The 72,089-nt window shown below is 40.8% G+C and overlaps 1 protein-coding gene across 6 annotated transcripts; it reads left to right on the forward strand.

Moving 5' to 3' along the window:
• Positions 1–10,065: 10,065 nt before the first annotated feature.
• RNASEH2B (ribonuclease H2 subunit B) lies at positions 10,066–53,847 on the forward strand. 6 transcript variants are annotated; one of them, XM_035542627.2, is made up of 11 exons: positions 10,066–10,218; positions 22,450–22,521; positions 25,491–25,598; positions 28,409–28,485; positions 31,059–31,179; positions 36,359–36,423; positions 37,641–37,746; positions 40,724–40,802; positions 41,485–41,527; positions 46,225–46,302; positions 48,249–48,948. In XM_035542627.2, the coding sequence occupies exons 1-11, from the start codon at positions 10,155–10,157 to the stop codon at positions 48,354–48,356; spliced, it is 921 nt and encodes a 306-aa protein (XP_035398520.1). In that variant the 5' UTR covers positions 10,066–10,154; the 3' UTR covers positions 48,357–48,948. The 6 variants fall into 6 exon arrangements, with proteins under 6 accessions (XP_035398520.1, XP_035398521.1, XP_035398522.1 ...); XM_035542628.2 differs by having other exon boundaries at positions 31,062–31,179; XM_035542629.2 differs by having other exon boundaries at positions 25,491–25,580.
• Positions 53,848–72,089: the final 18,242 nt, after the last annotated feature.

Genomic DNA, 72,089 nt, shown 5'->3' on the forward strand with positions numbered 1-72,089 from the left:
ATAATAATAATAATAATGTGTTAGTTTTTGTTTACCACTCTACTTCTAAGTTCACTGAATGTGTGAAGCCCATGAGGCAGAGCTAAGATATCCCCCTAAAGGTTGATTCTGTTCTGGATGTATTCTATAGAAGTCACAAATTCCACATTACACAAATAAAACTGGGGATGTTTTCTGTATTACTTAGGTTTCCTTCTTTTTCATAAACACTTATATAATGTTTTTAGTACATTAGTATCTTTGGTACCTCAGTGCAAACACCTCTCTCTGAGTCCAGGATGCTTCCCCAGGCATTCTTCTGCTGAAACAAAACTGGCTTTAAAAGTTTTATTTCGTCCCAGTGAAACAAAATGTGGATCTAGAGCCAGATCATGGCAGCTTCTGAGCATATTTGCACATCAGAGAACCAACATGGCCCCGCTGTGTGTGGGTGGAAGAAGCTGAAGGAGCTCACCAGTTTGCCCACTGATGGGAGGTTGGCTATTGGCAATGGGGAGGACTGCTCTCCATTGTTCCAATGTCACGACTGAGAGACATGGATGATTAATGATCACTTAGCATTTGTCATGAATGCATATCCTGGCCAAACTGGCACTCAATTTATTAAAAAAAATATGAAAACGCTAAGAATGAGTGGACAAATATTTCATACTCTAAATGTAAGGGTCTCGGAGTAAATTCCTCAAACATTCACCAAAGAAAACTTCATGTGCTCACTCCCAAACAGCCCACTTCTTTTGTCTGCACAACTGAGCATGAAATGGACTTCCTGTGAGATTTTTTTTCTACTTCCCATTCATGCTTGCCTTCAAGCTAGCACAGCAATGGAAGTGGTATCAGGGTATCTCCTCATCCCAGTTTCACTCTAACAGAGAAAGAAGGCACAAAACTGCACTTCAAATCATGTTCTTTGCTTACTCAAATGTGAAAAATGTTTTCAGCTTGAAACTAGTCAGATTTTTGGATATTGGTTCAGCCTGTTTCGTATTTTATTTGAACTGACTTATTTCAAATTCTGTTAATGTCCTTTTGAACTAGCTGTTCTCCTGCTCTCCCTGTGTAATGAGCTGTATGCATTCCAAAACAGTTGAGTGCAGTTAAATCACAAAACAATGGATCTCTGCTGAACCTGAGCATCAAGCAAAAATTAAAAACATATTTCAGAGAAAGGTTAAGGGATCACATCGGCCACCAATCTGGGTAGATTCAGGAGATTGAGGAATATTAATAAACCTTCTGAGTTCAGTTGGTAATGCACAGCTTTTTTACAGAAGTTTGTGTTCAAAACAGTTTAGTCTTCTGTTCAATTCACTTATGATTTGTGCAGCAGAATTACTTCCCATACCTGAAATGAAATCATGGACTGAGCTTTTCTGTATTTCTTGAATTAAATTGTTCCAGGTAGACACAAGTTTTGGACTGGTATTCACCTGTTTATAAAACATTTTAATGGAACTAAATGAGAATTTATTGAATTCTTCACAATATTTTTCTACATTGGCCATATCAATATTAAAGCAGATAAATCACTATATTAAATACACATGCTCCCTAATTGTTATTAGTTTCAGCCTGATTTCCCATAATTCTTGCCACTGGGCAGTCTGTCCTCCTCTCCTGACCTTCATGGCCAGTTTCAACCAAAACAGAAAAAATAAGGCTCAAACTGGAATCTTATCTTAGGTTCCTAACTTGAACTGAAATTTCAGACAAGTGGAGAAGAAGCCCTCCTAGAGAAAAGCTTCCTTCCATAGTCAGTGGAGATAGGTAAACATCTTTGGAAATCTCTGAAGGAAGACCTTTGCCAAATTTAGATGTCTAGTATTAATCAGACAGACATCAATGATGTTCTGTTGTTTGTGGAAGGGGACAGAAGCACTGCAAGAAGACTGGCTCACTAGTTTCCTTAAATTTAAGCTCAAGTTAGGTCCCTGTGTTGGGCAGGCTTTATCCCATCTTAATTGTCTATGGATCAAGGAAGATCTTCTGGAGGATGGAGCTCTGGAGACAATTTGCCTCACTGAGATGGAAATATGCTGAGCTCAGCTATTGCATGGTCTGTCTGTCTGTGGCCAGGGGGCCGAAGCACATGCACGGCTCTAGATAAGCTGTAGCGTGTGATGAATCTCAGCTGGCTGAAAGGCTGCAGAGAACCAGAGCAGGGGAACTGGAGCTAGTATGATGGGGGCTAAAGAATGAAGATAGAAATCCATAAGATGCAATTTGTTCCTGTTAGGACTTGTTTGTATGCATTAGTTCTGCTGCTCACAAAACAACTTCTTTAAGTATGCCATTTGCTTTTGTTTACTCTTTTGAACACCAAATGCATTCCAAATTCAACTGTGCTGGAGTAATGGGTAAGCCCGTCCTCACCATACCAAATGGAAATCCTGCATTGTAGGAACATATCTTTTGTGGGAGGATTTGCTGATATTGCAGTCCAAATGCCTAACTCTTTCAGGAACAACCATTGCACTGACTCTTACTTATATTTTTAATCTTTCTTTGGCCCCTGGCCATTTCCTAAATAAATGAAACATGTCTGTATTGTTCCATCCAGCAGACAGATGATAAAAAGTCTGTTTCAGACTATAGGCGAGTCAGTCTTCAGCCAGTCACTTCTAAAGATATGGAACAAGTACAGCAGTCTTTAAGTTTAATACTACCCTTTCACATTTTAAATCAATTTACAATCTTTCTTTGTAATCAGTTTGGTTCCTTCCCAAACCCAGTACAGAAGATGCTTTATTGCCAATTCTTCATTTCTGGTATGATGTACTTGATAAGGGTTATGTCAAAGACAACACTTCTTGATCTGTACAGAATTTTTGGTATAGCATCTCACACAGACCCTTTGTTTAAATAAAGCCATGGATGGTACATATACCTTAACAAGTAATTTTTCTAATGATCTCCTTTGAAGGTCACAAAATACTGTTAATGAGGTTTCAAATAACAAGGACCTTTTGCCTTCTAGAGTTTCCCTTGAGTACATAGTTGGCTGAAATCAATTTTTATGTATATTAACAATATAGTCTCTTTGCAGCGCTCACTAAAATAATAGAGTTACTTATATTAGTGAAGACACAACACTTCATAAGCCAACATATAATTCAACTGAGAGCTCTGATTTTCAGCCTGATTTAAACGTAACTTTAGAATGCAGCTAGTTTCAACATGATTAACACATGTAGCAAGCTAAGAAGTCACCAAATACCTAATTACCACTAAGATTTGTTCTGCACATGAATTCAGAAGACTTTTAAAGACAAACGAAAAGCTTGTGAAATGAAAAGCTTTGTATACTATGGGAGCTGAAACCATTGACTCAAGAAGCAATCGAAAATCTTAAATATGTAAATTAGGTATACCTGATTTTTTCCACACACAAAAAAAAAAAAAGACTTTTTTTTCTATTCTAAAAATTTTGTATTGTCAGGAGAAAAAAAGAAAACATGGTCATTTGTCAAAGGTTTCTGCATGTCTGGCCATTCATTTGGAGCAGTAGCAATAGCTTTGCCCAGGCTGTCAGTTCTGGGCAAATGGTCGGCGTGCATGCACCAGCAGCCACACGCCAGTGCAGCTGTTAAGCAGCCTATTTGCACACATTACAGATGCAGGTGTGTGGTATGCCTTCTGCATGTGCAATAAGCCCTGCACTTCCAGAAATGTCAAGATCACACTGCATAAACTGGCCATCCCTACATGCTCTTCATCCACAAGAGACCTGGAGCAGCCGAGCCTCATAAGGTTTATTTGAATGTTGACTTCTTGTGCCTGCTTGCAGAAGAGACCTGTTTGGCAAAAATTCTCACTGGCCACAACGTGACATGCATACTGAAGTATGGCTGTGTCTATACTCATAAATAACTCAGGCCAGAGCCCCTTCCATTGTCCTAGGGGAAGAAACAGGCGTATATGTCCATGATGCCTTACTCTGTCCCCAAAATATGGTGGCCCTCTTCCTAACACTCACTGGGGACAGTCATGTTGTCCCTTAAAGTGTCTGGGGGCATAATATTTGGCACAGGACAAAGCTGATCTTTCTAAATCCACTCATACGAGTGACCTCTGCTTACAGATCACCCTGCTTCTGCCTGTAAGCAATGCTCAGCTCTCCCACGATCACTACACAGTCAACATTTCTGGCCCTGTGGAGGTTTATGCATTTTTATGCATAACAACAGGTGGGATGCAAGCAGACAGACACCTTTCCCACTACATTTGACTTTTAGGGGGAAAAAATACAAATAATCTTCCAAATCTACCAGTGAAGCCTTATTTCTAGTGGATTTGTGTCCCATAGCTGTTTGAGTTTTCTTTTAATTATGGCATAAGGCCACCTCATAATCCTTTCCTCTCCCATGAAGGGCACTATCATCGTCTGAGATACCTTAAGATATCTGACAGAGGCATACGGAACCAGGAGTATGAAAAAAGACCTGCAGGAGACCAGTGCCCTGCTGGGCTAGAAGTGGGTGACCAGGTGTTCCCACTCAGCAACCACATTAAACCTGCAGTAAGTAAATGTCATGAACTTTAGAGAGTGGTTGGGTTGTCCTTCTGCTTTGAGAGGAGCTGACTGGCTGTTGGTTTACTCTTGTATGGTTGAAAGCAGAAGTTAGCTACTAAAGTTTCATAATTAACCACAATGGACCTCTGTAATGATTCCTGGAATGTTCAGTTATTCCTGGATATTAGAACTATGGATGTGTTGGTTTAGTGACAGGATTGCTGTCAGGAAAAAGCAGGGAGGAAAAAAAATTTGGCAGAAATTAAGCCATTAAACCCACAGTGATTTTTCAGAGAGTATTCCTCAAAGGGGAAAAATGGGAACACAAAAGATCAAAGAGAGTTAAAGCTGTTTCAAGATGGATGAGGGGAAGGAGAAGAGGCATCTTCTGGTCTATCTAGATAGCATTTTAAGACAAATAGTACTGATCTGTCTGAGACGTCTAGGCTTCTATTCCTCAACATCAAGAAGATGAAGCCTCAGGTCCAATAGACTGGCATAGAGACTTCTGAAACATTTCAGTACACACAAAGAGATAGATATACACATATGCACATACATTTTATATCGAAAATATATAGATACATTTGAAATGGTTGTGCCTGAGAACACGTATTTTTTGAAGCATGTGCTATCCTCTCCTCTCCTCTCCTCTCCTCTCCTCTCCTCTCCTCTCCTCTCCTCTCCTCTCCTCTCCTCTTCTCTTCTTTCTCTTCTCTTCTCTTCTCTTCTCTTCTCTTCTCTTCTCTTCTCTTCTCTTCTCTTCTCTTCTCTTCCCTACTCTTCTCTTCCCTACTCTTCTCTTCCCTACTCTTCCCTACTCTTCCCTACTCTTCCCTACTCTTCCCTACTCTTCCCTACTCTTCCCTTCTTCTCTGCTCTTCTCCTTTTCTTCTTTTTTCTTTTCTTTTTCTTTCTTTCTTTCCTTTTTTTTTTTTTTTCTTGCTAGTGTCTTACTCATAATCTGGAGGATATTTTGCAGTAACTCACTGCTGTGGATGAATGTATCACACACATTAAACAAGTGTTGCTACTGTTCACTTGAAGCCAGCTTACAATCTGTATACTCATTCAACTTTTTTCTCCAAACAACATACATCACTCTGAGCAGCTTCTATAAACAGACCAAGTTCAGCTTGCTATAGCAACACACCTCCAATAAGTGAATGTTCTGTCTGATTAAACAGAAGAAAAATAATCTTTTTCTGTTTTTCTGAGACAAAATTGTGAGATCCCAGCATACTTGTGTCAACAAATATCTGTTTGTGCTAAACTCACAGTAAGGTCATCATCCATCCATCCTTAGGTTGTGATGGATGCACAAAAAGGGGGTGTTGGGAGAGGAATTAAGAGAGAATGATAACAACTATTTTTAAATGGGTTCTGTCCTGGTACATTAAAATGTAATGAAGAAAACTTCTCACCTGCTGATCTGAGATACCTACAGTTTGCATATCAGCCTTTAGGTAGATGGGCTAATGCAGAGATAAACTTACAAAATGCCTCAGATGAATGCTAGTCTGATTCCCTCATTTAACTAGAAAAAGGTACTAAATGATCAGCCTGAAGATACTGAAGATAGGCATTTATGGTATAGATGTCTAAAATTAGGTGTTGTGAATTAAAAAAAAATAAAAGAGAGATTGCATATTTCAGTTACAAATTCAAACGTAACTTTGAGAGTTTTATAAATCTGTAATATTTATGTTAGCGCACATATTTTCTGGACTTGCATCTTTATTTTAGAGTTCTGCATATTCTTTTGAGGTGCAACAGAACCCTCTGAGTTTGCTAGGATTTAAATGTAGGGATTTACCAGCTCTTAGGTACTTTTGAAGTCAAGAAGATTGAGATGGGGAAATCATTTTCTGAGGCAAGCAAACCTATTCTGTTGGACAACAAGGCTGCACACCTGGAACTACTTCCTCATATGTGCCAGCACGTGTGTTTCATGTGACCAAAATGGCAGTTTTTCCTGCCACAGAATGAGACTTTGCATGTGTGATGAGACAATCCCACCACATGTGATGAGATGATCCCCTTACCTGGACTGAGGGGGATGGATGGATGGATGGATGGATGGACGGACGGATGGATGGATGGATGGATGTCACATTTTGGTCACATCAGAGACTACTTCTGATCACAGAATGAGAAAGGACTATGATTTGTTTTGGTGGGTCAGAATACACATACTTCATCCCCAGCTTATCCTCTGTTAAAGCATGCTAAGAATATACCATTTGTCATTTAAATGAACTTATTTTAATGTGCAATAAAGCATGATTCATGTTTCCTTATACAATTTTATTAGCCTTTCAAGTTTTCATATTTATCTGTTGTTTACTTTTTTTCTGTTTGTATCCACCATTAGTCATGAGAATGAAGGAGTGTGATTCTTGTCTAATAGGAAGAAAAATAAGAAAAAAAATGAATAAAATATTTTCAATTTGTTTCAATGCCAGGAATATTTTTGTTTTAAAGAAAACCAAACAAAACAATAATTTGACGGGTATGGAGAGCAATATTTCAAACTACATAACTTAAAATGAATTACAATTATTTTTATATTCTGGTACATCAGCTAAAATTGCATGTATCAATAGAGGTTTTACTGGGATTAAATATAACACAATTGCGTACATACAGCTGACCCTTAAACATGCAGATCAATGGATTTAAAGTTATGCACGTAACTGAACCACTGAAGCATGAAATAGCTAAACTTGGCCATAATTGTAATTTGTTTGTTGAAACATTGTAAAATGAAACATAATCATAAGTGGAAACATTTTTGTCTTTTAAATGACAACCTTGACTTAAAAATGAAACACGCTTCATTCTAAATTTTGGTTCAATTCTTGCTCCAAGCAAGATTTAAAAGTTGCTTCACTTCAGCTTGTGTAGCAGAGGAGGAAGGGATAAATTCCACAGCTGAAGGTGGACAAAGGTAGCATTTCTTTGGCAGCAGAAAGTAATTTTTGTTTGGCAAAAAGGGATGCTTGCATTTGCACAGACATTTGGATTATTGGAAGCAGCCCTAGCAAAACTGAATGAATGGACAGCATGCAGGTGAAGTTTGAATGCATATCAAATGGCTCTGAAATGTGTAAAATGATTGTCCTCTGATAGGATGCAGTCCCATATTGCATGCATTTAGCTTTCTGTACATGATGAGTCATATGGACCCAAATGAGAATACCCATGTGTGTAAAATTAAGATGTGAGTATTCACAATGATATCACCACAGCAGTTCAGACCAGTCTAGAGTTTTAAACTTCAGCTTTCTTTCTTTTTTTTTTCTTTTTTTTTTCTTTTTTTTTTCTTTTTTTTTTCTAGGCTATATCAGTAAGATTTAAAAGTGCTGGCAAGCCTGGAGGGAAAATATTTAATTCTTACGCAAATAAGATTTTAGTACCATCAGTTCCTGACAGAAATCCCTAATTAGTATATCTTTTATTTATAATGATATAGTGTATCATTGGCTTATAAAGACAGATAGTATATCTCAAATGTGCATGAGTAGCAACAGAAAGTTTTAAATATTTAATATGTATAAATTACTGCATTATTTTTATTCCAAACTGATGTCATTTTAAAACCTTATTCAGGCCCATTTGAGAATTCCAGTTTGGGGCATTTTGAAATATCTGAGGAAAATATTTCTAAGCAGAAATTCCTGGAAAAATGCATTATATATCTCAGGGCCAATACACATCTAGAGATTGTGGAAGATGCTAATAAATCCAATAAATAAATAAACAAAAAGGACATCTGGAATATCCATTCAGTTCAAGTGATGCTAGGAGTACTCAGCACCTCTGAAAATTAGCTTGCTTATCAGCTTATCAGGTGCCTAAATTAGGATGGATTGGTGCTTTTTTTTACAACAGCCTGCCATGCATTTGCTTTTCAAGATTGGAAGCCAAACTGTTGTTATTTACAAGGAACTATTTCTCTGTATGGGAAGCTTTCCTTCTGAAAAGATTTCAAACACAGGAACCATTCCTGCTCTGCTCTCCCAGTGCTTTTGCATGGATTACAGTGGAACAGTTGGGATCCTCTTTCTCTTTGTTAAAACAAGTACTAAAGAGGGTTTTACTACATCCATCAGCGAATGTTGCAATCCAGGCACATGCTATAGCAACTTGCAGTCATTCTGAAAGCAGAATTTCCCTGTGATTTCAGTGGGGACTTCTCCTTCAAAACACGTGGTGTGGTGTGGTCTTTGGCATTTATACCCTGCCCCACTTCAGGCAGGAGGAAAAAAAATCAGGAAAATTAAAATAAAACAAATTTAGATTAGTGTAATCTCAGAGTTATGAATGTATATGCTTAGACTTCAGGAAATTATTTTTTTTCAGCCTTACATCAACTCATCTGTTTTGCATATGTTGGCCTTGGTTAATTCTGTTCTGTTTGGGAGCATAAATGTTAGTATGTTTTTAATATTTGTTTCATATCTCTGAGATTTACAATTGATATGTATACTTTAATACTTTTGATAACATGTAACGTTTGTCTTCTAAATCTCTGGGACATTGGCCATCAACCCATTCTTGTGTTGGTGAAGCTAAGTTTATGTACATGTATATATATGTATGCGTATGCATGGGTCTTACTTTTTATGTACATGTATATGTGTATGCATATGCATGGGTCTTACATTGGAGGACTAAACCAGGGGAGGTTCAGGTTGGAAATGAAGAGACATTTCTTCTCAGAAAGAGCAGTCAGGCACTGGGACGGGTTGCCCAGGGAGGCGGTGGAGTCACCGTCCCCGGGGGTGTTCAAGGAGAGGTTGGACGTGGTGCTTAGGGACATGGTTTAGGGGGTGACACTGGTGGTAGGTGGATGGTTGGACCAGGTGATCTTGGAGGTCTTTTCCAAGCTTAATGATTCTATGATTTTATGACTAGAGCTCCTTGGGGGCTACCTGTAGATATAGGACACATTTAACATGTTATTACACACGAGCGGGGTGACTAAGAAGAGGCTTTGGATCAGCCTCCACGACTTCTCAGGACAGCTTTTTCCAGCGTTTGACCACCCTCACGCTACATGAAATGCTTTTTATTATGCTTAAACACAATTTCTCCTATTTCAGTCTGCGCCTGTCGCCACAAGTCCTGTCAGTAGGCACTCCTGAGAGGAGCCGGACACCATCTCCTTCGCTCCCCCACAACGTGAGGCGTTTATTTAGCTGGATGAGATCCTGGCAGAGACGGCGGGCCGCGGGGCAGTTACAGCCACCCCACAATGCGACGGGCCGGGGACAAGGGGCAGCCCTCAGAAGGCGAATGGCCAGCTGCCTACGCCGGGGACCGCCGTGAGAGACATGGCACGCCCGCTCCCCTCCCACACGCCCACCTCCCGCTCCTCCCGCCCGCAGCGGCCCGTACCATTCCCCTCACACGGCCGGGGGTGAGCGAGGAGGGGGAAAAAGGGAGAGGCGGTACAGCCGCCGCTATGTGAGCGCCGTGCTGCCACCCGCTCCCCCCTTCTAGCACTCGCGCGGTGGCGCCGTCCTGCCGCCGGGCTCTGTGGCGGCGCTTCCCGCCTCTCCTCGCCGCACCGCCCCGGCCGCCATGTTGCGGCGGCGGCGGCGGCTGTGGGAGCTGCCGCAGGGGGTGGCGGAGCATGCACGGCACGAAGCAGCGTCCCGCGGCCGCGCACCCTGCCCAGTGGGTGCTCGTTGCGCCAGGTAACCCCGCGGGGCTCCGAGGTGGGGCGGGCTCCGCCATAAGTGCCCCGCTCGCTGGTCACGGCGGCGGAGCCGGGCAGGAGGCGGCCGCCTTCCCTGTGAGGGCTGCGGTGCGCGGCCGGCCCTGGTTTTGTGACACAGCCCCGACACAAGGCCCTGCAGGGGGTCTCCCTCCTCCCCGGGGACCCCGTCTCCCTCATCGTCTTTTATTTTTTATAAATTTGGTTCGCCCCTGGTTTGCAGGCAGCGCTGTGAGCCCTGCAGAGAGGAGCTGTGGAAGAGAGAGGTCCTGTCAGCAAGGTCCTCCATGGAGCCTCAGCATCGTCTCCTGGCCTGCCTCACCTCTTTCCCTGTTATTTACTTATTTATTGAGGAAATGGCTTAATCCCTAAGCTTCCGCTTCAGAACAAACTCCTTGGAAAGCATAAATCCTAATCCACACTGAGATCTCCTCCGCTCTTCTTCCTGTAGGCAGAACGAGCAGACCTCCACGTGGCAGCTAGCGCACACGAGGCCATAAGCGCTGTGTAGGCTTAGCTTCTCTTGCTTCACACAAAGCAAGTGTGAAGATGCCTTTCCCACCCTTTCAATTTATTTCTGGCTAGTATCAGCTCTTAAAGCCTTAAATTCACAGGTCACAAAAGGGTTTTGTGTTAAGGAGGATGAGGCAAACAGGTTGTGTTCAAACTCCAAGACGCTCAGAGGAAGGAGGCATTTCACAAGCACCTTTTATAGCCTGATATCCTACGGCAGTGAGACTTCCACAACTGTTCGTGGGTCAGCCTCATGCTGTGCCTGTTTCTTGTCCTACCCAAAATTACAAGTTTGTTTGTTAATTTCAGCCAAACCTGATAAAAAGGGGGAGCTTTTTGGAGTATTTTTATAGTTTTCATGAAAATGTCTGTGACAATGTGATAAGTACTGTAAATGACACCACCAACGGAAAGGTAGAGAATCAGCTTAGTTCACCAAGGCTTGAAAATGAGGCAGGAGTTCAGTGTTGAGGCATTAAGAAACCAGGCTTCTCTAGTTACAAGAGCAACAGGACCAATTGTTATGGTTTCACTGATTCCTCGCTTCCTCTGGTTTTAGCTTTTCATTTCCAGCCTTTGGTATCTGACATGCTTGATGCCTAAGAAAGGAATTTATAAGAGAGGAATTCCTTTCTCTGCAGACTAGGATTTAAAGCTGAATCTTGTATCAGATGACTGGCTATGCCAACAGATGTCCATACTGTGCAAATATTTACAAATATGCTTAACTTATGCAAGAGTAGTCAGTTCTGTGCAGTAAGTTAAATTCTTCAGTAAGTGTTTGCAGGATTGGAGCCAGAGCTTGTAACTTTCATGAAGCCAGACAGTTTGTATTACCAATTATGCCAGCACAGCTCTGACAAAATTTATATAGTACTCCAGACCCGTAAGAAAGTTTATTAAGCCTTAGTAGAACCTCAGAGCACACAGTGATTTTTAGAAAAAGTGTGTGGCTGATAATTTCAGAACTCCACAGCTGATGAAACTTGCATAACATATAAATAGGACCACTAAAATTAAATAGATTTAATTATTTTAGTTTTAACAATTTTTAAGTTAGTGTCTGTTGTACTTGTTAGAGTTTTATATTTCTGGACTGCTCTGTCTGATGGAGCTCAGAAAGTCTTCATTGGCCATTTAGCAGAAATTGTAATCAGAAGACCCGATTGCTCTTAGGAAAGAAGATGGACAAAGTTGTCTGTATAACCAGAGATGCCTTTTGCTTTGACAGTGTTAATTTTTATTTATATGGCAATCTGTACCTTCACAAGACCTGCATGGTATTATGCTACATACATGCATAAAAGCGACCTGCGTAAATAACTGTGGGATCTGGTTCTGGGTGGGAGTTTAGTACCATCTGTTAATGTCTGCTAACACCTTGTAGATGTAAATTGCAAGTTTATCTTCATGTATCCTGTGCATAGTGGCAGGAAAGGGAAAGACATGTTTTAATACTACGCAAAGAGCTCCAAAACTTTTCATGTACTAAAGGCACTTTCTAAGGCCCACTTTCAAGTAATTCAGTTAGTTTGAGCTACTCACCAGAGCAGTCTCCCTAGAACAGCTTGTAAGGTTAATAATGCGTACCATCCTACACAACTAAATAGCATTTCCGCTTGGATATGTCATTCATCTTGCATTGATTGTGACATCTTAAAAGTTCCTGTATGGCTGGAGATGATGACTAGCTCTGCAGAGAGGCTAGATATCAGTTTAAAAAAGAACGATGTCTGTCAGAAGGGTAGAAGTAAAGCTGAGAGAACTGAAACTTGCTTTCTTGACTATCAGCATTTCTCAATCAGTTTGACCCAGAGCAAGGCGGGGATGTGGCTGGAGTTCTGGACAAGGATACATATGTTGCTCTCATCTCTTAATCATTGTGCCATTCTGAAACTATCAGAAGAGTCTGAGCCCCTCGCAGAAGTCTCGGAGCAGGGTTTTGTTACTTATATGACACATAGAAACAGTTAAGTGTAAAAAGCTCATGCCAGGGGAAGGTGAGATTCTTTCTTATTTGGACTTCAGCAACTGGCAACATTGCGATATTTGCAACACAGCAGCTGAAAAACAGATGGATTTCATTTTCTGATTTGCCATAGAAAGTGAGCGGAGTTGTGTGCTTTGGGATTGAAGGCTCTAAAATTATTACTAATTTCCCTGCTTCACTGTACATTTATAGAATACATTACATTGTGTGGCTCTGTTATTTGCAGTGTGTTTGAAATTGAGAAGATAGATTTCAATTTTGGTTCTGATTTCCTTGTTTTCATATTGATTCCAGTGTTCTTGAACCAGCTCAGAAACAAGAAATCTCCTCTGTCAGCTAGAACTGCCCTATGTTGTTTTTTCAAGTCACGATTATAGCTAGAGGAGTAATACAGCTGGAGTGGTTGTTTTACCAATGATGCGTGCTACAGCAGTCTCTTGAGTTGTCCTAGAGGGCCAGACTCCCTTGCTTTTTGTTACGAATCATTAACTATATCATTATATTTCCAGTACTGTAAAACTGTGACCATCGGTGTCCATTTCATGCCTACAAGTGGTAGGACAGCTACAAAACACGAAGCTCGTCAGGTATTTTGCCTAGATTGTAAAGGTGGGAAGGAGGAGGGTACAGCAATGCCTCAGTTGAGAGACAAGATGTCCTGATGTCCAGTCAGCCACGCACCCTGTGCTTCACCTCTGTCAGTCTTTGTCTACCTTCGTTCCTTTCTATGGCAAAGAAAGGGCTTTGTTCACTCCACTTATCAGTAGCACCTTGATGACAGAGCTTTGCCCTCACCAGCCCATTGCCATCCTAAGATGCTCAAGCCTGTTTGGCATGGGACAGTCACACAAGGGAAATCTCGAGTAGGAAGAGGGGGAAGAGCCTTGGACAGTCCTATCCGGGCTTGCGGGTACGCAACTTCAAGGTGAAGTACAAATCTTACCTTTAGACAAGGTAGCCTGCCCTTGTCCTGGTGAGAGCTCTGGTCATGGTGTTTCTGCTGATACTTTCTTTTTTTTTTTTTTTTTTCCTGTGGCACAGGATGATTTGCTATGTCAAAACATCTTTTTCTTTTGTTTTTATAAGCACAGTTGTTCCCATGTGAGGGATTGAAGGACCAAGGGCAGGATGAAGGGAGAAGAGTTGGCTTGGGACTCAGGGACTGAGGAGTTAAGAAGCGTTGGTCTGGTGGAGAAGGTTGGACAAGGAGAGGATGGGAACCATGCTGATCACTCCTAAAGGCTGGGAGCCACTGCTGGACATCGTGCAGCCTTAACACAAGCGTTTAGAGGAAGGATGTGAATTGTTGAGAGAGAAAGCAATGAACAAACAGAAGGGTAGGCAGAGGGGTTGGTCAGATGGAGTGAGGTGATGAGGACATAAAATTGGGTGAGGACAGAAGACTTGGGCGTGCAGGTAGGGGTAGAGCTCTGCATGCTGGGCTCAAAATAGAGCCAACCCTTCAGGCAGTTTCTCCAGTTGCAGATTAACTATTCTGTGGATACACAGGCACCAGATTTGGCCTAGAGCAGACTCTGCTCAGCACTAGCACAGTTTATTGGTTCAAGTGCTGTGCCATGTTAACACATCTCTGCTGTTTCCAGAACCAGCTTTGCAGTGCAGCTGCTTTCAGTGTCTGAACTAATAAGTCCTGATGGAACCGAGCTGGCTCTGCACAGACCCACATGGGTGTTTCTGTGCTGTGTTCCACGTTCCAGGGGATTTTATTAGCTTGGCTGGAAATCTGGATCTGAACTTGCTTTGTTCGGGGTAGTTGACGTCGACCGTTAAGAAGACCTCCAGAATCTGGAGCACTGGAGGAATCGTGGTACAGAGGCACCACGGTGTTTGTAAGTCCCGAATGACCCACGTGGACTTCACTGGTGGGTGTCTGAGTTTGCAGATTATGCTCTTCTGCATTTCTCATAGCAGTTGGATAATCTGTGATGTTTTATTGTGTGTGTATCCACACCCTCCACTTACTCTTGAGAATGCAGAGCTTCCTATACAGGCTTCCTGTTGTATTGATCTACTGAGTGGGTCCAAGGGAAAAGAAGTGGCTCCTGAGGATTAGAGCCCATCTGTTTCATAGCTAGAAGGTTGTTAATGCTGGGCTTTTGTAGAAGAGATTCTGTGTTTACTGAGTATTTATGTTTATGTTGTGTTTTATTTCAAATCGTATCACCTGAACCAATGAGGTGCTTTTGTAATACACATATAGGATATTTCTGTTTGTTTCACAGAGCCCATGGAGCTACCATTGTCAATGTTTTCTCTGAAAATTATAAGGACTAGAAATGATTTTTTAGAAAAAAATAATATCGAGACCCCACCTAACGGTAGGTTTACAAGAGTAGGGATCTGGAAAACTTTCAGATACCGTGGTGAAATCACGGTGTGTGACAGATCTCACCTGGGCTCTGTATAACAAAATATCGTATATAATGGCCTCAAACTGGTCATACCGACAGCGACCAACCTCTCCCACTAGCTGCCTAGCAGGACGGGTGTGAAGGGCAGTCTCTTTTCAGTACAGTTTCTCTGGGATAGGTGTTATGTCGGAGCTGATACTATTTATATCCTTCGCTGGTTTTAGCAAAAAGGTCAGGAATTGAAGACAGTTTTCTAAGTTTGGCATTCCACTCAGCAGCCAAGGTTAAGAGCCCTGTATTTCATTTGTTCTGTATTAGTAAAAGAAGTAGGGGTTAGCTGTGAGCTGAAGATTAATTTCCACCTCTATTTTTCTGAGCTAGACAAGTTTAGAAGACTACATTTTTTCGGTCTGTTGTTTTCTTAAACAGCAAATTGATTAGCTTTTTTATTATTTTATGGGAACTGCCATTTTAATGGCACTGGAAGGATAGCAAGAAGGGAGGGAAACTTAACAATCCTATTATTTTTAGGAATTACTTATTTAAAAATAAAAGGAGCAGTTTCACATGAGACTTGGCAAGCTCTTCGAACAAATCTCATATGCCAAAAGTCAGATGGAGGCAGAAATAAATGGACTGTGATGCCAAACCATAGGGCATCAGCATGCATTAAATTAATTCTCCTTTCTTTCAAATGAGACTAAGGAACTTTTGTCTCCATGCAACAACAGAGGAAGCATTTGACTTGAAAATTTGGGGTCATATTGAGAGAAGATGTCATATCAAAAGAAGCTGTTGAATATATAGTGCATAAACGTAGTTTGCTTTAACATCTGAAGTAGGCAGTGTTTTTTTTTTATTGTTTTCCATTCTCTTACCTTGTGCTTAAAAACACTTCGATACATGCTTTTATTTAGCGTTAAAGAAATAAATTCAGAGTATCTGCTGCAAAACAGACCGCTGTGCTGGACTGTTAGAAAGCTTATTTCAGCAGTTGTAGCGAATGCCAAAATTGAGCAGGACATTTGAACGTTAATACTTCCAGAACGATTCAGATAAAGAACTTGGAAATAATGTTTGTAATTAAAAATGTGTGTTTTTAAGCAGCTGACTTGAAACATCAGAAAGATACTGTAAGTATACGTGCCCGTATTTATCTACCTTCTTAATAAAGTGAGCGTGGATACACTTATTGTAGAAGTCAGCACTCTGCGGGCATATTTTACTTAACCTCTCCCTAAACTGGCATTTGCATCTCCTGAACAAAGCCTTTTGCCCGCAGGTGATTTGCACTGTTTTTTTGCATGTCATCTCTTAAAAGGCATACTGAGCTCAGCTGTGTATAGAGCAGATATAACTGGCAAGCTAAGGAGCCAGAAGGAAGCATAGCAAATAAAGTAACTGAAAAGAGATGTTTTAATGTGTAACACCATCTCCTACTTCTGCTTTCTGCCATCTGGCTTGGAAGAGACCAACTTATGCCAACTTAGGCCTCTCTGCACATGGGAATAGGGCTGATTCAGCCAGTAATACAGCTGCACCAGTGTTGACCCTATAAATATTGAGAAGGGAAGTCTGAAGTTTTTATCCTTTCAAGTGATAACCTGTTTTCGAACTTCTCAAGATTGACTTTTCCTTCATTCAGCTCAGCCTCCTCTGGATGATCTGCCTAACATCGAGATTTCAGTAACAGCTGAATTAGTGATCTCCATTGTTGCCAGTGAGTCTATAAGCATGTGTTTTTGGCTTAAGAAGTGATCTGTGCCAGCATTAGGTGACGTTAAAGGATGCTCTTAGGCAGAAGTCTTAATATTAAGCGCAGTTGCTTGGCTGTGTACTGGGGCAGAAGACTACTTGAGCCATCTGGTAGTATTTCTGTGTCAAGTTTTGTTCAAGATAAAAAACTTAGTGCCATTTTTGCTTCTCAGTAAGTTTTGTTTTGTTTTTACCACAGTATTTGCAGGTGAAGTAGGAGCCAAAAAGGGTCTAAGGGGTATAAATTGTACCACATTAAACATTATTTGCTCAAGGCATCAAATAGTATATATTATAATTACTAAACTGATTGCCATCCTAGCTTTTACGACAGGCATCGCAGAAATCCCCTTGCTGAAGCCAGTACTATGTATGGTCGAGAGGGTGAGGGAGTGAGGTGACATCAAACTATTGTAACTGAGTAAAAACTAAGGTAAGATTTCCAAAAATGAAGTGCGTTCAAGTGTGAAGCCGTGCCTCCTGTGTAGGCATGTGGAAGGGAGGCTGTTTGCAGCGGTAATAGAGCTGTGTGCCATTTAGTGCCCTCCAGGGAGCATTGTCAGCCAAGGAAGCAAAGATACCTTGTGCTCATCTGTTGCTTTCCCACCTCTGTAAATCGGATATGATCTAGTTTTCTAATTAGCCTAAGCTGACCAAAGAGCCCATTGTCTCGTATGGAGTAGGTGATTTTCTGTGGCGTCTGCTGCTGTTGCCACAGGTTCTGTCCCTCTGTTCTGGTGATCATGTAACCACATGGTGGGGGCAATATTTACTGATTTGGATGAAAATGAAGACTTTTTTGTGGCTTGTTTCTGCTCATCTAGGTCAGTGAACAGAGCTGGCTTGCCACAAGGCACAGAATTGCTGGTTTTAATGGAGAGAAAGCAGCAGAGGTGGGGAGCTCAGGACTGCATTTTTTAATGACCTGTGATCTTTGGTCACTGGAAGCCATTCATGGGACTGCATCCTCAGTCTGTGCGTACCTGAATTGATTCATTATGCTAATACATAATTATCTTGTAACTTACAATTTTTTTAAAAGCTTGTTCGATAAAAAGCCCTGGATTTATTAATTACTTTTCATTGGCCTTTTTTTTAGGGTGCACTGCAGGACAGAGGACACTTGGTTTATATAGCATTGGAGCAGGCACTGAATTAAAGCAGTTTACTTCAGGGTTAACTGGTTCTAAAAAGAATGTAAAAATAAACAGTTATCAGATCTAACATATCTGCACCCCTAGACTATATAGTTTAAAGGCTTCCATAAAATGTCCATTAAATGAACTCCATCATCATCATGTCTCCATCTGACACACCTTTTTTGCATGACTAGAAGTTCAGAAGGGAATGGAAAAGACTCGTGTAGGTGACATGTGGTTTAATATCTGTTTTTAAATGAAATCTTAACTTTATATTTCCAGACTTTTAAATGATCCTGTTTTTTTGCAGGGTGGTGGTGGTGGGGAAATTTGTGCTCTCAAAGGGTTTTTTCCTCTTACGCAATTGACAGATATTTACAGCCTTTTGCTTGCTTGGCTGGCAGCTTTTTGCATGGGAATTCCATATAACTTGATATTAGTCTGTTATATACAGTATTCCATAAGCAATTTTGGAAAAAAAAGGTGAATAGACCTTGCATCATTTCTAACAGTTTCATAGATCTTAGTGGAAGTTTTATGTTCTTTTCCAGTTTATTCATGTTGCAGTACCGGCTAGCCTTTTTTTTTTTGATGGCCAGATTTGTTAATGCCACATATCTATCCATTGTGGAATAACTTATTGCTAGAAATCCTTTGACAGCCACTTCATTTTCACTTTGTTCTGTTTATACACTTTACAGAATTTGCCTGGTTGTACGTCTGGCCTCCACAAAATACGATAGGCTTTTCTCTTTTTGTGTAATTGAAGGCTTTGTAGTCTCTTCATCTCACCTTCAGGGTTCTGGCGTTCCCTCTGTAGACCCCAGTACAACTGCTGGATGTATCGCCCACATTTTTAGGTGGGCTTTGTGTGACTTGGTCGATCGTGAACGAGCAGTGGCCTATAAATAACTTAAGCAAAGTATACCTACTTAACAGCGTGGTGCTGGTGTTTCATTGTCCCGCGCTGTGCTTAACTCAGAACTCCCTCCACTGGCGCAGCAGCGGCGCTGCCTCACCCGGGTTGCTGGAGGTGTCGGAAAGGTTGAGGCAGACGGGAGTGTGCTCCCAGGGATGGGGCAGGCTGTAGGGGGGTTCAGCTGCCTCCTGGAAGCATCTGGCACTTTAGAGAGTGGCTAGCTAATTCAGATGCCTCCCTGGGACAGGATTAATCAGGCCCTCCATACCTGTGTGTCTGTTTTTTGTATCCTTGCAGTGAACATTGTCCTAGGAGAACAGTGTGCTGTACTGACACATCTATCACTACGCTGACCTGTGCTCCCTGTGTGTTACCTGCCGCGTACAGCTGCAGTTGGTAGAGAACATAACAGTCAGAAAGGTCTCATCTCTCTCACTTGTTATTCCAGTAGAGGAACAGGTTTCTCAGAGCTGAGCTACAGAAGCTGTTGGAGTAAGTGTAGTGGCAATCACCTGATGTTTTCCATTAGGATTTAACAAAAAAGCTTTTCCTGTAATGTCCTTTTTGTCTGCGTATTTTCTGTAAGATTATTGCTTATCTGGTTGTGAATCTTAAAATTCAAAACTCCAAAACGCCTAGTTTAACTCTTAGTTTTGCTAGAAAATCACTGCAGAACTGCTTTTAAAGAAGTCTTTATTTACTTAGCTAGAAGAGATCCTTGCCCAAATACGAGGACTGATAAATGTAATGACATTAAAGAAATCCAGTTACCTTTCCTGGCTGAAGGCCAGAACACACACAAGAAAGCGTTTGGACACCTAACTTCAAGAATCCCTTGCTCAGCGTTTTACTAGCCACGAAGTGTTTAAATTCAGATAAATAGGGCCTTCTTCGTCCGTAAGGCCACGTTACTATTGCATCCAGTTTTCCAAGCAGGCATTCTCCCAATTGCCTCTTTTTATCTGCCAACTTGACATCTAATCGAGCCAATCTGTAACAAAATATACTTCATCTGCCCGTGGAAATGGAGTGGGGTATTGAATGCATTTTGAAGAAATCCCAAGGTTTAAAACAAAAAAAAAACAAACCACTTTTGCCTTTGCCCACACCTTCCCTTCTTTTTGTGTTTGCACACGTGCGTCCCTTATGGTAAGCTGCCTTCTGCAGCAGCTGTGGGGAGAACGGGGTGTTTGCTCTGATCCCGTGGGCACGAGATGCTGGGACTGGAACTTGGCCTCTTCTTTAGGGGTTAACTGGCATGGGCAGCTGCCTGCCATGCAGTTCCTCCGGAGGAATGCAGAGCTAAAAGGGGTAGAGCTGTGCTTCCCTTCCTGTGGGGACCCAGGGTAGATAAAGGGGAATCCGTCAGGGCAGAGGGTGATGGCATGGGGTGGCCCTCAGTGATAGAAGGTGGTTATCCAGGGTTGGGAGGCAGCGGGGTCGCTGCAGGCATCTCCCAGGCTTCGTGGAGATGGATGAACCCAGCGTGGCACTAGAAGATTGGGAAAGGAACAGATCTACCGGATAAAGCTGCAAACTTCATTAAAACCAGCTCCATTAGGAAGGGTTGTCTACTTAATTGTTCGCGTTATACACGATGCAACTTCAGGCTCAGCTGGACGCCTTCCCAGTGTTCATAAATCTATGCATGAAGAAAGCAGAGCAAGTGAGCGCTAAAAGCTCCTTCGCTTTTTTTGTTTTGTTTTGTTTTGCTTTGCTTTTTGTTTCAAATTTTGAAACTCACATTTAGTGTGTATATTTTAACATGTTCATGTGAAACACATCAAAGTAAACACATGCAGTGTGTTTCTTTCACTGTCATTAATCACTGTAGTGTTTTAAAAAGTAACAAAAAATACACCAATGTTAAACTGCAGTCAAAAATTGAAATATACACGGCTTTAGAAATTTGAAGTTCTCCTTTGCCAGGACAAATGTAGCTTGACAACCGTGTGTGTTTATGTATCAGCATATGCAGTAAGTCTGGTTAGCAAATACAGACTTTTTTTTCCATTAAAAATCCCTAACGTATATTGAAACTTTTTCAAGCACTTTTTCAAGCCACCTGAAGACTCAACTGAAAATTCAGGGGAGGAAAATAGCGGCAAATTCTTCAAACAGCTCTAGGAACCGTTGTCTTCCAATACTTCACCACAAAATACACTTACTTGCTTTTTAAGCCCTGCTTATGTCTTCCTGTGGACAGTTTCTCTTTGGAGGTGTAGATGAGAAAGATGAGGGTTACCTGGGCCTTTTTTGCAACTGAGGTCCCTGTGAACAGCCTGTGAGAAGTCTACCTGTCCTTTCCTGAGGTGCTGGGGACAGGCTTTCAGCCAGAGTGGACACCGATTTCTGAATGTGTTTGAGGTTCCTACCTCCGTGTTTTTTATGGAAAAGGACTGTGCTGTCTCTGTCTCAGCAAGCCTCCTGGATACTACCAAAACTCTCCGCTTCCTGCAGCAGCACCATAACCCAAGCATCATCCTGGTCCCTGTCAGTCCGTTCTCTGGGGGCTGGATGCTGGTTGTGTATGTGAAATGCTTTAGCAATTTTCCTTGCTCTGATGAATGCCTTTGTGAGAGGAATTGGGACAGAACTGGCAGTCTGCGGGCTAAGAAGGATGATGCTGTCGTGTTGCTCTTCGCTCAGATGTGGGAAGTTGGTTTCATACATATAACTTAGACTTTCCCAATGAAGAGAACTTGGATAGAATACACTTAACTGGGGATCCTTATAGACATTTTTTTCAGACTAGAATCAGCATCATTGTGGGAGCTGTTTCCTTTCTATTTTTTTTTTAAATTTCACTGAAAAATTGTACTTTTGTGGCTCTGCTTTTTGTCTGACTTTTTTGCTTAAAAACACAGAAAAGAGAACAACTGTCAGGAGCCTAAGCCAGAGGCGCTGTATTCTCTCAGCTTCTTTTTCCTGTGGGGAGAACGAAACGCACTCTTTGTTTTTCAAGATTATATATAACAGTTAAACAAGGGTGCATATTTTTCACATAAGTAACAACCACTCAGACAATTCCTGCCCCATATTGCTGCATAATCTTAGTTCCCGAAAGAAGACCACTGTTTGTTCCTACAAATATTTTACCTTGTGCACTTTTAACTTTTTAATGTCCACACCATGCTTGGTCTAATTTACCAAAGCATTCTCTTTGTCATTGAGACTAATCGGGGTAACACATCAGTTCATCTCACTTAACTGAGATGTCAAACTTGGGAGCTCTGTTGCCTGAGGCTCTCTGGGGGAAAGTGGTTTTCAAAACCTAAATCATCCCCAGGTGCATATCTTTCCCATGGCAAATAGGGAGTGCCAGGAAGTCTGGAATCATAATTTAGGTGCCTTGATCGGGTAGGGTGAATTTGGGCTGAGGCATATAGCTTTTTAGGCAGAAAATATGTGAGCTTTCAAAAAGTGTCAATCCAATTAATTCTGAACGTCTTGGAGAAGCGTGGCAGAACGTGAAATGCTTCTCAATTTACAAGTTTATAACTTTTTTCCTTTCTCCCCACAGAGGCTGCTACCGACCCCCCTAAGACACCTGACAGCGAACCTATGTTTACAAGACTACGCAGTCCAAGCACAGGCAAGTTTCGGAATAGTGACATGAGCCTGTTAATGTTCTGGTTGATTCCCTCCACTACCAAATGATTCGTGTTTTGCAAGCTGAAATAGTGATGATAATGTAAGTCTTATGTGCCAAAGATACTGCTGGTGATGCCAGATAGTTAATGCTTTGCAAACATTTAGGATTTCTTTTATAATTTTAATTGGTTGAAATGTTTATTCATCAGGAATATTGGCAGCACAAAAAAGAGGTGTAATTTAAGTTGTGTTTTTAAGTGCATTAGTTTTGGGGAACTTGCAGTGTTGGGTGTTGAGCTTGGGCTTTTTTTTTTAATCCAAATTTAGGCTTCATACCGTTCATCTTATGCTGTAAAATAAATAGGCAGGGTCAGAAGAAGTGATTCAATTATACTTACCAAGCTTTTTGAGTCTTTACATTTTTAAATCTAATTTTCTTGTTTCCTTGGTCCAAGTGGTGGTGTCTCTTTTCCCATTAATAGATGACGAGGCACTTTGAATTCAAAATCCGTTGGAAAGACCAGCAGATGCAGGTGATATAATGACACCACCGTCCCACACACAGTTACTTTCTTCTAGTCAGATTGCCATTTTTGTCAAGGATTTGTTATTTCTATATGAGTAACGTAATAATTGCGGTATAAGATACTGCAGCAGAAATCTGCAGCAAGCCTTGGTTATGGTTAGCATGTTTTGTTTAAAAAACATGTCTGGTGCTTGTTTTTTCTCTTTTCACCAGGTTGTTTTCTAAATTATATACTTTTGTTTTTGAAATTCACCATTCACTTTTATATATATTTGTAACTAAAGTCTTCAGGTACATTTTAATACCACAGTACTCTAATTTCTACTTGAAAAAGTAATTTAAAAACAATAGATACAGAATGTGAAATCATTTATTCTCATCAGGGTACTTGTTTTTTGATTGCTCAGGTTTACAGTGAGAATATACAGCCAGAGAAATTTTCCACCTGCTGTATTATATTGGCTTTGTAATTTATTATGTTTTAAAAAGAGTAGATATTAATTTGCTTTTCTCTGTGGAAGAAGAGAACTATTTAGCTTGTAGAATCAGAGATCTTGGGAAAGGTTTCTGGGGAAAACCTAAAGTACAATGATTTGACCAAAAGCCTGGGTGTGTTCCTTTAGAATTTACAGAAGCTTATTTATAGACATGCATAAACTTTCAGTTATGTAGCCTATTATAAGTATAAGGTTTGAAAATGGAAGGACTGAGAACACCCTAATAATGTCTTTTCCTTATGTCTGGGTCTAATGAATGAATTGTTGATGCCAGATATTGGATAAATACCCACTGAAGGACTCAGCACGCTGTGGATAGTCATGCTAACCACTTTATTAAATAAAAGTATGCATGGTCCTTTTTGTAGTCAGGTTAAAAAGGACAAAATTTCTATCCCATACAAAGACTATAAACTAGTGTTTCAGCCTGTAATTCAGAAGTCCTACAAGAAGTATTTTTCAAAGTTTTAAATTAAAAGAAGGGGAGTACCCGTGCCACAAGACTTAATCAACTAATTGAAGTGGCAAAGTTAGAAAGAGAGCTACTTAGCTTCTCTCTCCATCTCCTGGAGATTCTCTCTAATGACATAGTTGGGAACCCGTGGTGACTGTCCTTTTAATGTAAAGAAATAAAATAAGGAGCTGAAGTTATGCAGTAGGAATGGTCTCTTTCCCGACATTTCCTAGCTCTCCACCGCATTTGGCAAGCATGCTCGCTGGTAGGAGTCTTTAAGCTGTTCAACGAACACTTCCATGAATAGTCTGATGTCTGGCACTGATCAAACTATGGTGTAGACCCTTGTTAAGAAGCACATGGTAATGATTGAAACCTCTGCTCCCCCTTATATTTACTGTTCACTCCTCTCCTCCCCTCTCCAAAAGAATGATTATCAGAGAATTGAAACTGTATCCTTAGGTGAGGTTAAACATTTGGTCAGCCTCTTGGATAAAGGGGGGAAAAAAAAGCATCATCAGTCATTTTTGGGAAAAGATGCATCTGCCCATTTTAGCTGACCTTCCTCTGCACCTAGGAATCTCATCAGGCCGGAAACAGTAGTGCTGACATCAGCTTGCAAGGGCTTGCATTGACACTTTCTTGAGCCAGCATATGATCTGCAAGTCAGTGGAGCTTTGCAATTTCTGTGTTTTGAGCAGGACCGCCAGGTTGTAGTTGATGTTGTCTCTCGAAGATGCACAGATAACCAGGACAGGACTAGTCCAGCCAACAGACTCAACTAACTGGATGTCAGTGGCCCCTTCTGTAGTTCTGTTGACTTCTTGTTTGAGACACAGAAAATGCCAATTCTGTTTGTAACACATTTGTCACCTTCTCATTAGAACCTAGAAACAGCAGAGCTGTGCTATGAGGTGGCTCAAAATAAAGCTTTTCTTTCCCTTTTCAAACTGTCAAGATTATGGTGGGCACGTTGAGGCAGCTCCTTTTAACTTCCTTGTTAACCTTGTTTGTCTAACCATACTGAGTTATCTGTTGTCCATTTTGATGCACACACACACACACAAAAGATTTCAAATTGTCGCTTGAAGGTTTGAGAGTTTTGTTCCCCTAACCCTGCATCTAATGTCTTGGGAACAAGCATGAGAGAGGGAAAGGAAATTTTCTGGTTTTCCACCTTCCCCCTTCAGTACAGACAAAAGCTAATTTCTTGAGTGATTTTGATTTGGGATTGGATCAAAGGCTTTGTGTTGTAAGATGAACTATTCACACATCTTATTTATTGATTCAAATTCAGTTTGGTTTATAGAGCTGGTAAACGAACATCTGTATATAATAGTTTTCTTTGTCTGAGCTTTCTTTGTAGTGAGTTTATGTAGAATGTGTGTATGTTTGTGTGTGTATGTATATAAGGCACATTCTTCAGATGTATTGGGTATTCTTTTGATTTTTGTGAAAGCTTACAAACACAAACCAGATTTCTCTTTTGACAGGGGAAGCAACCCTTTACTTATTCAATAGTGGTGCACAGCAGCTGTTTGAAGTTAAAGCTTTTCATGAAGAATATCGTTCCTGGTTTATAGGTGAGACTGTTCAACAAGGTGAGTAATATAACATATCCTTCCCCCAACTGTAACTAATGTTCATAAACAGACACCTTCCCTCTCTCTTCTAGTAAATTTACAGGTGTTTCTCCTAGTTGTTTGAGGCATGCTGCATCACATCCCCACCTTCTGACACACTCGTTTGCCATCTGGATTTAACCAGGGCTAGGGGCTTTGTGGTCTCTCTTTAAAAGGCTGCCTTTGGCAGCCTCAATTAGACAGATGTTCGTTTGTCTTTGAGGAAGGGTATAGCTGGGCGGGGGAGTCATTCAATTGTATTTAAACTGAAGTGCCATAAAATACTTAGCTTGCCTTGTCAATCAGACCAGAAAGTCCTCAGTGTAAGTAAAATATGTCTTATCCTACAGCAGGGAAAAAGGGCTGGAAGGCCTGAGCTAGCTAAGCAGAGCAGCGTGTTAGAGCTCCAAGTGTTGGAATGCATGGTCTTGTTTTCTTTTAATTACCTCTGTAGTCCTCTGTGTGAGTGTTGTGATCTCAGGGATACGGCTGCTGTCCGAAGGTGCCGTTTCAGTGTTTTGTCTGAAGTGAGATCATCTATAATATCATAGTCCATGATATTTCTAAAAATGAGAAAGAAACTTATATAACCACTCGTGACAGCTTTAACGATCCTGTGTCAATAAGGGTGTCATTGGGGTAGTGTTTCTCTCCCAGGACGTCCATAGACCATACAATAAGTATCAGTTCAGGAGATGAAGGCATACCCTTTTTGTCCATTTTCAACAAGAAAAAAAAAGAGCATTTATAATAATAAATAAATAAACAACCTCAGACAAGGCAGACATATGCCTTCTTTAATGGTAATATCCCATATGCGTGTTATTTTTTAAACATATTTTGCAGGTGCGTATAGCAATGCAAACAGTATGTCTGTGAGCTTTTCCTTGCTCCATCTGGGGGGGAGCCAAAAGACTGGGTCTGCTCCCTGTTCCCAATTACATCCATGTTGTATTCTCCCCTTTCTTTTTCTAACCTCTGCTTTGGCCCTTTGGAAACACTTGCCTTCAGAAGCAATTGCTTCAGTTTCATTTAAAATATAAAGGGGGGATTTTTTTTTCCCGCATGTTTGGGCTGCTGCATCTCTGAGATGGTCAGATGAAAAACAACACAAAAAAGTTGTGTGTTTGCAGTTAAAGCAAATCATCTCATTATTATCTGCAGAGAAGGACAGAGGTCTTGACACACCTACAGTGAGTCAAAACTCCTTAGAACAAATAAAAATACTCTTCCTGGAGGTACAGTTGAGAGCATTTAAATTGAAACTTTAAGAAAGTGGCTAGTGTTTTTTGTCTCCAATTTTATTATCAAAACTTTCAGCTTTATGAGTAAGTAGTCCAGATACTTTCCACAGCTAACGGCTGTGGAGTTGAGATTAAGAGCTGTCTTTGCCTGGTTCTTGTCAGGGAAATGTATTCCCTTGTGATCTCGGTAGTTTTCTTCCAGGGTCTTAGCATGTGACAGTACCAGCTTACAAACTCACATAGCTGGAGAAATGTTTTGACCCTGAATGCCCTAGACTTGTCTTGGTTCTGCTTGCATGGGTTGATCTGTATCATTTTGATATAAATGCAAGTTGCCTTATGTTTGTTTGTCTTACACAGCTCACACAATACTAGAACCACGTTTTGAGGCTGTCACCTCTAGGTTTATCTTCTGATTACAGAATTGCAAAAGGAGGATGACAGAGTACAGTGTAAGAGCCCATTCTGCTCCAGCCAGGGGTTCATTTAGGATTCTTGAGGCTTGTCAGAAGCCGTACAAATAGTCCCATAATAGCCATGTCGTTGGTACTCTCTCTGGAAAGAAGAGTTGAAATTAGCTTTGAGATAAATGTGAACTGGATCCCCAGGCTGATTTGGTTATACAGATGTATTGTAGGGACTTCACACCATAATGCATCATGTTAACAGTGCAGATGCTAGATTGGGTATGAGCTTTGACCAAACCACCTTCCCACCCTATCTTTTGTTAGCCTTAGGGCCATTGCAATAAGATTTCCTTTTAAAAAAAATATCTTAATCACGTGAATTAAAAAAGAATTACATTTATTTGCCTTTGGTTTGCTAATTAATGTCAAGTTGACATCAATTATTATCTCTAATTAGTGAATTTCTTTATTTCCAATTATCTACGATTATACAGAAAGACTGACTGAGCTGTTGTCCTGCAATGGGCTTCATATGGGCAGAGGTGTCTGCTTCAAGGAGAGACCAAGTTCTTCCTTTGTAATTTTGAATAAAACACACAGAAACATTTTCTGATCTGTTGCAGTGTATTTTGTTCTATTAGGAGACTATGTGCAGATTCTCCCCTTACAAATGAAACACAGCTCTAACTTAACTATCTCTTGAAATTATTTCTTGCACGGCCATCCTCTGCTGCCAGCATGGTGTTTTCTTGCATGGTGTTGGGAGTGGAGTATTCTGGGTCTATCTGGTATCCCAGAACAAGATTCTGTTACACCCAAATCTGCCAATAGAGGGCAGCTTTAATTTTGCTGTTTTTATTACAGTCCAGAAAAAGGGAAAATTGAGAGTGCTTGAAGCCAGAAGACCTGCAACAGAGCTTGTGCTTTTGTTTGGCAGAGTTGAGAATTGAGCTCTCTATATTTTTAACATAAAATCACAAATACTATTTTCTTGCCCATTTTACTGAAATACTGGATTACTTAACATAAAAAAATATACTCTTCTTGCCCACGGTCCTGACAAACATCCTAAAAAATGGCCAAGCAATATACTCATGCCTCTTGGTACTAAACTTACTTTTGTATATCTGTCACTTAGATGGGCGCCTGCTGTTCGTGACGCCGATGGACCCCTTATTCCTGATACTTTATTACCTCATAAAGGCAGACAAGGAGGTACGCCCGCTTAATTTTTTCACTGGAATTCTCAGGAGAAAGCATTAGTTCTGTCTTCGTTTTCTGCAGAAGTTATGTTAATTTTACCAACAGGGACTTCCATATTATGGGAAATTTAATTTGCTTTTAAAACAGAGATGTCCACCCTAGACATACTTCTGTTTTCACCAATTTTTTTTTGGCCAGTGAAGTATATTCCAGGAGTCAGCTTGCAATCTGAACAAAACCTAATCCCCTCTGTACGAGAAGCAGAGAATCTTTTGTCCTTTTGTGAGAACCGATCCTTGAACCATTGAATTTAAAATGATAGATGTCATCAGAATAAAACAAACTAGAGCCCGTCCTAAGGAGTAGATGAATCACTCTGAGAAACAGGAGAAGAAAGAAAGATGATTTTGGATGCTATGGGAGATGAAAAAGAAACATTTCTGTGGCAGTTTGAACTTGAAAAGAAACATTGCCTTTTTACAAACAGTATTTGTAGAGCTGGTGTATCATGCAATAGCAAAGGGATGACCAAATATCCAAAAGATGAATAATAAATGGGTTAATCAATTTATCTAGAGTGTTGCAAAACCTTACTTAAATATCCAACGTGTATCAAAACTCCTAGGCAATATTATTGATTTATAGTTTGTAATGTGCCTGTGAAAAGAGAGCATAAAATAAAAATGTTAATCCTCGTTTTTTATTTCATGGGGTCAATAATTTCACTTTATGCATCCTAAGAGGTTTTCTTCTAAGAGCATTTCCTATCAAGTGGCTTGCTATTTTCTGCTTTAGGTTGCAGGTGGAGAATGCAGGAAAACTGTTCTTGTATGTTGAAGAAATAAAGTCCTACTAGACATTTGTAATAGTAACCTATTGTTATGCAATTACTTCTAAATAATTTATGGTGTAGGGTGTGCCAATGTGTTCAGATGTTCTGTGGTCTGTTCCTGCTCTAGGGTGTCCCATCAGAAGAAGTCATTGCACAGGAATGGTTGAGCTGTTTCTCTCAGTATTGCACTCTGTTTGAATTCAGCACTCCTTTGAAAGCTTTATAAACCAAACTTAAATTAGGGAAACAGTAAATCTCCTGTGTCAATGTGACAGAGTGCTGAGGTAGCCTGAATAAAGGATGACTGTTGCTGCTGTTTTCTCTGCATTGGAAGCATCCAGTACTGCCATTTGCTTCTTAGGTACGTTGTTCTGGAAGGGTTTTCTAAACGAGGCATGGTGCCTGGTAAGTTCGTAGAGCTGTTATGGGTTCCTAATTAAGGACGAATGCATTCCTGCAGCGCCCTGCCTAAATTACTGTATTCTTCAGTAAAGTAAAGTCTCGAGGATTTTGTGGCAGATGTCTCAAGCAAGGCCAACTTGAATACAGCACAGTCACTTCTGGCTTGAACTAATGAGTAAGTGAGGAGGAGGTAATTAAGATACCTCCTGAGTATTGTAGAATCATTCTTTGCACCATCCTCCAGTTTTGACAGTGTGATGCAGGGTTGCTTAAGTGTCCCTGAGCAGAGCCATCTCCTATCCAGTCTTAGCTTAGGCTCTGTGTTGCTGCACAAGGTGAACATGGCTGTCTTGCTTCTGGACACAAAGTGGTTTGTGCAGGTAACTTATCCATGGGAAACAGTTCATTGAAGCTTTATTTCTGCCCCTCATAACCTTTTTGCCATTGTAATTGTACCTTTTCATTTTCAAGAGAAACAAATTGAAATTCATTGTTTTGTGTTTTTTTTTTTTAAATCTTATTTAACAGTGGATGGTTATTTTTATTAAGCCTCTGACTGTTTAGTAAGAGGATTAATTAATAATGAAAACAGTTTACCCAAGTGCTTTTTTCATACTGACCGCTGTAATGACTTCAGCCTTGGCTCCTGAGACCTTGCGCTCTCCAAGGATGGAGAACTCACTGAGTCTTTGTACTGATGCGCTAAAGGAGCTTTCCAAAGAGAAGGCTGCCAGTTGTGCCAAACTGTGCTGAATGATTATGCATTGTTTGGCAACGACAAGATCTGTTTGATGGTTCTGTCATGTGTGGGGCTATTTAAGTTGTGCCAAAATCGCTTTATATGCATACTGTGGCCAAACTGGAATTGACTTTGCAGAGGTGAAAGGTTAATACTGTGTTCCAGAAGCTGCCCTGCTCCTTTGAGATTTATCTTTTATGGAAGGAAAAGCAAAATTTGAATGGAAGTTATGACACTGGGTTTAATCCAACAGGTTTTGGTCTCTAACACTATTGGCACACACTGACTACTGTGTCTTATGTCATCTTCCAAAAAATCTCGCTGTACTTCACATTAGCTTCTCCCCATGTTGTTTTAAATTTGGGCTCTTTAGTGCAGTAATTGAAGAGTTCAGCATTTTGCATATATTTACTGTTTTGAAGTAAATATTTATAGTTTGCTTTGTAATCAGTTTCTAAATGTGTCATGTGGTACCGTTCAAAATATGATCTTCTTTAAATACTTTATTTTAAAACTATGGCAATTGCATGCATATATATTTCTATACATGCGTATATGTATATGTCTTAACATTGTAATAATGCTTTTATTGTTCCTTTGATGTATTTTCAGCAGCAAGGAAAGTTCCAGCCACTGGATCAAGTTGTGCTAGACTCAGAGTACCCTCATTGCCCGTTGCTGCTGAAGTGTGCAGATGTTAAACAGTCCATACATCATGTAACGGAAGAAAAAGGTGAAAAGATTTGGGCAGGGGAGGGAGGGAAGGTTGGATTTATTAGTGTTACTTCATTACAAAATAGATTTAAGTACTGTTTTTCACTTTACTTAAGGTGCTGGATGAAGCTGTATTTTAAAAGCAGAAGTTTAGGCTTAAAAGTCTTCTTTACAGTATTGTGAATAGTAGAATGTGGATCTCAGATTATCTGCTGTAACTCTAAAATAGTTGTGCAGTCTTCCAGCTTGGTGGCATAAAAATGATAAACTGATCAGAGATGGCTACGTGCTATGAACTTTCTTTGCCTTTTGATAAAAGTTTTATTTCTTCCTAAACTCTTTCTTTAGTGTAGCATAGTCTTCTGTGGAAGAAGTGAAACCGATGTCCATGTGGCTTTTTTTTTCCCTTTGTAGCAAAGCATTCAAACAATAAGCAGAACAAAGCTCAAGAAGAGAGAATATACTGCTGAGATAGGAGAGCACAAGTTTTCTGGCTTTGCGTAATTTATCGTGGGATTAAGTTTAAAGACTTAATTTTATTTTTATTTTTTACATGCATACCTTGATTGGGATGCATAACTATGTGAGAGAAAAGCTGAATGGAAGAAAATAGCAAAGTATCAATTCTATGCATAGTGCCCTCAAGCTTTGTCCAGAATTCCCTTTGGTACAGGGGGCTCTTATTTTGAGGACAATATATACTTTCTAGGGAAGAGAAAGGGGCATTACATAATAATTTTCGCAGCTTGGCAGACCTGCAAAAGATGCAAATCTTCAGTTTTTACGTTCAGTCCTATAAAGGGCATTATGCTTCTGTTTGCTGACTTTCTGATAGTGGAGATCTACCTGTACAGGAATTTGAGAACACTGAATCTACCACCAAGTGAAAAAACATTAACTGTATGACCCTTTATGTGTACAGAGCACCTCCAAGTAGTAGAGGTACACAGATTAAAAGTCAGAAATATTAGGAATATGCTCTCATGAAGCACCCTGCCCTTGTTGATATATATATAAGAAGAAATATCTAGCTGTTCCTCTACAGATAGGCTGAGGAAGGGTGATAGAAGAAGAAAAACGCTGCTGAGTAAAATGCCAGACCTCTTTTAGGCTGCATAGAGCATCAAGATAGGGTACTGTGAGCTTTTCCTGAAGGATTTAGATGTACAAGCTCAAAATTTCCTGTATGATATGGTACATATGCATTAACACAGAGCAGTTACTTCCCCAAAAGAATCAATTTGAACTTCAGGGCAGGACGTGTTTCCATTGCAAATGATCACTTTAACAAGACAGCAGGAAATCTGGGCAGTGAGACAATTGTTACGTTTTGCTGGGACTGGGGTAGTTGGAGTTATGTGCTGTCCTGGATTTCCAAAAGAACCTTCGGAAAGCATTGAGTTACATTCAGTATCAGTGGGAGCAAGCAACCCTTTTCTTAGGGTGAATTCTGACTTTCAAGAAGGCTCCTTTAAGACAGATGTATCTGAACTACAAAACCACTTTTGCCTTCCCATGGAGTGATAAATGCTTCCAGTAAAAACTAATATTAAACTTCTAGGCAATTACTGTCCCCTACAACTTGTCCAATACTGGCTAAGGAGGTAGGGGGTGAGAGAGGGGATACTAAACTTCTGCCCTTCTGTCTCAGAAGGTGAAAAATCCTGCCAGATTCTCTTGACTGTCAAACTAAGAACTCTGCACAGGAATATAGGGCAAAGCCAGCGTTATTTTTCTGAAGAGGCACTTCCTCCAAACAGCAATGCTGCCTCTGGGTGGTATTAGTGTTTCCTTTTTAACAGCAAAATAATAACTAAGTATATAGATTTGCCATAGACAAGATCTTATATCTTAGTCTAACCTCTGTATCCATTCTGAAAGCATAATTGCGGTTGTTGTCCACCAGAGCATTGTTTGATAAACTGTATTGGTAGATAGTAGTGAAAATTCTTTACTGCTTGGTTTTGGTTTTTGTATTGATGCTTTTCATAATGTATTATGTACACCAATCAGTTTGGGACATTTTGCCAGCAAATGATATTAACTGCTCAAGAAGTTACTTTCATTTCCTGTTTTTTTCGTTTGTTTGTTTTGAAACGTAATGGACAAGGATTGCTGTCGATATTAATGCTGTGTGTGCTTGCACGCTCTGGCTGTATGTGATAATCTTGGACGTGTACCTGCTGCTGCTTTTCTTGTTCGTGTTTGGGTTGGGTTGAAAGTAACAACATGAGGCCTTGCTCTTAGGATTTCTTTCATTTTTTTAGAACGCCAAACCTACAGTTATGCAACAGACACATCAGTGCTTGCCTGCCTGTCATGCACAGGTCACCGTTCTGTTCATTCCCTTTCTATGTGTTTCATATTCACATCTCTTTTATTGCCTGTAAAAAATATCAATATTATGACTAATGTACTCTTTTCTAGCTCTAAGACTTGTCTACTATGTAGCCTTTCTCATTTAAGGAGCAGGGCTTTAGGGCAAGAAGTATCTGTTGTGTTCGGTCTTCTGCGACTCTGATCCATTTGGCAGAACCCAACAACATAATTATTTCACTCTTAATTTAATCTTAAGACTTTTAACATCTGTATAACAAATTCTTACCCTAGACCACTCACAGTTTACACTTACTGAATTAGCAGAAACTCCACTTTCCCTGGTCTCAGTGTTGAAGGGCACTGAAAATTCATTTTGCTGGATTAAATTCCCATTTACCTGCTTTAGTAGTTGGGGAAAGGGTGTGTTACAGCTTGCTGAATCTGGGTGAGGCAGGTTGTTTGCTAATGAATTCAAAGATTGGATAAAAAGTACAATAGAGAAGGATTAGGAAAGGGTTATGAACTCCCAGTTCTAGAGCGTTACTCTTTGTTTCGTTTTGCAAGGCAAAAACTGCACTGTGATCTTGTCTGATGTGATTAACATGAAGAGCCAAGAAAACTTACCTGATTAGAATAACTAAGTAATATTGCCAAGCTTGTATTCCCAGAAGGTAGGAAAAAAGGGGCCATATGAGTTTCTGAGTTATGGAAAACACTGAGAAAATGGATGTTAAAATGTGCTTTAGGCAGTTTGCTCAACAATACATCAGGGAAACTTCCAAGTCTACATAGCGATTACCCGATCGCTGAACATATTATTTAATTGTAGAACCACTTATATTCCATCTGTATTTCTCAAACCCAATCTTTCCAGATGTCTCAGACCAGTTTTATAGGCACCAGACACATTAGGGAACAAAAGGCTTTCCAATATATACTCATATTATCAAACATAGTCGCTAACTCTCACCAATATCAAATGTGCATCACATGTTAAATCCACGTTCCAATATTGAATCCTTTTGTCAGCAGTTTGTGACTTTCATAACTCACTTTAATTCTTCAGAGGTCTCAAATATTGTCAGTTTCTAGAGTTTAATAGTCAAAACTGTCAAGCACACAAAATGTTTTCAAACAAAGTGATCTCTGAAGGGTTCAGCGTAATTATTTTTCACATGTTTTAATGAAAATGGCTTCACAGTTCTACGTTTCCTTTCTCTAACTGAGTCACTCTGAATCATGCTGTTGTGGGGGAGTCTGCCTGGGAATCTGGACTAGAATTACTTTTCATGGGCTGGGGGATGGTGGCAGGAGGATGTCCCTTCCTCGAACTTTCTCTGATAAGAGAGGAATCCGTGAATCGTACTCACTGTGCTTGGCCCAAACCATGTTAGCTCTTTGAAACCATGTTAGCTCTTTGAGAAGCAGGTTCAAGCATACAGACAGTCTCCCCCAATTTCTGCTGCTTCTCTTTCAGAGCCATTTAGAAACTTCAAAGTCCTGAAGGTTGCAGCCAGTAATGTCACAGCTGCAACTTTACCTGCAACTCATCAACTTCACGAAGCAAAGTGTATATTAGCATTTTTTTCCTTTTTCCTCTGAAGAATTTTTTGCATTTTACTCTTCTACAGCTGTTGTGTTGAGATAGACTTAAACTTTATCTTGTAAACAGCTTTCCCCGACCTCTCTGTACCCCCTACCATGCATACACAAAGAGCACATAATAGTTAGATATTTGTATGCAATTTGGAAGAGCCAAGATAAACCCCAAAGAAGGAAATGCTGAAACAATCATAAATAATGTTGTTGTTTGCAAGGGGAGAAGGAAACTCCATGAACCTAGTGCTGGAATATGATACTGGGTCAGTAAATGACATGAAACAGATGTATGTATTTATGGGAACGGTATACAGGAGATTAAAAGCTATTGAAATACCTGTTAAAGAAATAGATTCAAACACAGTGGGCTCTGAAATCTCCTGTGTAATCTTACTAGGCATTTTGTTCTGTTTCTAAAATGGAGCACTGTGAATTAAAGCTCAATAATTTTTATCCTGAAATTTCCATGAGCTTTTGCAATTTTCTCTCTCCTTTGCCTCAGCATCCTGACTCACATATGTTCGTGGTACCCTAGTTATCACAGGGGAAACACTTTTTGAAATTCTTATGTCATCGAGTTAATTTATGTTGCTCAATAAATCATAAATGAATCATGTACTTCCTCCCACTAGGAGTGTGTTTCATTATTTTAGCTCTTTATTTTCCTTTGACACTGTGTTAAAGTACGCAAAAGGAGGATAGAAGTAAACTTCTGCAATAGTCACCCTGTGAAATGAGAGCGGAGAAATGATAGGAAAAGAGATTATTGAAAGGGCAAATGGTTTGTCTTCCCTGCCCAACTCTCCTGGCCCCCTACTAGGTGCTGGAATTCATAAACCAAAGATTTAAGGTACTGTGTTGTGGGTGCTTGTGTGTTTTTTTGCAGTCAGGCAAACAATGTTTTATGTTGCAAACTGTGTAGTTACAATGACCAGTCTGGTGACACAGGGTAGTGAAGGTTTGGCAAATTACAAGGGCTTGAGAAGAGCCTTACTGAATTCAGGCAGCCCAAGATTACCCATATATAAATAAAATATGAGCTTTGCTGGATTAGGGCCTAATTAAAGATTGTTAGGTTGTTCAAACTTGTGCATATCAGCTCAGTCTGTTTATTTTTCCATGTTTCCAATATTTTTGAAACTTTTTGCCCTGATATCAAACATGTGCAAGCTGCAAATTAACTTCCGTGCTCTGTCTACAACTCTGAAGATTTTAAGTGTATTGAAAATGCAATCTAAACCAGTCATGACTTTCTTCCCCTTTCTTGGTTTTTATCTCAGAGATTGGCAGTCAGAAATTTCACAAGTACAGCCAAGAGAAGACATTGAAGTGGTTAAAGAAAAAGGTATCATGTTTCTATTTTGCTTTCTAAATTGCTTTATGTTTAAATTGAAAATGCAGATTAGCTTGTCCATATCTGTATTTGAGCCATGTGGCATCCCTCAGTTAAAGTACATGTCCTGTGCAAGAAGGGTAGACAGCACACCACAGTTGCTGAATGCAGGAGTGGGATGAGATATTAGAGAAATGGCAGGTTTGTTACATTTCTCATTTTGATGGGGCTGGTGTGAAAGAGATTTGAAGTGGGGAGGCAGGAGAAGAAGCTGAAGCTGAGTTTATTGCTGTGCTCTGTAGGCTTTGCACGAAGTGAGGGGCTTATTTCTTGCCTTATCTGCTTTGCCAATGGACCAGAGGAAGGCTTTAAGAGTTTCTCCTTGCAACTTTTAAATTCTGCCATGCCCTAAAGCTGGACAGATAGTCCAGCTTGGTTTTGTGCTGTAAATGTGATCCCTCATGAAGTCTTGGCAGAGTCTTTCATAACGGTCCTGATACGGTTGCTGCTATCCTAATCCCATCACACTCTTCAAGAAGTCAGTACAGTATGCTGAAAAGAAATAACTTATGACTAAGTTCAGTGTTGTCTGTGTTTTGATATAAAGAAGGTATATCTAATTTTACACATAGATGTGCCTCTACTATGATGCTACTTTGTAGAAAAAGATTGTATGCATCATATGTGGCTGGGAAACCTTAAATTAGTCAACATGAGCAGAAAATCTGGTCTGCTTTCTGCAGTGATGAAGCTAGGGGTTATCTCCTTTCCAATGAATGCCTGAGTGTTTGAGCAGGCGCCTGTTTGTGTTGAAAATTTCTTTGCCAGTGATCTCTGTGTTAGGTACAGTATCACAGTGCCCTGTAATGTTCTTAATCTTTGATTTCCATCAGGGCTGCCTTTGCAGTCCAACTGGGTTGGGGCATTCTGTTCTTCCAGCAGGTGTATTTCTCACCTGTATACGGGTGGCTGTTACATCTGAAAAGCTCATTGCATCTTAGGGTGCCACAAAACTGGTGCTGTTGCCAAGGCAACACGTTCAAAAATGGGCTAGCTTTGTTGCGTTTTTGAGCTCATATGCTAGTCATTACAAATGTATATTAAATTTCACCACAGTCCATAACTTGAGTGTTTTATATGCTTGAAACAAAATTACAAGAGCTTTGTCACTGCATTAACATGTGCATAACAACACTGATATAGACATTTCTTTCTGTGGTTTCCTATAGGTCAATCAAACAGTGAAAGCACTTAAAAGCAACAATATATCTGTAGGTGAAAGGGTACAGGCAGCTACATTTATCAGCGGTAAACAGATCACAGATGCTGAAGAAGGTAAGAAAACTAACCATTGTAAGCGCTGTAATGAATTCAGTTTTTGTGAAACAGCATACCTGCAGCTAAAACACATGATTAGCATCTAAAGTGGACTGAAACTGGTCTCTGCAGTAAATGTATTCCTTGCACAGAAAAATCCATACACGTTGTGGCTGTGTCTCTTGACGTTTCTTGAGTTCTTTGGTATCTTCATCAGGGTGGCATTGACATTAGATCTCAACTGGGGTTCTTTTAGCTTCTCCTTAGTTTACAGAGAAGATGTTTTCTCAGTGAAATATATGCTGAAGTGCTTTACTGAACTGAGATCATACGTAATATGTATGAGTATCCACACAATAAAAGTCTCTGTATTAGAAAAGACTATTTTTTTATTAGTATGCAAATGCTGTTGATAGAAGTTTCCTAAAAGAAAAAGGATGGTAGGAAGACACAGTCATAGACTAAACATTACTTTATGTGACAAATGGACAGAATACGTGTGCACACTTATTCAGGGCAAAAACTTCAACAGTGTATGTATATTAAATCTCTCTGAAAGTGACAGTGCTGGTACCAAAAAGTCTGGAGTGATCCTGCTTGCTTCTATTCACCCTTTTGCTGGGGAGGGCAGCATCCTGAATGTCACTGGGATATGAAGTTGTGTAGAGAAACCTGAAAACGGACGTTAATGGAAATTAAGAAAGGTTCGGAACAAAACAAACAAAGGCAAATTGTTTCTGATTACTAAGACATTCAGAAGTCTGCATGCCATTGAAAAATAAGGAAAACAAAGCAACTTGCTGACGAAGTGGAAAATGAGTTACCAAGTAATGATATCAAAGGAAACAACATAAATGAGATTTAAGAGGCAGCTCGACAGTTTTATAGAACAGGGATTGTAATATATGGTTTTTAAAGAGAGACAAAGCTGCAAAATTTGTAAGTTACTTTAACTTTACAGTAGCTTTTTACCCTTTTTCCCTACCCCTACTTCTTTAAAGAAATGGAAAATTGTCCTGTCCTGACACTGACAGTCTTGACTATGCCTAAATACTTTATCTCTGAAATGAGTAATCAAATAGCTAATCTGTAGTGTTTTTTCCACCTTCCTGCCTACTTACAAAAACATGCATATACTTTTCTTTTTAGATGTATAGATTTAAAAGAGCAGCATTCAAGTAGGGAATACCAGGGTTTAAAAATAGGTAAGTTTTGGAGGCAGTCCCACTGTATACGGCAAGGTGAATGACAGGAAGTCAAATGGACCTTACTCAACACTTATTTTTAATAAGCCTAATTTTCTTGTCTGATCCTTTCACTGCTATGACAGTACAATTTATTTTGGTAGAGAATTTCTTCTTGCATAAGGGTATTATGAAATTTCAGTACCTCATGAATAGATGGGTATTGTAGTTAGCTTTTACAGATGTTGTAGGGCAAAAACCTGGGATGATATAATGAGTGCAAGTGGGAAAGGAGGGAGGATTCAACATAGGAAACCTGAATATTTCGCTAGGAAGACAAAGAAGGGAGGTATACAAGTATTCCTGGTGTTTGACAGGAGGTTAATAACAAAGCAAGGCTAAGGTGAGACCAGAGTACCTGGAAGGCAAACAGTGGTATTTTAAAATTGGTAAAGGAAGTCAGTGAAGATTCCTTCAGGGCAGAAATATAAAGAAAATTGATTTTGTATTTGGATTATAATAGCAGTTGATCTGGCCTCACCATTCAGTGTCATAATGCAAAGAGTGAAATGACGGAAGTATTTTTCTTAAGAGATAAATTGGTCATATTAAGTGCAGAGGTGAAGTTGTCTTGGATTGAAATTATTTATTCTTCTCTTCTTCTCTCCTGACCCTAAAATGGGCTTAGGGAGTGACAAAGACTTGATGAATTGAGGCAGTGGAGGGAAGAGAAGTGCAGACAGGAGATACTGTGAGTTTGATGCTAGTCCGATTGAAATGCATATGCTGGTGTCAGTTTGTTAATGCTTTCTGCTTCAGTGCCCATTTGCATTGGGCTTTTTAGATATTCAAAAAAAGGAGGAAACTCTCTGATGCAGAAAAAATAGCTCTTCACTACCCTGAGGCCAGTTTACCATGTACCTCTTAACTCTCTAAGGGTGCAGTCATACAAAAAGATAGAGCTGGCCTATTGTAGATGGAATTTGGAGGTGAGATTTTAGCTTAATGTGTGTCTGGCAAATACTTCCTGTGCATGGATAAAGTTACTCCCTAGCAGCCCCAACAACAGCAAGTTTGAAAGTTCCAGCCCATGATCAGTAAGTGTGAGTGTAGAACGTGACCGGAAAAGATCTGGTTTAGGACTTCATGTTATAAAAGGGTCACTTTTTTTTTCCTGTCTCTCAGAAAAAAACATTTATAGGAGGAGTGCCCTGTACTGAAAACAGCTTCTAGTAGTTCATATTTCCACAGATAATTATCCTGTCCTGCCAGTGATGTTTAGATAGGCCTTGGCATTTTCCGTAAAGTACTGAAATTAAGTACAAGACTTTGAAATAGACTCATTGTCTCATCTAATTGTTTTCAGTTGAAGCCAGAAAATGTACTTTAGTACTGAAGCGCTTGCCAAATAATTGTAAGATCCAGATGCTTTAAAATTAATGATTGCATGTTCTGTTGAGTCAGCTTTTTACTTTTGCAGGTTTTTAAAATTTAATTTATTCGGAAAAATACATGATATCTAGTATTCTCAGAAAGTGAACAGCTTTTGTAAAGTACGTACAGCAGATATTAATAACATGTGCTGACAAAGTGAGTGTAGTAAGTCTTTACTTTTTAAATAAACCTACAAGTGTCATGTAACATAAACTACTCAACACAGAGAACCATCACAGTGTATCCATTAGAAGTCTCTTACTGTTAGTTCAACCTTATGATTTATGGTAGTGCATACAATATGGCTAAGACAGCATGACTATATAATGTGAATGTTCTTTTTCTTCTTCTTTTCATTCCCTGTCCTGTTCCTGGAGACTATGTACGGTATGCCCACGGGTTAATATCAGAATATATTCCTGAAGATCTGAGTAAGGAGCTGTCAAAATACTTAGGGTAAGTATTGTTCCAGCTAGCTGCTAGTTTTATGTGGCATGCATTAATATCCTTTTGGTCACTTCTGTTAATGCTGATGTTTGGTCATCAAAGTTACAGCGAATAATACGATTTTCCCCATTCACTCAGTGGTGTGGGGTTTGAGTTCACGTATGTAACCCGTGCTAGTTTATACTTAAATCTGTAAGGTGAGCGTGTCCTCATGCTGGTGTTCTCATCCAGCAACAGCATTTGCTTGGGGCATCACTGGGACCATGTACTTTCCCCTCCATTCAATTCTGTTCATTGTGTTCTGTTGTTGTGGCCTACAGAAGAAGTGCACAGTTTACACCTCAGAAGTCCCATATCTTAACAGTCTTAACAGTTTGATTGCAGAGGTGTTATGTGCTCTGTAAAATCATCTTACTAATAAAGCCAAAGTTTTCAAAAGTAAGGTGGGTTTCTCCTGTTACAGCTGCCCAATCTAAGATTTTTTTTTTTAAAGAGCCCATCTTTCTTCGTGGTGCCTGGCTCTTTTTCAGTTGTCTAAGTCAGAAATACAGGCAGGGTCCATGAGCCACCTTTTTGCAAACATATGCCATGTGTGAGCAGCTGATACACAAAGCAACCTTTGTGGGAAAGGAATTAAAATTTGGGCCATTCAGCTGTCTAAATTTATAACATAAAGTTTTTTGTTCTGCAGTCTCCCAGAACTTACAAGCCCTGCACCAGAGCCACCATTGAAGGTAGGAGAACATACAGGAGAAAGATATTAAAAGATATAGTATGTTGTAGGCTAGTTTCTCTGAATTATTATTAAAACTGAACTAGGCCAAGCACTGGGTGCAATACAATGAGTAAATTGGCCTTGTAAAAACACAGTCTGAAATAACACGAGAACATTACCAGGTACTTTTATATTTTATATTAAGCAATATTTTGGTTGGTTTTGCTGTTTAAAAAAAAAGGGGAGGGAGAGAGACTTATTTTATGTTTTTGGTCAGCAGTCTTCTCTTTTGTGTTTTGCTCATTTAGTTTTATTGAGGTTGATGGGACACTATGACCTCATAGGTTTTCTTTCATATGTAATTTATGAGGACCCTGAAAGGGACCTCCTGGGTCATGGATTCCCAGACAACCATGTTGGATAATTTCTCCTACAATGACCATTCTCCACTGTAAGTCTCATTAGGATTTTTTGTTTCCATTACTTCTCTTGGAAGACTGTTGTATAACCTCATTCCTCTGATGCTCAGAAACCTTCCTGTAAATTCCACCTTGAATTTATTCGTGGCCAATTTATTCCCTTGGGGTTTTGTGCTAACATTATCATTGTTTGTTTTAATTGAAATGGCTCTTTTCCCTCCCTAACATAAGTTCTCTCAGCGTGTAAAGGGAAAATATATATCCTTCTGTTTTCATTTTGTGAAGCCAAACATGGTTGTGGAAGATGGTTCCTCCATTCCGTTATCATTGTGGGAACATTTCTTTGCACCTGTTCCAAGATGAATTCAATTGTTTGAAAACAGGTGACCAGAATCAGATATAATTTTTCATGGTAACATCTTTACCAATGCAATACGGTGGCATTAATCCCTTCTGGTCTTAACTAGAAGTACTTTATCTCATTATTTCTTAGAATCCCATTTGCCTCTCTTACTGCGTGGTGTAGCAGATAGTCATGCTGTGAACAGTTAAGACACACAGGTCTTTTTTTTTCTACGCTGCAATTCTTAGGGGATCAGCATTCAGATTATACTAGAAGTTCATGCAGGTAGTTGCTGTATACACGACCTTATACTTCTTTACATTTCATCTGTTTATAATGTTTCCAGTCTAAAAGGTTCTTTTGCTTTTCCTTCACAGCGTTACAAGCTCTTTAGGTATTCACAATGCTACTCAGTGGTCTATATTCAGTGAACGTTAGCATGCTGTTATCTTTAATTAACAATTAACGAACATTTTGAATAGGTATTGTTCATGGCACTCCACTTGTAATATTCATCCATCCCTATGACATCCCTTTCTGCATTACTTGCCTTTGTTTCCCTTTCACACAGTTTCTTACGTACCTTAAAATTCTTATGCAATCTTCATCTTCTTTCATTTCCATTGCTTAAGTGGCACCATGTCAAATCCTCTGGCAATCCCTTACATTTTCTGTCACCAGAAACTGTATTATCTTTGTGGAAAAAAAGAAGTGAGTAGGTATTGCCTACATTTAGTTCTCATTTACTCCGTGTCGTTAATTATTCTTCCTTCTTTCACACACCCACAGCTTCCATTCTGCTGAAGCCTACTATAACTTTTTCTTCCTCCTTACAAATAGATGGGTGTTTTGCTATTCTGCGGCAATGTGGTCCCTATCTAGTAAAACAGTTGCCAGGTTTTGCTCCTGGACTTGCGATTTCTGAGGCAGTCTCCCAACGGTGTCAGCATATTGAGTTTTACTTCTATTTTGAACAGAGTGATTTCTTTACTCTTCATCTGAATTTAACCCTGAATTTAACCTCTTCATCTTCACTGAAAATGATTTACTGAGGCAAAGGATTTATTGCATTTTAGGGCTAGACCTAGGTTAGCTTTAATATCTATTAATTTGTAGCAGCCTCGCTTTTTAGATTCCATTTTTGCTTCTGTGGCTAAACAACCTTCTACTATTTGTTTTAATTTCCTTTCCAAGGTCTAACTCAGCTTGACTTTTTGGCAGCTCTCACTTTATCCCTGTATTACCTGACGCCTAAAACAAATATCTTTTCTTTATGCCTTTTTTTTCCCTGTTCATTTTAGATTTTTGCTTACTACTACTATCTTTTTACTTGAGGGGGATGGAAAATGTGTGCATCTGTGTGAGTGTATGTGTGGGGGAGTATTCATCTAGTTTAGTTTGAGAAGCTCTTTGCTTCAAAATTCTTCACTTTGTTAAGGTAAGAGATCCAAAATTACATATTTCATCTTTTTCTTTTGCATTCCAAGAGTCTTCCCCACGCATCAAGTCCTTTGCTTTGGCTTTTGAAAATAAGGCAAACGGTTTGCAAATTTTGCCCCTGTGGGATCAAGAGCCCCACTTCTGATTTTCCTTTTCATTTAATTTAAACTGAGGCACCCTGTGTCTACTGAAACTAGGTTACTTACTACAATGACCTTTCCTGCAAAGTTCCTGCTACTTACCGAAACACAGTCTAAAATAACCTCATTTCTGGCCGGTTCAGTGACTGTTTGTTAAGCCGTATGTCAGCTAGCACATGCAGGAATAATTGGGCCCTACTGTTATTAATAGCATTTGTTCTCCAATGTATATCCGTGGATATAAGTTATTTCCATGTGGTTGGACAGTTGTTCTGGCTGCACAGTTACTTGGCCCTTTGATTCTGTTAAGAATTATCTTTATGTATTGTAAGAAATATTAAACACACATCAGGAGCCAACTGATATTCATTAGCTGTATAAGCATGTTACAACAACTATATTAAACGACATGTGATGTACATTACATATTCTGTATGAGTAGCTTTTATACTATTGGGATAGTTCTGAGAATCTATTTTTAAAAATAGTTTTATTTCAGCAGTTGGGTTACAGAGGAAACGAGGCTTAGAACCGTTCAGTTGCTGGGCAGTGAAATCTTACTGAGTATCCCATTAATTTTCAGAGCACTGACCAAGGTGTGCATGATGTGTCTGAGTTTAAGTCTTTGCAACTTCAGTGCTTAAACCTCTCCTTTATCTTACAACCTCAGAGGAGCAAGGCAGACTTGTACACTAAAATCTGTAGTCTCCTTTAGACCATACTTACTCGCTTTGTAATTTCTTACTCGCTTTGCATTGAGATTTCTCTTTATGAGGGCAAGGTATATCGACAGACATAGTATATGATTTTTGCAAATAAGGGTCTAACATATTTCCTCATATAGCAAAGTAATTACATGTTTAGAAATGGTGTTAAATTCTGAAGGGAGGAGAGATTTAGAAACTTCAATGTTTGACAGAAAAGCTATGACGGATTCTCTCTTGTAATATCAAGTAGACTGGGTACAGTCTGGACATTGTGGTTTAATGATTAAATCAAAAATACATGTTATCTGTATTAATGGTAAGCCGTTGATCTTGTGTTGTAGTCATTATACTGTCCAGTTTGTCAGCATAGGCAAGTCTGGCCATTGGCAGACAATAACAGCTTACAAAGGATATGTAGGCTCTGCTACAACTGAACAGCAAATGCTTTTCCGAAATGCAGATATTTTATTGTAAGTTTTAAAAACTTGTTTATCAGATTCCAAAAAGAGGAGAATAGTCATTATTCATTACATTGTCATTTGAAAATATAATCACAGCTCAGTAAACAGCCTCCCAGAGAGACTGATCCAGATCCCATTGAAATCAGAAGAGAAGGCTGCTGTTGGATCTGGTTCTAAGAGCTGAGAAATCTAAGCTGCAGACCTGGCTTCTGTGCCAGAAGGGAGGGGGTTGGGAGGGAGATCACAAGCACCATAAACAAAATGAATAAAACAGGATCTTAAAATGGTACGGTACCATCCAAGTTGCTTGCAAAATCACTCTCTTTGGCACAAGACCTGGGAAGGCCACAGCTTAGATTTCACAGGATATTAAGGACAGGGTAGTAATATCAGATATATAATAATAATAAAAATACAGTGTTGTAAAATACTATATACTTTTTTTCCCTTTTGGAAGCATACCAAAAGTTTTCACCTTTAAACTAAACACATGCTCACAGTTTATGGAAAGAAATATTCATTCTTACAGGCTGATCATGTGAAGTGCTGAGGACTCTTAACTCCCATTATTTCTGAAGTTAGAAAGCACCCAGCACAAGCACAGTCAAGCTTCTCAATGTACTGTAGGATTCAAGTGATGAAGCAGCCAGCAGAACTATGTCAGTGCTTCATTGTGGCCAAGCTGTAGAAACTAATCACTTCTAGAGGTTGTGCACGAACAGGTAACAGCCTAGATGATGATCCACTCGTGCTGGCAGATGTAACACTGGAGTTGCTGGTCCTTCACAGTTCCACGAGTCTGTGGGGACCAGTGTCTGGGTTCCCTGACTGCTAGACAATTAACTTCCAACAGCTGCTCCATAAAGGTTCTCTAAATATTTAGACTCTGACACCACAGACACAATCATGGAAATTAAAACTAGATTAAAGTGATTTCTGTAAAGTCATTCTTCAGAAAGGCTGGGAAGAAGAAAATGCTTCCTATGGCATTGAGTGATCTCTTCTGAATACTTTAGGGATGGTATATAATCATGTGTAAAGAAGACAATTACAAAAAGAAACCTTCCACTGTTACTGTAGATTCCTCTGTTCATTGCCAGTCCTGTTTTGGTGCTATGGTTACTTTATAAAGCCAGAGCTTTAAACTTCCATGTGTGTACACATAAAAGTGGTTGACAGAGAAACTTCATCACTCTAACATTTCAGAAAAGGAAATTATCAGATGTCCCTGTGGAAGAAGAAGACTATACTAAGTTTAACAACAGCAATCTGAAAAACAAAAAGGTAAGCCAGCCTTGCACTCATGCATGTTTTGTTAAAGCATAGATTAAAACTCAACATTAGTACAGAGTCACTTTTACTCTCCTCCGAAACACACAAGAAGGGGGGGGGAGGGGGGGAAAGCCAAATGGCAGATTTCTGCAGTTGTATCATCTTGAACTTTCAGGTTTAATTTGATTTTGATGGTCTTCATGTCCCGTTCTGAACTCTTGTGAACTGTTTGACTGTATTTTATTGGTGAACACGCCAGTGAACCTTGCAGACTTTGACACGTTAAGATTCTCAGATAATGTTTGGAAAGCTCTTTGAGATCTTCAGATGAGAAATCCTACGTCTGAGTGATAGCAACTTGATAACTTTTGGTTATCTGAAAAAGAAACAATGATGGCAACATGCACTTAAATTCCAAGGGCTGCTGAGACAGGCTGTATTTTTACCTAGACATATTGCTTGTGTGCTTATTTATGTCAATTTAATACAGTTAAATCAACACTGAGCTTGCTGACTGCCAGCTCCAACACAAGTTTGGAAGCCAATTCAAATCTGAGTCCAGTGGTGCTTGCCACTGTACCATTCCTAGGAGAGAAACAGAGATGTGAAAAATAGATTGTCTGTATGTGCCAAGCTTATGAGGCTTGCACTGGGTTGTTTCTCTGAGCATTGAAAGAAAATGAATCTTTCTGCAGTCCATTGGGAACTAAAAAGGCCCTCTGTTCTGGTCTTTGACCTTCAGACTAATGCTGACTACTCCTTATCCTTTTGCAAAGAGAAGCAGCTGGTGACAGATAGATTCCTTCTTTCCCTAGCACCCCCCAGAATTGTTCATATCTGGGACACACACTTGTTTTGAACTTAGAGGATTGCCCCCTAAGTGGAGGTAATAAATAGTGTAAAATCTGCATGTTGTCCCCTCTCTCTATTATGTACACACAGGTTTTGAACTGAGCATAAAGATAGAAACAGACTGAGGAGAGAGAATTCCTTTTAATGCTAAATATGATTTACTTCTAAAATAACAAAGCACATTGATGAGAGAATCTGGGAAAGAAAAGATAGCTCTTGGACTCCGTACAGTTTACTACTCTTTTTTTTTCTTAATACTTTGGCAGTGTTTTTGTTTGTACAGTAACACAGACAGTCATACTGCAGTTGCATATCTCCATCCTGTCCGTAACCTTCTAGCTGATCCCAAGTAGTGTAATTGTGAAGTCCTGTAGACTGAGAGATGTCATAAAGAAAGGTCAATGCAAAGTTTTCTTAATAGGTAAAACAGCTAGAGATTTAAAACACAACATTTTAAAATGTAAGAAAGAAAAGAGGTCAGCTCTATAAAACGTGGCTCATAAAATGTGTTTTAGGTGTAAAAGTCTGGGAAGTTGTCCCAGTGGCCTCAAAGTGCTTTGCAAATGTTGGTTACCTTCTTCCTTCTTAGCTCTTCCATCTCTTTTCCCTTTATTTCACTGCACATAGAGACTTTGATAATAAATCAGTGTGAATTATTCATCATCTGTAATGCAAGGCTGTAATTCAGCCTGCTGACAGCATAATCATGAGATTGAGTCGGAGGGTACAGTATGCATCTGTTATATTGCATGCATTATTCCTCTTAATGTACACTCAGGGATTATCCCAAAGTAAACGTTTGAGTTGGGATATCTCATTCTGCAGAAGGCAAAGATGTTTCACCTCCTTGTCTTTGTAATTGATTCTCTGCCTTTGTCTGAGGTTAAGCAATTTATGACAAGTATTTCTCTGATTGAATAATCTCAAATTTGTTTTGTAAGGTTTTTCCCCTACAATTTAAAGCCTGCATAAAATTATCTTTGCTGCTGTATACTAAAAAAGCAATTCAACTTCTTGTTTGACTTCTGTATTTAGAAATTTGTAGCTTATACTTCCCTCCTACAAAAATGCTTTTTAACTTGTTCTACTTCTCATTTCATTTACAGGCAAACAGCAAGATGACTGCAGCTCAGAAGGCTCTGGCCAAAGTTGATAAGAGTGGAATGAAATCCATTTCTTCTTTCTTTAGCTCCAAACCTAAGGCATCAAAATAAACACTTGTTTTTGGAAAAGTTTTATACGGTGTTTATTTTTACATTAAGCTAAAAATGTCTCTTGGAGTTTTTTTGTTACGTATATATGCAGGGCATGTTAATGTTCATGGTGTAGTGCAATGAAGAGATCTGCAAGCTAGTGTGGGACAGAGCTGTTGTCTCAGTGGGACAAGGTAGTACCATGGAGAAATTCCAGCCTGGAATTAGCATGTAGCATACAGCAAAGCTGTACTGCCTTGTATTCTAGAGCAAGCTCAGTCAAGAACACTGCAGAGTTTTCTCCATTGCACTCCATTGTGGGCTGGAGATATGTCCTCTCCTGTGATAAGTTTTAAAGAAGAGGTTTTTTTGTTCTTTAGGAGTATTATTTTTTGAGACTCTCTGGAGATTTTTACTCAGTTTAACACCAGAATAGGATGGCATCATCAGATTTTTATGTTGACCCAAATCTTAAGTGCTGAGATAAGCACTGCAATTTATTGAGGCAAAGATATTGTCTATATTCAGATTTTGGTTGTTTTGAAGATGCTAGAAACAAATTGCAATAAATGTCAACATCCATGCGATGCAATAAAGTACTTTATGTAACAAATTTGTGCTTGTGGTGTTTGCTGTATGTTTCAAGAATTGGGTTAGGCTTCAGGATATTTCTTGTGGGCTTTTGGTATTTTCCTGTATATAAATATTAATCCTTGAAGAATTACAACATCATTTCAGGCTTAAATGATAAATCTCTTAACACATAGCAATATAGAATTATTTTATGTTCAGTTCCAAGGTCAGTAGGTCCTTACCAAAATAATTAGTGAAAGATTTATTTAAAGTCAAAAGTGGGGGGTTTAAAAAAGCCTATGTGGAGCTGGATGTGTAATTCAAATGCTTAACTCTGAGTGTCTTAGGTAAGCATTATGAAGACATGCACAAAGTTTGTCTATTACTTAAAACATACAACTCACTCTTGGGTGTGTTCTTTCCTTATTAGAGAGTATTCCCATATATTCAGAGGTGTATAGGTATCTGCTATATTGCAATTTCCGTGATCACAGAATTGAGTTACTGGGATCGTTTGTATAGACCTAGCCAGTCCTGCACAATACTAACATCTGATTTCCTCCAGGAGTTCTTGCACTGAGCCATTACTCTGTTTGCGCTAAAATGTTTTAGAAAGGGAATCTTAAAATACATCATTCTTTGCTACTTAAGCTCAGTGGAGAACCTCCTTGCATCCCTTGATACTGGGGACTTTGAGAGAAACTGTGAGTTGATCCATTTTTGGTAACTATGCCATTGTTCCACTGCAGGCTGACATGCTTGCTGTTTAAAACCCTTGGATTGCAGTAGTGTCTGTCAAGTTAAAGAGCTCTGTGGCATTCTTTTCCAAACAGAAATGAATGAAAAAACATGCCGTGCCTTGTATGCTGTTTTGAAATTGCAGTTTTGGGAGGGGTCTGTATGCCTTTCAGAAGTGTTTTTTCAAAGTTATGTTTGTAAATGGAGAAGTCAGTACAGTTAGAATTCCAGATAAAGGAAAATATTTGGAAATCTATGGAATTATCTCTGATTACAGAGGTACTTAATTCTCAAATGTGGGTGCCTTCCCAATGAAACTGGACTGAGGTAGGAGCAAGTGTAGAGTTAATGCTTGCAGTTAAAAAAAAAAAAAAAAAAAAAAGGTCTGAAGTGGTTTATCTAGACCCAAAATGGCATTCCTTAGGAAAAATGCTTTTCAGACATTCTGAGGAATCAATAGTATGTCTTCCCTATCTCTGGAAGTCAGTCCATTGTACTAGTGTTCGAGTATGTGATTCAGATGCAGACACTTTGTTGATTTTTCAGTTAGAATCATTCTCCCAAGTCATTTGGTGCTTTAATAAAATTTCACTCATGAATGTAAACTTTCTAAACAATATAAGGGGTAGAGAAAGGTAGGGAACACAAGTCGGAAATTCTGTGTGGGGCCATAGAGAAACTCCTGCTATGCCACACTGCCTTGCTGTTCAGCTGTCTCGAGCAGAATTTCAGCAGTCCTGTTGATAGAGTTTCCTGTTCTGATATTAACTCTGAGACAAGTTTAAAAAATAATAGAAGGCGTCACGATAGTTTTGATGTGCACTGCCTTTGGGATTGCCATCTTGCTTTTTTTCCTGCCTTACTTGTCTGGGCTATAAGTGAAGACCGGTGCTGTAGTAGCAGTTACTGGCTTATCCAATGGGTTCTTCCTGTGAGTTGGGAAGAACTAGCATGTGGTGAGCCCAGACTGAGGAACTGCAGTCCTGTTGAAAAACACCAAAGTGCAGGATAATGTAATGTAATGAAATGAAAAAAGAGCAAACAGGCACTTACTGTCATGTTAATGTAGAAGTTTTGTGCAATAAGCAGCATCTTAGGGAGTGCTTTGGTAAATGAGATTAAAGGAATTGTGTATCTATTAACTGAAAGACAATTCCAAGCACTGGAAGGTGTTGGGAAGACAAGCAGGCGAGCATGGGATGGATGTTTCAGTGGAAAACCAAGAATGGGAGAGAGTTACGGTAGAAACAGGAGCTGTGAGGTGGGACAGATGCATGTTTGTATCTCTTATTTTGAATATTTTAATGTGCTAGTTTCAGGTTTGGGGTTTTTAATAGTTCAAAGGTTTTGTGAAATTAAGTTTGGAAATTCATCTTTTCATTGACTGAACAGTTTGAGAATGCTTCTTCTAAGAAAAAAAAAAAAATTCTGGTCAGAATTTAGGGCAGAAGGACAGTCCTGATACAGATGGGAGGTTTTCTTATGGCTTCTGATTTGGGGTACAAATTTGTTCTTTCTTTCTCCAGCCATGACTTTCACATCCATCCCTACACATAAGGACTGGTCAGAATTCTTCCTCTGTGCATGGATACGTTGTGCTTTAGCATGTCACATCTCAACCTCAGCTGTCAGCTACACCGTAACTTACAACAACAGTAATTTTATTAGCAACTGTGTCTTTGGTTGAGCAGAAATTTGTGCATGACAAAAGAGCACAAGCCATTTCCAAGAGCCATTATAGCTTTCACGTGACAACAAAAACTCTTTTCCCTTTAGGAAAGAATGAAATACATTTAGTAACTTTGAAACTTCCTTAACATGTAGCTGTAAGATGTTATGAAGAACATGTGGTGCCAAATACATAAAACAATATTTCCTACCACAACGAGGATTTAAATATAGTTACTATGACTAGCCAGCAGTAGCGCTAGGTCATTATGAAGTGCTGCTTTGCTATTTCTTGCTTGGTTAGCTTAGTATGAGACAATATGCCAGCGCCGTTACAGAAATATGGTCTTACTTTATTTCTTTTTCAGGATTAACATGCTGTCTTTACATGCTCATGTAAATAACTGATGAGTTGTGATGCTTTTATAGTTGTTGTTTTCGGATTAAGCAGCTCTTAGAGTCCAACTCTTTTAAGACTTCACGTTGCAAACAGATTAACATCGTTGAGCATGGAAGACTTCATACGGAAATACCAGCACTGACTTGGGGATATGTCGGGGTTGGGCTTGCACGTCATTTTCAGTATTACATAGTAAAGTTAGTTCTATTTGTAGAAGTGACAATTGGTGATTTGATTTTTTTCGGTAGAAAAGGTGGCACAGTTGGCAGAATTTGCCTTCAGCTCAGAAATTTAGAAGCGTTCAGTGATGCTTGCTTTCACATGTTCAATTGCATATGACTTTATGGTTTTTAGAGGGAAACTAAAAGCATGGGTGCTTATTTGAATAGATTAATGCTTATGCCTAGGGTTTTCTTTTCTTTTTAGATGCCTGCACAAAGACGTCCAAAGAAGAAGTGAAAGGAGCATAAGGAGACTCGCTAATATTATTTTAACTTGCCATAATCTCAAAGCAGCTTTTAAAGGCTTTTTTTATGCACTTTCTGAAAATAAATGCTTGAAGTTAGACATGCCCTGTTCCAAGAAAAAGCAAATCTCAGCAGATTAACATTGTTAAATATGCGGTGTGTTAAACATACAGTGCTTCAAATTTTATAGCTTATACACTATTGGTCTATCGGGCCCTTCCAGGAAAGCACTTACGAGCATGCCTAATGTTAAGCACATGAGCAGTGTTCTTAAAGTCAGCAGTGTTGTTCGTGTGGGTAAGTGCTTTGCTGGATCAGCGCCTAAAGTCCTGTTAGGTGCTGAGCATCCTGATCCATATCCAGCAAAGCACTTACGTCCATGCTTATCTTGAAGTGGAAGAGCCGGTCTAACTAATATTTGTGCATTAGTGTTTGCCATAAAAATCTCTCTTGGCACAGAGACTCACATGCTTAAAATTAAGCACCTGCCTAAGTATTTTGCAAGGTCAGACCAACAGCATCCTTGAGCAAATCTTAAATAATTACTTGATTTTGTATTAATTTTCCTTTTTGTAGTAGTTGCTCTGTTTTTAAACAGAACATATGATTTTATTGGCTATAATTTCAAGCTTTAGAAGCTGCATAGCAAAATGTTTTATACAATTTTCTCCTTTCTTTTTCAAAATCTAGCAAAATGCTCTTTTGGACTAAAAGTACATTTGTTCAGACTTAGAATTATCTAAAATGAAAAAAAAAAAAGTTAACTTTTTCTTAGGACATACCCATTTTTTTGTAAGAACTATTTCACTGAGCTTGATTTGAATGGGTTTGTCCAACCCTGACCTATTATCCAGAAGATATCACCTAGCTCTGGCTTGTGAGCAGTCTGACTCTCGAAGTAAAGTCGACTTCAATAAAAATGTCAAAGTTCATATAAAACATGGAGGAAATGGATGCTAATGAGATCCTTAACTGATCTGTCAGATTCACAGACTGATGTTTTTAACTTAAATAACGGTTTATCAAACTACCAAACTTTAGTATGTAACTTTTTGTTACAGAATTTTTAAAGTGATAATTTACATGATTTTGAACATAATAAATGTGTATTTCTGTAAATTTTAACTCAGAAGACGATTCACAGATACCTCAAATAGACGAAATGTTCTGTAAAATTTAAATATACTTAAACATTCTAGGTAAGAAATAAAAAAATGCTTTGCTTCCATACATTCTGCCTAACTTCAAGTCAAACAAGAACTTCCAGAAGAGTTTATTAGGACATTTCTGAAAACTAAATTCCAAGAGGAAGAGGCAAGGGCATGTTCAACTTTCTTTTCAATTTAAATCAACTCTGTTTTGGAATATGAAAGATCTGACCTGTTAACCATTTAGAAATCGTGTATGGTAGTAAATGTAACCAAAATGCTTATTTTAGAAATTTGCACTGAATTCTTTGTTTCCTTTTCACTTGTCTAGTTAAGCAAAGTGCACTGTGCCTTTTCAAGGTAAAAATGTTTATTTTAACATAATTTTCTATGCAGTACTGCAGGAATAATTATATGGGTTCAAGATGAGATTTCTATTTTTCTAGCTTCTTATATTCAAAAAATACTTGATGTATAAATAAGATTGTATATTTCAATAAACTGTTGTTAAATTTTTATTTCAGATTTTATTTTTACTTCATGTGCAAGAAAGAAAGAAATACCTTTGGAATAATTTGTTGATCGTTACTTCATTAATCTCAGAGAGAAATGCAAAGAGAAAAACAGTGCCATCAGACTACTAATTCCAATAGCCTCTGCAAGCTAGTCAGTAATTCTTAGACTGAGTTAAAGGAAAAAATGAATCCTGAGATAGACACAAACATGAAGGTTCATTAAGAGAGATTCAGTGGTGCTAATTTTTGAGGAGCTTACTGTACAGATGCTCTAGTGAAAACCCATTGGTGTGTGCATACAGTCGGTGGCCCACATACTTTGGCCATTTTAATGACTGTGGTGTAAAGTCTCTGAGGGATTGGGGGATAAGGAGAGAAGAGGTAAGGAGAATGATGTGATATTCTTGTCATTTTTAACATACTTCACCATCACATATGTAGTACACAGGTGCTCTGTCACAGATCTACAGAATGGATAGCCTTTACTTTGGGGGGGGGGTTGGAGGGTGGGGTGGGTTGGTTGGTTGGTTGGTTTGGTGGTGTTTTTATTTTGTAGAAGGCAGATTATCAGACACAAAGAAATAGCCGTCCCTTTGCCAAAACATTATTCTGGTACCACCATGATGCTGTGCTCCGACACGAGGCTGCAGGGCTGTTAGGACTCATTGCCATTTCATTTGTGAAATCCAGAGAACAAGGGGAAAGCAAAGGTAGAGGGGTTTTTGGTTTTTGTTTTTGTTTTGGGTTTGGGGTTTTTTGGCAGTCAAGTAGGTTTACTGGTACTAATAAGAGCAAAGTAAGAAGAGTAATAGGGTTTATTCCATTTCATAAGCCCATCCCTCACCAGTACTTTTCTGTAGAAACAATTTCTGTAGAAACAACCAGTGCTAAGGACAAAGCACTGAGGCAGCTTCTATTTAAATGTGAAATAGCATTTACGGTGCTAAGTCCAATAAAGCCAACTCACAAAGTAACACTAAGACTGAAGAACTGTCATAGCTCAAGTGTCTAAGCCTAGTTGTCTAGTTGCCTCTGTGTGCACAACTGTTCTGTCTCAGTGTCTGTCACATCGCAAATGGCCCTGTTTTTTCCTAAAAAACATGTTTTTTGATTTAGTAGGAGTAAAAAATAAATAGCTGATAGTCTTTTTGATCATCTAGTCAGTCCTATGTCAGAGAAACTGAGCAGAATGGTTACTGGGGTTGGTAGCTAGTGATAACTGACGCTTCTTTGAAGTAAGCCATTAATGACTCTTTCCACCTCATTTTTACAACCTGAAAGTTAGTACTCTGCACAGCCTGATTGTTATTAACAGACAGCATCCTGAAAAGATGATTTTTTGTATTCCAGGAAGAATCATCCACTGAAACTGCCTTTTTCTCATGTATGACAAGATGAGTCTATACGGCCATGTGGGCTTGCACACAAAATTTGTAGGTAGCTGTCTTCAGTGTCACTGTAGTGTCTTCAAGAGTTGGAGGGAATCCCGTGTTTGAGGAATTGAATTTAGCCTCCAGGCTGGACAGGATAGGTCAGGCTATGAAGATCCCTTTGGCTTTACATTAAGTGTTTTTCTCTCATCATTTTATAAATCTATAATCGTAATTTTTAACCTGCTCTGTTGGGAGGGGAAACGTCCCCTCTCCACCCTGCATATTTTCTTCTGCAGTGTTACCATATGGTTTTCTCTTACAGCCCACGTAAACTGTTGTTGAAATTGTACCCTATTACCTCCTTCCTGCCCCACAATCCACTCTTCTGTGATTGCAAGGGCAAAATTTGTTTGTGACCATTTTGGAATCCACTCTCCGATACCCGAAACATTCCCATTTGTCCACAAGGAAGTACTGAGAAAGTGGACTAAACTATCTGCTCAGCTTGCAAGCAGCCAAGGTAGGCAAGTTGATCCAGACCCCCTTTTCCAGATGTACTCTTGTGACTGATATTAAGGAGTTTTAGCCCCTTAATTTCCAGTTATTTTTTTCTCAGCTGTTAACTGCCCCCCACCCCTCTGGCTGCGACGCTGTGACTTATTGTGTGAGGCACGCTCAGCCTTTCAGTGTGAATTGAAACAGCACCCAACAGCCAAAGGGTCGTAACTGTTTAAGCTGTTAAGGCTCAACTGAAAAGAGTATATCCAAGCGTACCCTTCAGCTCTCTGTCCCTCAGCCTTCAATCTATAAACTGTGAATTACGTCTCCGTGCCTCATCATGGCGAGCTGTGACAGTTACTAGCTCACAGGATTACATTTAAATAAAAATATATTTAAAGCTGAATCCAGTGAACTCAACCTGAACTTTTTTCAACTCCCATATGCCTACCACAAGGAAGAATCCCTCTTCAGAGAATGGAACTACGTGGAGACACTGATTTCGGGAAAAGCAATGTGAGATTACCACTTGGTTCATAACACCATGCAAGACAGACAAGAGTAGCTGTGCCCTGACCTGGGCTCCCAAATCTTGATGGACAGAAGTTTTTCTCTGGATCCAGGTCATGAGGTGTTGGTTTAGGCTGGGCTCTAAGGAATAGAAGCTCTTTGAGTAGGATTTAATACTGCCATTTGTTCCCACAAGCAAAAGCCCCTACAGTCTTTGTGCTGCTTGGGTATGGCTTTGCCTTTAGTAAGTACAAATTAAACTTCTGGCCTTCCTGGAGTATGGTTGGAGCATAAACCCAGCAAAATCATGTTTGTAGGGTTGTAGCAGGACAATTACTCCCAAGATAACTCACAGGTTAACTGGGCAATCTGTAGGGTCTCTGACAAGACAAGGAGAGATTTCCCATGTGCATTCCTCCCAGGCAGGACAGGACTAACCTTTGCAAGTGCTCCACATCCATAACAGATAAAACATGTGCTCTGCTCAAGTTCTAAGTAGACAGAGCAGTGGCAGACCTGGAGTGTGACCGAAATGAGGAAGTAAGTCTGAATGTGGTGGGGAAATGTGTAATGGATGTGCTGCCCCACAGCTGTCCTGAGTGTACTGTGCCCTTTTTCTCCAGCTGGTTGGTTGGAGACGGTAGCACTGGCAGAGAGGAGGCATTCCGGGAGGATTGCCTGCTGTGTTTTTTGTTTTCAGGCCAAGTTGCCCCTGTGTTCATCCATGTGGCTCAAAGAGACTGAGATTTCCCTTTCAGGGCTACTGCTCAGTGACCAGCAGTGTAAGCCAAAGGCAGTCCTACGGGGATCAGAGTATTTCTGCAGGAAACAAAGTGGGGAGAAAGGGCTCACGATGGCAAATAAAGGAACAGAGGTAGGAAGGGCAGAGGGGAGAGAGAGAGAGTGCTTGGACAGCACAGAAAAGCAAAGACGGCCATGGTTCAACACCTTTCCAACCTCTCATTCTGTCTGGGAGTTGAGCAGTAAATACTCTTCTTTATTTGTGCCAATGGTGTGTGAAAACCACTAGGTATCAGGCAACTGCTAAAAAGCAGTAGCTCATTAGGATGGAACATGCTACTCCATGGCAAGAAGAAAATGTTACCGGACCTTTTTAAGGAAAACCACTACAGAAATGAGTTTGACAGTAGCACTTACAAGGATCAGAGAGATTCTGTGTCCAGAGTTTTCCAGGGCCCTTTTCAACAGTTCTTTATAGAGGACTGTTTATTTTGACAGTGTATGAAAAAGTCCTACTTGGCTTTGAAGACCCCTGAGAGATATCTGTCCCAGAGGATGTGCAGAGCACCTGCAAGCAGTGACATTCTCAGATGTCCTCATGTTCATGTCCATGTGTACACTCTCTGTATTTTTGACTCTGCCGAAGTTTAACCATACAAATCCTATTGAACAGAACAGGAGTTGTGTAGCCAAATTCTGTCCTGGGGTTTGGAAGTACAGAGGTTAAATGAACAGCGTGTGTTAACATATTTACATTTATAGATTGGCAGAGCCAACAGTACCATAGTATATAACCACAGTTGTATACTACAACCTGGTCTCCATGACAGAAGGGGAAAGGCCTGGGGAGGTGCAGATAGATGAACACCTTTTTACACACCTGGTGTCAACAGGAACCAGCAGTTTTGACCATGGGACCCACTGTGAGGGCTGAGGACTGCTAAGGAGAGATCTTTTTTCCAACAGTCTGACCAACTTGGTGGGGAGAGACGAACTAGCAAGAACGGGGGAGGGAGAGGACAAAGATGACACAGTGAGGTAGTAGTGTACAAGAGTTAAAAACAAAGATGGCAGGGTTTTGGGTAAAAGAAAGACTTCAGAAGTAATAAAGGAAGGCAAAAGGACACTTACCTAAGGAAGTGTACACAAATACAGGCAATCTGGGAAACAGGCGGGAGGAACTAGAGCTCTGCATACAGTCACACCATGCCATTGGTATAACTGAAAAAACAAAAAACAACAACAACAACAAAAAAAAAAACACTGAAGAACCTGGGCTACTTGATGGGCTTCTATGAAAAAAAATGAATAGATGTGTGGTTAAGGGAAGAGCGTTGGACATTATTTGCATTGATTTTAGCAAGGTTTTTGATATAGTTTCCCATAGTATTCTTGTACCCAGGTTGGGACATCATGGTCTGGATGGGTGGTCAGCCAAATGAGTAGAAGCTTGGTTGGATGGCCTGGCTTGAAAGGTCATGGTTACTGATCAAGCCCTACCTGGACGCCTATGATGTGAGGTATTGCAAGTCTATCCTGGGACCTTCCTTGTTTAACAGCTTTATCAGTGACCTGGAGGAGGTGGAAGAATGTGCTCTCATCAAATGTGTAGATGACACCAAGAGGGAAGCCAGTCAATATACTCAAGGAGAGGGCTGCCATTCAGAGGGACTGAGACAGGTGGAATGGGCCAACAGGAACCTTGTGAAATTCAGCAATGACAATGCCAAGTCCTGCACCTGGGAAGGAAGAAGCCCCCCAGTACATCTAGGAAAGTGGTCATCCCACTGTGATCAATATGTGGTCATACCACTGTAATCAACATGTGCTGGATCACATCTGGATACTGCATCTGGCTTTGGGCTCCTGGTACAAGAGCAATATTGAGAAACTGGAGGGAGTTCAGGGGAGGCCACTGACATGGTTGGGGGCTGAAACACTTGCCCTCTGAGGAGAGACTAAGAGAGCTAGTCTTTTTCAGCCTGGAGAAGAGACATCTTCATGCAGACCCAGCAGCAACCTCCTAGAGCCTATAGGAAGGTCATCAAGAAGATGGAGCCAAGTACAGAATAAGAGGAAACACACAAGAAACAAAAGGGGTTCTGACTGCAAAGAAGAAAAGCTTTTCTTCCCATTAAAACAGTCCAGCAGTGTAAGAGTAAAGAAGTTGTGCTGTCTCTGTTACTGTAGGTTTTAAGACATAACTGAAGAGAGCCGTGAACAACCTGGTCTGATCTCATATCTGACCCTGCTTTGAGCAGGAGGTTGGATAGAGACCTTCTGAGGTCCCTTGCAATGTGAATTATCTGACTGACCTATGCAGGACCTAGATGAATTCCCGTATAGTGTAGACCACCATTCTTAAGAGGATAAGTAATATCCAACCTTGATTTGTACATCCAGACCTTGACAAGCTGTGCTTATTCTTAAGTATCTTCCCAGTAAGAAGTATGTACTTTATTTTTATCCTAAGTTGTGCTTTGTCTTCTGGCCAATGGATTTCTTCCTCATTTTTTTGTGAGATGGAGAACGTAACTGTCCTCTGTTCCCTGAGTTGTCACAATTCAGCTTTTCTCAGGGAAGCTGAATAGATTGGAGACTTTTACCATAAAACTTATTTTTTCTGTTCTCTCAGCTCAGGTATGCGTTCTTCAAAATTCAGATCTGACTTGGCATTCTTCAATTCTACATCCATGGATCACATTCTCTCTTTTGACCATGATGCTGCACACAGTGTGGGTGGTCCATCAATAGTACTCTGGGCCCTCACCATGTATTTTTGTCAGATTCATTGGTTCCTGGGATGGCTTGAGCTGCTATGGACATAGATGGCTTGTGGCCCACTGTCGTGACAGTAAGTATCAATAACTTCTTGTTTTTCACCGTTAGTACTCAATGAGGCATTGCATCAGCTGTAAATATTACTGGGAAGGATTCTATGTGTTTTGCCAAGTTGTTGTAAAATATGTATTTACAGAGAAAAAGAGAAGGTTATCTGCCTCCACACAACCTGGCTTGACAGAAGCCCAGCTGCTGCTGGTGCTGATGCTAATGCTCCCTCTACACTTGAAGGCTTCTCTACCATTTGGGCTTGTTTCCACCTACCTGATCTGTGGGTCACTGATATTCATTTCTCATTGAAGAAGCTGTTGGTGTTTAGCCACTCGTGTTACAGCAGCACTTGTTCATTCCATAGTTTTTAATATCCTCAAGCACTGCTTTCAGGTTCGATGTGGTGTATCTCCTGTCACGGGTCTGGGAATGAAATATATGAGATGGAAGTAAGGATCAGGAGTGGGGGGGGGAGCATCATGAACAGGGGACACCTTCCCTGGGGTCCAGGAAAAGAATTAAAAACAGAACCTGGCACCAGGATAGGTGGGTCAGTAGGAAAAGGGAGCAGGGATGTGGAGAAGACAAGTCCAGGAAGGTTCATGACCTGCAGTCAGTGACATACACTCTGGTTCCCAGCCCAAGAGCTATGGATGGCACTCTGCAGTTTTCCAGCAAGTCTCCTTGGGCTGCAGGGATGGGGTAAAGTCTCCTCGCTGGACTCAACAGAGGTGTCTGGATGCCAACAGGCACTTCTGCTCTGCGTCTCTAGGACCATCAGGATCCAGACACCCACATCCAACTGGACCTAAACCAACATCTGTGGGTTTTATTCCCCTCTCACAGGTAAACCTGACCTGGCCTGACCAAGGGAGGAGCTTAAAAGACCTGGCTGGCACCTGAGTCATCTGGATTCAGTTCTTGACTCGCTCTAAAGCCCCTTTGAGATCTGCGGTGAGGCATGTACCTTTTTTTTTTCCTTATGGAGGAGAGGGAAGATAGAAATTTCTGCTTTTCCCCCCATCTGTGGTTTTGTGCTGCCTTGTACTTTTAAAGTGAGCTCCTCAAGGTGAGGCCCATTTCTTCAGCCATGTTCATGCAGCTTTTGGCTTGCAGGAGTCCTGATCTCCAGCTGGCCCCCTGTAATCTCAACCATAAGCATTGTGCCTTACTGAGGACTACAGGATTTGCCCATCTAAAATATCCATTAAACAAATAAATCCTCCCTGAACAGTGCTAAGTGCTTTTTGATCTTGCCTCAAAATCCATTTAATTGGATGTTTCATTTTTGATCTACACCGCTGCAGAGCCCGTGCTGAAAAACATGTGTGTTTACTGGTGCATATTTGACTGAAACAATTTTAAAAGACCTTATTCTCCAAAATACTCTATTCCTTGGGCCCCAGATTCCTGTTGATTTCAACTGGGCACGAGTACAGTCCCTGGTCTGCGTTCACTGGCTGCCAGCTTCGGACTGCTGTTGGTCGATCACCCCCGGGGGAGCAGTATGAAGCTAATGACCAAGGGCAGGAGAGAGTTACACAAAAGACTGCTGAATACAGCCTGAAACAAACCAAAAATAACCGGGGGAAGGTGAGGAGGAGGAGGGAGGGCTGTGCCACACGAGGCTCTAGACCACTGCTTTGCACTGCATTACAACGATGCGGGCCATAGGGGCCGAGCAGAAGCCCCCATCCCCATCTCATGGGGCTTGGTCATCACCAGGTGAAGGACAGCAGCTCCCTGCCCCGAGGATGCTGCCTGAACACAGGCTGGTGTTGGATGAACTGGGATGTGGCGTGGCTCTTCCATCCATACAGCACTTAAAAGGCTCTACAGCACTTAGGCAAATTACTATCAAAGCGGTGCGAGCAGCAGATGTACGGTAGCAACCTGGTTTAACCTGGGGTGGAGGTGAAGATAGGGTTGAAAGCATTTATTTGGATTTTAATGGGCTACTACTCCACGACTCCTTTTCAAGGATGAGTTAAGCAGCCCCATTGTCGTGGCGTTATTGCATTTTGAAGTCAAACAGCCCTGTGATCTATGAACTCGAATCACGCAGTTAATTACCCCGGGCCCCCCCTCGGTCCCCTCCCCATCCCCCTTTGCTCTTGAAATACATTATATTTCTTTGACAGTCCTCCGAGAACAATGTCTGCTTTTGTGACAGCGACATTGCCAGTGGTGTAAAAATCTATGCGTCTGTCAGGTTTCCCCATGTGAAACATAATTGCTTAATTTCCATTTGAAAGTACATCCCTGACATTAGAACAACGTAGACACACCAAGGATAACAATGATTTCCTGACACCTACAATGGGGCATAATGCGGTAATAAATATGTGTGCAAAATGAATGCTCTGCACACAGAGGGAGCAGGTCTGAATTTACAGCTGCAGATGAAGTGTTCCTCAGGAAAAAAAATAATAATAATAAAAAGAAAGAAACCAACAGATTAGCATCAGTGTGAGTCTATGTCAACCAGATGGCTTGCTATGGAAAAAGAGCTTCCCTGCTTTATTCCAGTAACCCTGGCTAGCAGGCTGAATGTCTGAGATGAGAAGAGAAAAATGATCTCATTCAGGGTTTTTCTTGTATTTTTTTTTTGCCTCTTGCATGCAGGCAGCTTGAGCTGGAGCAGAGAAAAAGCTCTGAAAAGAGCACAGAAGTTGTCCTTTAACTGTGGCACGTGAGATGAGGTGGACCAGGATAGCTCACAGACGTGGGTTCAAACATGCCGAAAGCAGAGCGTGAAAGCACCGGGATCACAAGCAGAAAGGAGGAGAGCCCCATTGGGACATCACCTTGAGACAATGATGTGCTTTTCCTCTGACTCCTCCCTCCGTTATGAAGCCCCTGAAATGTTTGGAGCAGAGGTCATCTCCCCAGGCTCTAGCTGCACCCTTAGATGCTAATGGGATGCCAGGCATGGCCAGGCATGTTGGTCCTGGCCTGTCAATGGACTTGGCCATGCAGCACATAGGCAGTTCATGTGGAGGCAGCAGCTCCAATGGGCTATGGCCTGGCCCAGGTCCCCCTGCCTCATCTTAGGCCTGGAACTGAACCCTGTGTTAGGAGCTCGGCTCTCTCCAGTCACTGGAGACAGAAACGTCTCCATTTGAGTGCTGGCAAAGGCTTCGTTGGTGCCTCTTTCCCCTGATGTGGGAAGAATATCCTAGTGTAATAAGACTCTCAACTTGACCTGAAGTTAAATGTGATACGTCCAGGCCCAGATGCCTACCTTCAGGGCGATGACCTCTCTCCTTTCCTGGAGCAGGTCAGAACGGCCTCACTATCTGGGTCACAAATCACTTCTCACTGAATGCACCACAGGTTTGACAGCTACGGAAGGGACCTGTAATTAGCAGTTTGAAGAGTGCTATACTTATATTTACAGAGTTTTGAGACCCAATACTAGATTTATAGCCGTGGCTCACAGCTAAGCTATCATTTGAAGACAACTCTAGTACAGCAGTTTCTAGGTCAGGCTTTGTCTTTGGACAGGGTGCTTCACACAGCAGGAAATTTGGCTTGGAGTTTCTGTGTTCCAGTGAGAACTGAGTGCATCTTAGTGACACTGTGATGAGAGCCATCCTACAGAGAGGTCATAAAAGTAATCAGGGTGACTCGACCTGTCTTATCTGCAACAGCTGATGAGATGTGAGTGTGCACCAAGAAACAGGAGAAGAGAGTCTTCCTTCTCATAGGAGATGACACTGTCAAAACCTCCTTCAAGGCAAGGGCTGAATAGTTTTTTTTTTTTTGTTTTTCTTTGTTTAAATTCTGTGCCCAGTGGAAATTTCTCACAGTAAGAAAGGAGGAGGATGTTAACTTTGATTGGGCCTGTGGTAGAATTAATGTGCATGGAATATCCAGTCCTTGATTCTTTGCTTGTCTTTGGCAGTGAATGAATGTCTGTCAGTGCAAATGTCTACAAAATTACTATTTTAATGACCTGTTTGCTTCAATTAAGGCCTGGCTATTATCTTTCCAAGAAGCAGAGGGTTGGGGAGGGGGAGATGGAGGGAGAGAAAAGAGCTGATCACTAAGACGTGTGAGCAGAACATTTAAGAGGCCAGCTGAAACCGAGAGTAGATTTGGAAAGGCTGTGTGATGAATCTGTGACATTGCAATATTTCAATCATCACATTTCAGATTCTGGTTCATGCATCATTTGCTATGAAAGTTTTGAGATTTTAATCAGTGTTTCAAGAGTAAATTGATACAGCCTAATCATTTAGAATCTCTGGCACAAGCCCAAAGTGTATTATGTTAAGTGTATGTTATGTATTATAAAAGCTGCTTGCTGAAAATTAATTGAGTATTCCCGTGCTAGATAATGTTTCTCCATTCCCCAGAGCCCATCCCTTTGCGTGCGAGTGTTTTCCCAAGTGCAATGCAGATGCCAGAGAAAAGGTGAATATATAACATATGTAAAAGACTGGCTCAGCACAGTATCAGGCCTGCTAACCTCCCTGGCTAGATTGTGTGGCTGTTTATTTGTCTGCACGATGTGTAGGAGGAAAACTGCTGGGTACAAAAGAAAAAAAAAAAAGTATTTTCCATAGACGCAAAGCATGAGAGCCTGTGCCGTGACTCTAATTCATGTAAAAAATTGGAAACGTGTTTGCATTTCTCTTGATGACTTATGTGGACTTGGCAGAGCAAGCCACCCAAGTAAATGACACAGTTAGCAACCAGTGAGTCTAGGTAACAAACGTGCCATCATACTGTGTATTCAAAGACTTCGTGAATTCCCATGTCATGCTTGTCATTCTTTTTGTACCTGTGGCAATGCTCATTAAATGAATGTGTATGGAGATGAGGGGCTGGGCACACCTTTAATTTGCCAAAGGCTGAGAGTGGGTGGCCACCAGCATTATTTATGCTTGGAGCTGACATGTCTGATACTAACCTTTTCCATCTGGAGGGGTTGATTCCTCAGGGGAAATTGGGCCCCTTTTGCAAAGAGAGGTTGTTTTTGGAGTCTACACAAACTACCTTGTGCACAGGCAATAGGTTCAAATGCTTTTGACCTGAGTTAAAATACCCCCGCTGCCTGACTCAGGGCTTCGAGCAGAGGCTCTCCAACTGAATATCCCCACCATCAAGATATATTCCCCAGAATTCTGGCTAAAGCTGTTTTGACTATTTTGTGTTTTTCAGTCATTCTCCATGTCCAGCACAAGAGGATGGGTGCTCACTACCCATCTCAAGTCACCCTCACACTTCCTTCCTCTTGCTCACACAGTGATGATTTTCAGAAAGTGGAACACGAGTATCCATGTGCATCATGATTCATGAGCATCAGCATGTGTCCATCCACTCTTGAGATGCCAAAGCAAGTCCTTTATTTTTAAATGGGTAAACCAAAAGCAGTGAAGCCCATTTGTATACATCCCAAGTGAGAGTCCCCTGTTGCATAAGACCTTCAGGTAGAAAGCGGGGAGAAAAACATTTCTTTCAATGGTTTTGCCTAGAACACCTTATGTCCCTGTGCTACTGTCTTTCTTTACCCCTTTGACTTTTTTAATGCTCCATAGCAGTGGAAGGAAAGCATATGTTTTGGAGTCAGTTACAATGCTTCAGTCCGCCAGAATTGTTTCATTCTGCCGAATATGAGGAAAACTTTTCTTTCTGTTTCAGTCAACACATAGTATCTCCCCACAAGGAAAATCAATAATTCTCAGTGGCCTTAATCAGAGCACGGACATTACCAGACCTTTTAGGGTCAGATGTGGTCCGTAAGAGGGAGGAGGGAGGTAGCTGGCAGGAGGTCATCTTGCTCTTCTGAGGAAAGAGCGTCCCACGGTACTCAAGCAACTCCTTTCTAGTTTGAAAGTTTGCAGTCCCTTCCCTCCCTACAGGGTATGGTTTGACTGAGACCATCACAGAAGGGTCACAAGTACATTTGCTGGGTGCATACATACTCTACCTCATTTACTGGGCTGGGAAGTCCCACGTCTGGCTTCCCTTAGGGCCAGGTCGTTCTGCAGTCATACATTTGCGGTACCTCTCTCTAGTAGTCTCTGGCTTCTTTTTCCAAGAACAGCTAGCTGGCCTTATCTTGCCAATCACCCAGTGGCCATGAAACAGCCAAGGGGTGCCCTGTTAGTGGTCCCCCTGCTCCCAGAGGAGTCCTCCTGCAGTCTAAGGCTTTGCCCTATCACCTAACAAATTAATGTGCTGTCTGTGGTCACTGAAGGTACTTGGGTGTTCTAGGTTTCATGTTCGTGATCACAAGTGATCTTACATTGCAAGTAAATATAGTTTGGCTGCCCACTGTTATTATAAATAGTAGAAATAATCCAAAGGTTTAATCACTAATTCTTTCTTCATTTTTGGTACCTTCTGGTAGGACATTGAGCAGAAAATAGAAACGGGATATCCAGGGTGGTAATTTTAAGATTTACAACCAATATCCCTCTTCAACTCTTAGGTTGAAAGTTCTTCCCTTTAGGAAGAAAGGAATGATTTAGTAACCATGAAATCATCATCTTCTCCCATTGTGCCATTTGGACACAGATAATATTTCTCCAAGGATGGGAGGCCAAACTTTTTTCACACAAGTCATGGAAGAGCTTGAAGAACTTCCTTGGAATATCCTTCAAAGGCAGTGTAGTTTTAACACCAGGTGCCAGAAGATACAAATGTTTCTGCTTCATTTAACACATATATAAAATGGCATAAAACCAAGCAAAGAGCTGAGGTTCAGGGCTGCTAGAGCTGAACATCTCCTTCCTAAAGCTTGCTACCTGTTGCTGGCTGCTTGTTCACGACAGTGCTATGGTCATCCAAATACACTTGGTCTCACTTGCTGTGCCTCTCTAGAGGGAGCCTAAGAGTAGCCATGAAGAATCCAAACAAATAAACAAACAGTCTGCACTGGGCCAGCTGTTGCATCTCAGGGAGTCTTCTCTCAAACTCCTTCCTCCTCTGTCCCATTGATCTAGCATGTAACATGGGAATTGCTATCATCCACTATAATGGTATTGAGAGGTCTCACATTTCTACACCCCATCAGGGCTCATAATACCCCCTCACCAACTGCTCTACTCCTCTCTCAGCTCATCTCTGCATCTCTCAGAAGCATGAAGGGGCAAAGTGGCATAGGACCATCCCTCTCTCCCCTGTTCTTTGTGTCCTTCACCTGGGCCAGCTAAAAGCCCTGCTGCTAAATGCCCAGCTGAGTACAGGCCAGGGATATTATCAGGGGTGATACGTTTACATGACCTGTTGCAGGCTGGGGCTCTGCTGGGCTCCAGACTCAGTGGAATTTGTGTGACTGTGGTTCACAGTTAGATAAAACAGGCCATAACAACAGCTCAGCACTGTCTTCACATGGTTTCCAGTCAGGAAGGGTAGACATGAACTCATGAAGACAGGACAGAGAGAGTTAATGCTTGCCAGCTCTGCAGGAGCCATAAACACTTTTGTGCTCTTTTACCTCCCAGAGCTAGGCCTGGGTGTGCTTGTGGGACCTTTTCTCTGGATTAGCTCACAGAAAGGAAGGGATTGTGGGGGTTGAGAGCCCCAGCTATATCTCTTGTTCATATCCTGACCACTGCCAAGTTGTTTTGTCTTTCTGTATCTACAAGCCCTTGAGCTAAATCCCATGGTGCTTATGTAGCTTGGTGAGGCATCTGGTGCTCTTACAACAGAAGGGCCGAATTGTGACGGAGTAATCAAGATACCACAAGCTATGTATGGGGATTGACCTTAGGAATGTCTGCATCAGAAAAGTAAGAAATCACAGAAAAAATATTCAGGCAGGTCTCAGCAAACATCATGGAGGGACAGACACTATCATCATGAGAATCAACCTGGTGTCAGGGCCAGAAATCATAGCTTTACTCATTTCTGTAAATTTATGGTTTCCATCTTTTTTTATTCCCCATTTACAGACCCCTAGATTTTTTTCTAAGGGCAGGACACATTGCTGTTTAGTGAATTTAAGCCCACTAACAAAAAGTATTCCTGGTCTGCACAGGTCACAGAGAACCCGGGTTGAAAAATACGTGCTATAGCTGTAAGTAATAACTCTTAGATTCTTGCTGTTCCAGACCTTAGAGGACAACACAATCTCATTTTCTTAGCCAAAGCATTACACGGGCCGCCTACTACCGGATCTCTGGCTCCCTATGCTTAACGTTGTGCTGCGCTTCACTTGTGAATGAAATCAAGCATAAGGAGCCAAAGTCCTTGGTCAGTGTTACCTCTGAATCTTCTGTATAGTGCAGAGGACTTGAATTATGGATCCAGATCCAGCTTGGAGATACCTGCCCTCATCTTGTATGGTTTTTATTAAAATAGTCTCTTGGTGAATATCATATTAGGAAACCAAAGTTTGGGGGCTCTTTCCTCATTTAAAGGGCTGTTGCTGTGTCATAATATTATATCTCATCCTCTTTATATTAGCAGCCAAAGAAAAAGGCTCTAGACTGTATTCGCTTTTTAAAAAAAATAAGCAATAAAGCTTCATCTTTCTTTTTCATTTTGGAATGCAATAGCAAAAGCACTGAACACTTCTGTTTACCTTTTTATTACACATTATTGGCATTCATAAAGTCTGGGCTGAAAACTCATTATTTTTTTCATTTAAGTGCTCAATATCAACTTTTCTGCACTGTATTGTTCCTTATTTTCAATGTATTGTGACAAAACGTTAAGCCTAGGATGTCCACTGCCACTGTTAAAGAGCTGTTCCCTCATGTGGTTGGAAAGCCACTCTTCACTGTTCCCTTTCATACACTCTCCATTAAGCCAACTGGCTTCAGTTGCTAACAGATAAGAAGTGAGAACAAGAAGAGGTGTTAAAAAAAGTGCCAGGAAAATCTCCAAGCAGTCCTCGGTGTGAACAGACCTAGCCTGTTAGCCACCCCAAGAGAAAACTCTGGTCAAAATGGCAAGCCTCTTTCTTAGATGCCTGTGCTCTCCCGAGAGATTTGCTCATTCTTCTGGGCTCATCTGATGCTTTGAGTGCAGCTCAGTCTGACAGAGCTGCTACTTCACTTCTGATTCATCTGCCATATCCTAAGTTCTACAGAACATGCAGCAAAAGAAGCAATGACAAACCCCAAAACCTTAGAGCAAAAATGTGTTGTAAACTCTCTTATGGGAGGTGGAGGAAGACAAGCATGGTGGAACATAACCAGGTCCAGAGAATGTGTGTGAGGTGGCTTGAAGAAATGTATCAGACCAAAGGAACAGAGGGCAAAGTCCTGAGCATGATGCCCCTTCTGGTTTGGAACTGTGTCTTAGCAGACCAAAGGTGAGGATGATGGGCTGAGGAGTGATGTTATAGAAGCACAGGGTGTCTGCATTCTTACATCCCTTTGTCTTCTTTGAATCGGTACTGACTCATCTGCTTCCACTTCCCCATGAAGCCAATAGTGACTTTACGATGTCCCTAGGAGAGTCCAAACTCAGGAAGAGAAGTGTAGAAAAAACATAAAACTCTCAAAAAGACAGCGGTGAAAGTCACTCATGATTTTGAAGAAAATGGCTCTTGGAGAGCCAGGTGGTTCGGCATCAGCAGGACTGGTGGCCAATGCAGCTTGGGAGCTGAAGGTTTGTTCTAACACGAAGTAAATGAACCTCACAGTAACTCGTCATCAACCCATAAAAGTGTGAACTCTGCTGTGACCAGACCAGATTAGTGCTGTATTCAATGGCAGCAGTGCTCAGAGTGAGTAAGGCCAAATCAGGCTATAAAACCCCTTTAACTCATATTAAAGTGTCCCACATAGTGCAGTGGTCGAAATCTGGCTTTCAGCATGGTTTTGCTCTGGTGGGAACCTAGCAGAGATGCCCTTTAGCAACAGTTGGGTTTAACACTAACATAAATCCCTGCTGCCAAATCCTGTTGCTGCTGTGCAGGTCCATCAGGCTTAGGGTAGGTTTTCACTGGCACTGGTGATCGTGAGTCTGTGCCCTAGGAACAGCCAGGGACCAGGTGCAAACCCAGGCCAGCAAACAAAGCCACAGCCTCTGCCAGCACCAAGCAGAGGTAAATTGTTGGGGATGTAGTAGCAACACCAAAAGGGTAGATTTTAAAGGGACTTTGTTGCCTCGCTCCCAGGGCAATCAGAGGATTGGAGCACATAAGTGCTGTAGAAAAAAATTTGGCCCTCTGGGTGCTCCTTGTCATAGCAACCAGATGAGGGATGGCCTGGCTTTTGCTAGGCTCATCTGCACCATTCTCAGCCTACCTCCGCTTGTGTGAAATGAAGTGTCGGGACCATTTTAAAGCCAGCCTTTGACATCTCACCACTGTTCATGGTGAGCAGCTGTTTGCCAGCCGGGTGCTTCATAACAGCAAGCATCTCCCTGGTGAGGCTTTCTGCAGCATCTGCCCCTGGAAGGAGCTAGAGGAGGGAGAGGGCAGGGGTGACAGCACACATGAGCCATGGTGGGTTGAGGAGCTGAGAAACCAAGGCCTCAAAAAAGGAGTGGGAGGGAAGGAAGGTTCTCAAGGGCCAGGCTTTCTTACATTTTTATTTTCTTTTAACAAGCTTAAGTTTTCTTGGGCTCTCCCGTATGCACAAGGGCGCACATGTCGTTGCCAAGCAGCATCTGTGTGTGCGGCTATCACAGAGCTATGGAGCAGTGGGTCCAAGAAGGGATTACACAGATTCAGAGAGGGTAAGTCCATGGTGGCTGTTAAACTTGGTGGTCTGGATGCAACCCTGGTCCCAGAGAGCCTTTAAGTTGCTGGTTTCTGGAAGCCAGGAGAGTATGCCAAGTGGAGCCTCAGCCTCTGCATTTCCCATTCTCAAGGATCTTCCCTAAGGAATTTCTACTGGCCCCCACCAGGATACTGAGCTAGCTGGACCTTTGATCTGCCTTCATGTTATTTCCTGATGTAACTTGGGCGCAGAAGTGAGAGATGAGCTTAGCTGTCCTTCTCCATCCCTGTGCTGTTCCTAGCATGTCCCACACACAGAGGTTCTGCAGTCCTAACTTGTGCTGGCTGAAGGCTAAAGTCTACATGCATCAAGGAGGAATTCATAAATCTCTTACAATTTTCACACTCCTGAGGTTCAAAACGCAGTCTTTGCCAGTAGCAATGGTCTTTTCGTCTTGCTGTATGGGAAGTGGGATGCTGCTAACTCACTTTCTGCCATGGGTGTGCCTGCCTTTTCAGTTTTTCACTCTTCCTGTATGGTGAGGACCCATACTTGTGTGGAGCCAAAGAGCAGGCAAAGAGTTTGCATCTGGACTGAAGTTCATAGGACACTTTATGGGACATTGCTGACATTTGCTTTCACTGTTTACTGCAGGGTGCTCGCAAACACCCCATCAATGGGCACTTTGAATACAAGCAGCTAAGCATGTTTTGCAGTGAAACCCCCTCCTCTTGCTGGCAGAAGCATGTTGGTCACTGATTTTGGCTGGATCCCACTGGCAGAAGGTAGGGTGGTGGTGGGGAGAGTGCACAGCCTGGGGAGATGCTCCTTTCTGTGCAAACATAGGCTGCAGCAGGTGAAGGTCCTGGGGAAATTTTGTTCAAAAACTGGGCTCAAAACCAGCCGTTTGGGCCATGTTTCTAAACTTAAACCATCCCTCAAACTTCCCTCTTTTACACACACAAAGCTCCTATTCATGCTTCCGATCCTTTGCCTAGTCCCTTGTCCCTCTGCATGTCTGTCTGCTGGTCTACCCAGACCATTTCAAACCATGTTCCCTGTCTCTGGCCTTTGTTACTTGTTGGCTCTCCTTCCTCCTTCCACTGACACTCTGAAAGTGTAACTGAGACAAAGAAAACTTTAGCTCTTATGTCACTTGATATCCTATTTATGTAGATTTTGTGTTGTGTCCTCCAGTTCCAAGCCCTGTGCTGGAGACCTATCTATTCTGGTCCACGGCAGTGTTTCCCTGCTTTACATGTGTGGCTTCCCAAGCATGGGAAGGCGTAGATTTAATTGTATGTCTACTGCTTTAATTTTCTTCTCCATCTACTTTCGAATGACATCCTGCTATCTCATTTTCATATCATCCACTGTGCTCACTGACAGCCGGAGGGGAAGGGAAAAAAGGTATACCTGGTCACTGTGATATAAATTGAATTTCTTGAAGGATTTTATTTGGGATTTAAATTAAGAATAAATGAATTACCCAACAATTAAAAATAAATTGAACTCCCTACCTTTACACAAAATTCAGAGGAATATTGTTTTATTGGCTTTATATTGGGCCAGCAGCTCCCCTGTACTTCCATTCCACTCAGCCTGGCTGCAGTGAGGTGCTCTCCCTTTGATTTCATTCTCAGTTGCATGCAGATTCTTC

The sequence above is a fragment of the Cygnus atratus genome, chromosome 1 (genome assembly GCF_013377495.2).
Source record: "Cygnus atratus isolate AKBS03 ecotype Queensland, Australia chromosome 1, CAtr_DNAZoo_HiC_assembly, whole genome shotgun sequence".
NCBI lineage: Eukaryota > Metazoa > Chordata > Aves > Anseriformes > Anatidae > Cygnus > Cygnus atratus.

Coding starts and splice junctions, on each gene's coding strand:
- RNASEH2B (XM_035542627.2), top strand. CDS start 10,155: ATGCACGGCACGAAGCAGCGTCCCGCGGCCGCGCACCCTGCCCAGTGG. Junction 28,486..31,058: donor TCATAAAGGCAGACAAGGAG/GTACGCCCGCTT, acceptor ATGTATTTTCAG/CAGCAAGGAAAGTTCCAGCC. Junction 41,528..46,224: donor CACCAGAGCCACCATTGAAG/GTAGGAGAACAT, acceptor CTAACATTTCAG/AAAAGGAAATTATCAGATGT.